This window comes from Dama dama, chromosome 30 (assembly GCF_033118175.1).
Source record: "Dama dama isolate Ldn47 chromosome 30, ASM3311817v1, whole genome shotgun sequence".
NCBI classification, from domain to species: domain Eukaryota; kingdom Metazoa; phylum Chordata; class Mammalia; order Artiodactyla; family Cervidae; genus Dama; species Dama dama.
In genome coordinates, this window is record NC_083710.1 from 33,519,814 (window position 1) to 33,589,060 (window position 69,247).

Here is a 69,247-nt window from a genome sequence, read left to right on the forward strand (position 1 = left end):
GCTTCTTTTGCTTTCTCTGACATTCCTTTCTCAGGGTTTGGAGCACCCCAGTGTTGTGGGGCTGGGTTTTACGAGAAGCAGGCAGCGTTTGGTGTGGGGGCCTCTCACGGGCTGGAACCATTTATTCTCCCGTCCAGCCTCCCTCCCTGCCAAGGAATAAGGCGAGTCCAGGGGAAATGCTTTCCGTACTGTGTTTACAAAGCACTAAATTTTCAAAGTCATTAATTCCCTTCCTAAAGAAAGAGTTTTCTACCAGTCACCAAAATAGCGGTTATAACCCTGCAAGATCAAGAGAGCCGAAGGGCCTACAGTGAAGCCGGGGGACGGAGGCAGACTTCTCCTGCTTTGAAGGGACATATTTTGCATCTCTCAGTCACTACTTCATGCACTTGTTTATTTTATACTCCAGAACATTCAGGAGTGCTGTGTAGATGCAGTCCCTTCTCCTTGCCTGTGCATTCTTTGTCCTGGGACAGAGGGCAGGGGCGGGGAGTTCTGGCTAACCTCTTCCCTCACTGAGGGGGAAGGCAAGAGGGGAGGCTCGAGGTCTTGGGCCCCCCCAGGGACAAGCACCAGAGCTGGGGTGCCAGAGTGCCAGACAGAAAGGGCCCTGTTTTCCAGGGGCTCAAATTACTCCTTGGAATCCCGGCTTCCAGGCAGACCCTTAACCCTTTCAGGGCCACCGGGCTACAGGGAGCCAGCCAGCTCTGAGCTCTTGTCTGTCCATCTCTGGGTGAGCCCAGGCCACCCACTCCAGGGGAACACTCTTCTGGGGTGGGGGGATTACTTGAGCAGAGTCACAGGGACAACCCTCCCCCTGAGCCTTGACGGGCCCCCACAGCTCAACCATGAGCCCAGGGAAGACTCCTCTTGACTTCAGCGTGGACGCCTTTTCTGGAGAATGCCTTGAGACTCCAGGCAGTCAGAGGGCCTGCAGTGGAAGCTGTGTTGGCAGGAAAAGCAGTAGTTTTCAAAATCCGGCCCCAGACCTCCCACGTCCAACCACCAGGAGAAATGCAGACGCTGTCCCACCACTGCCACCAGCCCCCTCATCATCCACCCCCCCCACCACCATCCCACATCCCCACCAGCCCCCACCACCAGCCCGCCCACAACCAGCCCCCCCACCAGCCCCCCCACCAGCAGTCCCTCCGCCACCACCAGCACCCCCACCATCCTTCTCACCACCAGCCCCACCATCACTAGCCCCCACCCCCCACCAGCCCCCAACTCCCACCACCAGCCCCTTCCCCACCACCACTAGCCCCCCTACCTACAAAATCAGATTCTCCCCAGGACTGGGGAGCCCCAGGTCTGTGATACAGGGAAGAGACCTAAAGGGTTTCTGCATCAGCCTCCAGGCCCCTGAAACAGGTGGCCTTCCTGGATTCCCATGAGAGTCTGAGCAGACTTTCCTTCCAGGTGCAGAAATACGGGCTCCCTGGGCTGCGGGGACCCCGGAGACATGCCCTCTAGATGCAGCAGTCAGCAGGTGGTGCCTACCTCCCCTCCCAACTCTGAAATCTCCTTGTGTGTTGTTTTCACTCGATGTCCCTGGATAGGATCCAAGAGAGAATCGAATCTTTCCAGAAATCCCTCGATAGCGTGGATTTCGGTTACCCTGGCAATGGCCATGGTCCCCCGGCTGCCTGTTTGGCATTGGCTCTGGCCCTATCTTGTCCACCTCCCTGAACACACTGCTGTGATCATCTCTGAAGGAAACTGACAGAGAGGCCTAAGGATCAGGGATGCTTTTAATGGATGGAATTTCCTTCCTCTGACTGTCAAATAAAGCCAGGGCCTCTTGGCAGCTCTTGAGGCCTGTGTTCTCAAGGAGACTTTTGAAAGGATGTTGGAACACTCTTCTTGTATGAGTCTTTCCTCTGTGCCATGCTTGTAAAGGCCAGGAGCCAAGAGCCAAACCCTGGCCCTGCCTCTCATTCTGTGTGGCCTTGGGTACATTACTCACCTTCTCTGAGCCAGAGACTTTCTTCTCTGTAAAACAGAAATAAGAGGGCTTCTCTGGTGGCTCAGAGCTAAAGAATCCGCCGCCATTGCAGGAGACACAGGTTTGATCCTTGATCCAGGATGATCCCACATGCCGTGGAACTACTAAGCCGATGTGCCAGCAGAGAGTAGCTAGAGAGTCGCCCCTACACCAGTGAAGACCCAGCACAGCCCCAAATAAAATAAATACATTGTTTTAAAAAGAGAAATAATAGTGATTACAAGAATGTTCCTGCAGCATTGAGATGGTGCTGAATCATGTGTGTTCCTCCCCCTCCTCGCCTGTAGCATTCTCACCAGGCATCCACGCCAGGAACTTACGTTCTGGAATACTCAGTGAAATGGTACCAGGGAGCCATTCTAATTGCCTACGTTTGACATCCGATCTGTCACGCCTGATATTTATTCCTGAGTTTGAGGGGCGATAATTGTTGTTAGTTTTTTAAAGCAACAGTTGCCCCGTCTGTTGACAATGCCTCCCGTCAAGGCATCTGCTCCACCAGGCGAGGAGTGGTTGATGCCAAAGCTGTCTTGCTTCTTGGACTTTCTCCTGAGCCCCGCCGTGCTGGGGGGACTGGGTGCATAGTAAATATTTAAGCACATGTCTTGTGTAACGGTCACCAATCTGCATGCACGTGGGGCCGTGGAGCCACACGCCGGCACCTGCCTGAGTGTCCCCACTTCAACAGACCCTTCCAGAAGTCTGTTGACGATCAGCAGTGGTTGAGAGGTGGCAGAATTCTGTGGCCTGTTAATTGTCTTGGAAGCAAATCCTTGAGTTGGGAGAGAGAAAAAGGAACTGTAATTAAAGCTTCCCTTGGGCACAATTTTCCAATGATTGGCACATTTCCTGTGTGCCTGTTAAGCTCCAGGCACGCACTGAGCTGGGAACTTTACATACACAGATCCTCCTTTACTTGCAGTGGGGTTACGTCCAGGTAAACCCATTGTAAATTGAAAATATCTTAAGATGAAAATGCGTTTAGTACCCTAACCTCACAGTTTTAGCCCAGCCTACCTTCAACGTGCTCAGAACACTTACATCAGCCTTCAGGTGGGCAAAATCACCCAACACTAAATCTGCCTCATAACAAAGTGTTGACTATCTCATGCAATTGATCAAACATTGTACTGACAGTGAAAAGCAGAGCGACTGTCTGGGTCTGGAAAAGTTGTGAATGTGTCAGCCTGTGGATCGCATGGCTGACGGGGGGCTGTGGTCACGGCCGCTGCTCAGCATCATGAGAGAGCTAGCTCAGGAAAACATATCACTAGCTCAGGAAAAGAGCCACGCTCAAAATTTCTACTGGTTTCTACAGAATGCATCCTATTTTTGCACAATCGTAAAGACGAAAAGAGACTTGAAAGTCCCTTGGACAGCAAGGAGATCCAACCAGTCCATCCTAAGGAAATCAACCCTTAATATTCATTGGAAGGATTGATGCTGAAGCTGAAACTCTAATACTTTGGTCACCTGATGCAAAGAACTGACTCATTGGAAAAGACCCTGATGCTGGGAAAGATTGAAGGCAGGAGGAGAAGGGGACAACAGAGGATGAGATGGTTGGATGGCCTCATCGACTCAATGGACATGAGTTTGAGCAAACTCTGGGAGATAGTGAAGGACAGGGAAGCCTGGCATGCTGCCGTCCATGGGGGTCGCAGAGTCAGATGCGACTAAGCTACTGAACTGAAAGAAAAATCATTAAGTCGAAACATCGTAAGTTGGGGACCGTCTGTATTGAATCTTTTCATCCTTACAAGAGATGAGGGAACTCGTATTATTGTCACCAAGAAATGAAGGCTCAGAGAGGTTAAATGATCTGCTGAGAGAAGGGGCTTGAAGATGAGGCCAAAGTTGGGAGCTCTACTGATGGAGAGAGGGAACCAGTGCAGCCCTTTTTAACCCTGCAGCCTCATCAGTAACTTACTCTCAGAGACTTAGAGAGAAGGCTCGTGTTGGTGGGGATGCCTCCAGGTATCTCCCAGGTCAATGCTAAACCTCTGATGCCTCCTGGGTGCCACCGGGCAAACACATTGTGTCTTATCTCAACGTATGCCTTTAAGACTAAAAGGCTTGAAAGACATCAGGGACAAAAGCAAATAGGACAATGTGCAGTGTACAGAACCAAGGAAGTCAAATTGTAAGAGGTAACACCCACTTCACCCTTATCTCCCCCACATCCTGCCCCCATACCCACTCCCTCCTGGGCATCCTCCCTCTGCTCCTCACAGACCTCAGGGCTCACCAGCCACAGGAGACCCTTCCGGCCTCTGTTCCCTGCATCGCTCACAGCCACATCTACATCCACAGTTCCGTCTTACACGTCTCGGTACCTGGGCTCCCTGGACAGCCCTGGCGAGGAGTACAGCCTGCAGTGCCCTCCTGGTTTATACTCCTTTCGTGTGGCATCATAGTTGCATGTTTGTACATTTGTCCTCCTCAGTGAACGGCAAGCTCGTCAGAGGATGCAACTTCCCATGTTCATCAGTGCTCCTCGCGTGTGTCATCCAGGGCTTGGTGCATGAAAGACACCCTATAGATGGCAAACAGCAGATTAATGTGTGCAGGAAAGTGCAAACTGAGTGTTAGTCACTTAGACTCTTTGTGACCCCATGGACTGTAGCCCGCCAGCCTCCTCTGCCCATGGATCCTCTAGGCAAGAATACTGAAGTGGGTAGCCATTCCCTTCTCCAGGGGATCTTCCTGACCCAGGGATCGAACCTGGGTCTCCAGCATTGCAGGCAAATTCTTTACCATCTGAGCCACCAGGGAAGCCCAAATGTATGCATGCTGCTGCTGCTGCTAAGTCGCTTCAGTCGTGTCTGACTCTGTGCGACCCCAGAGATGGCAGCCCACCAGGCTCCCCCGTTCCTGGGATCCTCCAGGCAAGAACACTGGAATGGGTTGCCATTTCCTTCTCCAATGCATGAAAGTGAAAAGTGAAAGTGAAGCCACTCAGTCATGTCTGACTCTTAGCGACCCATGGACAGCAGCCTACCAGGCCCCTCCATCCATGGGATTTGGCCTGGAAAGAGAGACTGTGTATTTTCAATCCATCTTATGTGACAGGAAGTGTCTGGTCATTGCTTTCATTGCAATCTTAATGCGGTATCGACTCACTCAAAGATAGAATGACTTTGCTTCTTCAGATAGTAAATAAGGTTACACTGCCTCACAGAGATCGCCTAAGGAATAAGCAAGAACTAAGTGATAACCTAACGTTCACAAGATCTTAAGAAAATGAGAATAAAAAGACCCTAGAATTCTAGAATTCAAAGATCATTTTGCAAGATTGGAAAACTAAATGTTAAAATCTTCAAACAGGCTCTTTAATAGATGCTGGGACAATTCACTTCACTTTAAAGGAATCACTTCCACTTCAAAGTGTTAATTGAATATCTCCCAAGTGCTTGATGCTATGAGCAACACTATTATAATCTCCTGCTTACAAAATGCTTTACACTTAGCAATTCTTCCACAGAATTGCTTCTGTATTTCTCGGTTTCCTCATTGTGGTTGGCAGAGTAATGGCTCCCATAAGATGCCCGTTTCTTAATTCCTGGAAACGTGACTAGGTGACCTCACAGGGGAAAGGGTACTTCGCAAATATGATTGAGGATTTTGAGATGGAGATAATCCTGATTTATCCAGATGAACGCAGCATCATCACCAGGGTCCTTGTAAGAGGAAGGCTGGGGGTCCGAGTCAGTCCCAAGAGATGAGGTGAGGGAAGCCGGCAGTTGGAGTGACGTGGCCGTGAGCCGAGGAACACAGGCACCTTCTAGAAACTGAATAAAACAAGAGATGGATTCTCCTCTGCTCACTCAGGACTGCAGCCCTGCCAACACCTGGACTTCAGACTTCTGACATATAAGACCACGTGGTAGTGGATGTGTATTGTTACAAGCCACTGGGTTTGTGGTGATTTATTATGATTTAATCCATGCATATTTATGACGCAATAACAATGGTCCTTATCTCATGGACTGTGCTGTCAGATGAGTCATGTGACAAATATGAAGCCGTTTTGTTACTTGCTATTATCATAGAAGTATTATTTCATTGTTATTTATTTGGGAGATCTTATCCTGTGAGGTTGGAGAGGAAATGGCAACCCACTCCAGTATTCTTGCCTGGAGAATCCCATGGACAGAGGAGCCTGGCGGGCTACAGGGTTGCAGAGTTGGACACGACTGGGCAACTAAACCACCACCATCATCGTCCTGTAAGGTAAGCAGATTCACCTCATGTTCATGAAATGAGCTGTGCTGAGTCTTTGCCGGACACCAGGCCCTGCAGGAACACCAGGGACCCAAGAGGAATCCAGGAGCTCTTGACAGACTGGGAGGCGGACAGCATAGCAAAGACAGCAAGCACAGGTAACAAGACCAGTTAGGGGCGTGCCCAGGATGGGAGGGGACCCAGAGGAAGGAGACTGGAGCTTACTGGGAGGTCTCTCTAATGAGGTGAGTCTTGAGCTAGAAACGGCAGACAGCAGAGGCCACCAGGCAGACCAGGGGAGGGTGCAGCAGGTTGGGGAGCCGGGGACACCCCATAGAGTGGGGGATGGGCTCAAGGCCCCACAGCAGAGACTGGACCTAGGCCTTCCATCCCTTGCCCTTTCTTCTGCTTTGAGGACACTGCCCATAGGACATAGCTGCTGGTGGCCCTCAAGGAGTACAGTCTGCAAAGGGCAACCAGATACATGCACAGTCTAAACCAACCGCAGAAGTTCCTGTTTGAGAGAGTTTAAACGTAACCTGGTGGCCCAGTGGTTAAGATTCTGCACTTCCAATGCAGGGGGTGTGGGGTCAATCCCTGGTCGGGGAACTAAGATTCCCACATGCCAAGCAGTGCAGCCAAAAAAAGAAGGAAAAAGTAAATAGTGGAGAAATTCTACCATTCCATCAGGTTCATGCAAAAGAATGAATCTGGGGAAGAAGTCAAGATGGAAGGAATGTGAGCTGGCTGTTATGGGTGGATAGGATGTAGATGGCTGGGGGTGAGGGTGAAGGAAGAACCTTCTCAGCGTGGAGGCTGGTCCTCCCAGAGGCTGGCAGCTAGGGGTTTGTAGGGAGCAGCTCAGCAGAGCCCCAAAGATTTCCGGGGACAGTGGGGATGGCAGGCTGGGTACAGAGGTCTTGTAGGGCCTGAAAGCTACCTGCAACCAAGGCTTCACACTGAGGGCATTTGGGTGGCCTGCTAAAGGGTTTTTGAGTAACAGGATGAGATCAGTGTGTTATGTTAGGATCACTTATAGTTTGGACTGTAAGACAGAGACTTGCCTTAATGGTACTTGCTCCTTTGGACTGAATTAAGATTTGTAGGATGGACTTCAAGTATAAGGAAATCTGACATCTGATCTAAATCCTATGTGCTAACTCCTAGCTGGAAAAGGAAGCTCACGGTTGTCAACCTCCATATACAAACCACAAACCCTAGTATTCACAAGAGGTTATAGAGTCATCTTGGGTTTATCTTTCTTGTTGTTGCCTTTCATCTTTCCTGGTAAATACTAAATGTTTCACTAAGTGCAAATTGAAATAACACTCGTGATACTGAGCGCTGGCTATTTATAACCGAGTATAACTGAGTCTTGACCCAGTTATAAAACAGGAGCTTGAACGTGTTATTTCAATGTCGGATTCTGATGGGAAGAAGCAAGTCTTGCCTGTCTTCTGAGGCTTCGCTTGGGATGACCCCTTTCCAAGCCCACCTCACGTGTTGGGAGATGCTGAATTGAATGGGAACTCAGCTGCCAAAATATGCCCTAAATTGTGCACCAGAAATAATAGCGACAACATGATGCAGAACTAAGAAACTGTTCACAAGTATAATAGCACGAATGCGACTTGGACAGGAGGAATATTGGTTCATAGAACCAAGTGATGCAGGAGGTCCATGGGGACCAGGGGAATGGGGTTCAAATCCAGACAAACCTGCCGGCCGCTCTCGCCATGTGCCGCTATCTGCATTTTGGCTTTATTGTCGTCGAAAGGTGGTGGATGCTCTTCTCCTGCACGTGGAGGCCATGACCACCAGCAGCCCCCTGGTTCTTCTCCATCTCCCGAAAAGGAACACCTGTCCCCCACCAACTGTCGTTTCAATGCACCTCAGGGAGGGGCTGGCTCAAGCGTCCTCCCCTGCAAGGACTGTGGCCTGGGAGGCAGAGACATGAGAGGGAAGACAGCCCCATTCAGGGACCACATGGCTGGAGTCAGGGGACCAAAGGCCGTTGCATCAAAGAGGAGGAAGCAGGAAGGAGGCATTCCGATCCAGGATGCAAGCTTCAGCGTAGACCCAGCAGCCTGTGGGGGAGGAACACCTGGGAGGGGTCCGTCATCTCCTAGATGTTGCCGCCTGGGTGTCCAGGTTGTGTCCTGCTGCCCCTGGGCTCCGCAAGTGACCCCATTTACCCTTCACTTCCCTGAGCCAGTCTGCGTTCGAAACTCAGCTCCCCCATGGAGATAACAGCTGACACAGCAATGAGAAACCACAACAGAAACAAATAAAGACCTCACATTTTGGTCAAAGAATCACAGAAACCTCTAGCTGAACAACATCTCATGTGGGTGAAATCAGAGGAGGAGAGTTATCAGCGGCCCTTCCGAAGCTGACAGACACCTCCCCTAAATGACTGTGACTTCTGCACCCATGGCAAAGGGTAAGTGATGGAGTCGGTGGTCATTGTGTGGCTCAGACTTAGCCACGGGCAATCCTGCTCGTGGAGAAAAAGGCCTTGCAGGGATGGGAGTGGGAGCAGGGAGAACGTTGATTTACTTTAGGGACTGCACAATTGTACCCGTGCATTCTGCATTCCTCTGCTGTTACAGCAGAGCCCGCTCTGCTGTCTGCAGTAGTTTTAGATGCTCTGGCACTATGGATCCCTAATTGACCCCAGATTCCTGAGCGCCGGGAACGGCCCTGACTTGTGGCCGGCTAGCTGGCTGTGCATGTGTCCATCGGCTCGAAGGCTGCCCTCCGAGCGTGACTCAGCCCAGTCCTGGGCCTGCCTTCTCCCGGCCTCAGGGACCACACAACCTCCCTATAGCTCCAACACGCATTTCCTCTTTGGTGAAGCCATTTAACACGCAGGCCTTCATTTTCTGGCTCTCTGGCCAATAGGAATTCTCTCGGCGCTTCATTATGGGATAGCTGGCTGTTACCACTGGGCTGGCTGTAACCTAGCAAAGTGTTCACCGCACTCAGACAGACTCTTCCTTTCACGCCAGGGTGCACCCTGAACCTCAGCCAGCGAGCTTTCAGAGCCTCCCGTGGGTGAGTGGATGCCTGGCTGGGATCCACAGCTCATCTGCCCCCCCATCCCTGGTGACAGGTGGTCTCCCCTATGTCATCTGGTGCAGAGCAGAGCGCTTACTACAGAGAACCCACCTGGCACACGGAGAGCAGACTGGACCTGCCTCTGCTCCCTTCTGGGGCTTCAGGGAGTCGTGTCTGTGTGGACCGCAAGCAGTGATGCGGTCAGAGGCACCCTGGCAGGCTGAAGAGGGCCACATTCAAGCCCTGCCCTGAAACAGAGCCTTGAGGCCCGCGGTTTATTGGGTGTTTTCAGTAAAGACACAGAGTCCTGCGCTCCCTGGGGAATCCACGCAGTGCACATTCATCTGGCCACATCTGCACGTTTAAGATCGGAGGCAGAACCAGACTGGTGAGGCAGTGGGGGGAGATGGGGGCCCCATGCCCCTCCCAGCATCCTGCCAGCCTGTGTCTGAAATCAAAGCCGGATGGTCAGGTCTAGACCGGAGGAGGAGTGGTGCTGAGCCACAGAGAAGCATTAAACACCCAGAGGGGGACGGCTCCTCGATTGTAGACAAAAGCATGCGCTCCTCTTAAACCACAGACCTGGAATGTGCCCTCTGACAATGATTACGGGCCGACTCAGCACTCCAGCGATGGGAACCAGGCCACACTCTGCTCTTGTGTCCAGACTGCCAGGCAGCTGTGGCCTGATGAGATCCAGGAGGCCTGCCCGGATTGAGGAGGGCACTTGGGGGAGGGGGCATCCAGGCACTGTCCTGAGGGGCTCCGTGCTGGCCTGGGGGCTCAACACCCCCACTGCTCGACCCCAGGGCTCTGCCGGTGGGCACCAGAGGCAGCAGCGTCCACCCATGGACACCTGGCTCAGGGCACAGGACCAGTGTAGTACTGAGGTCGGGACTTTCCCCAGGACCACCTCCCCAGCTCGAACCATGACCCCACCATCTGAATCTCTCATCGCCATACTAACTGTGTCTGCAAGATCTGCAGGTAGAGTTTGCTTCCTGTGCACTTGGCAGAGATGATGTCTTTATTCTGTACATAATGAAGTCCCAAGATAACACACCCACCATAATGGAGGATCAGATGGCTATAGAGGGGTGATTGATTTCTTGCCCTTGGCACCAAGCGCCCCTGAGCATTCCACCTACCCCATTATAACACAAGCCCGAATTTTGTGAGACTGAGTTTGGGGGGCCCTACTTGGGAATTTACTGCATTTATTAAGAACCCAAAGTGTGCAGAGAAAAATGCAAAACACACAAATCCACCTTCAACTGCTACCTGGGACGCTCTGGTGAGATGCTACCGTCAAGGACAAAGAGCTCAAGTTTGAAATGCTTGTAGTCACTGTCCAATCAGTGGCCACTCCAGGCGGAGGCCCAGCAGGTAAAGGGGATGCAAGTGGCCCTAGGGATGACATTTAGCCATCAGGGGCACACAGGTGAGGGGTGGAAAGATGGTCCAGTGGAGAAGCCGAGCAGAACACTATTCCAGTCTCCAGAGGACAGAAGATCCAGACCTGGCCTTCGTAGTAAGCTGTCTTCTCACACAGCCTCTTTGCAACGGCTTCTCTTGTTGCAGACCACAGGCTGTAGGGCACTCGGGCTTCCCAGGGTGCTCCAGCTTCAGTAGTGGCCGCACGTGGGCTTCAGCAGTTGCGGTTCCTGGGCTCTGGAACAGAGGCTCCATAACTGTGGTACACGGGCTTAGTTGCTCCACAGCATGTGGGATCTTCCCAACCCAAGGATCGAACCTGTGTTCCCTGCATTGGCAAGCGGATTCTTTACCACTGAACTACCAGGGAAGCCCTGAAGGTGCTGTTTAGACCAAACCTTCTCCCTTCCTCCTGAAACCTATTCATCCTCTTGCCTCTCGTCTTCCAGAGTCTTCCCACCCCCTCCTTCCTGCCTGGGTCACATGGGCACTGCTCCTCTGCGTGGAGGTTTGTCCAACCCCTCCAGGCCAGGAGCCCTGCTAAGCCAGGGCCAGTGACCGTCTTCTTCTCGGTTCTGAGCTCCCACAACAGTGTCTGGTGTACAGAGGCTCAGTAAATGTTTCTTTCAATGAGATAGAAACAGAGCTATTCAGGGCCTGCTGGTAATGGAAACAGCCTGGCTTGAAAGGCGCCCTGCTCCACATTGCGGCCACAGGCGGCTCCAGGCTTACTCACTGTCAGCTTCTAGCCAGGGCCACAGTTCCTGGCTGTTGTGAAGGCCACCCCACAGTTGCCATGGGAACCAACCACTCACAAAGCTTTGGCAGTGAGGGGGGTACTCTGTACTCCACCTCCACTCCCTGCTGCTGAGCCTCCTGAGATGCTGCCATGGGAACTGCCCAGGTGCCAGGGCCTCCCTGCAGCCCACCCCTTAGGCCAGAAGATGGGGGCTGGGCTTTGGTGGGCATCTAACCACCCCACCTACAGCTGCTTCTATAGAAGAAGGCACTCAACATTCCCAAGACGCCAGCCAGTCAATGCACTGCTGGAGCATACCCTGTCAGATGAAGGGTCTTCAGTCTCGGCAGCAGGTTGAAAAGGCAGAACCAAGAAGCAGGCAGGATGGGGAAACAAACAGGACTCAGTTCTCCTTCACCCACAGAGTGGCTTTGGCAGGGTGTAAGGAGGTCTGACATCGGGGAAGGGATACCAGGAACTGTTGTCAGACCTGCCGACAGCGGGTCCCAGCAGAGATTTTACCAACCGACTTTGAGGAACATCAGTGGAGTATTTGATAGATGAGGAAGCTGAGGTTCAGAGAAGTTAACCAAATCCATGTTCTAATCATCTTCTTGGACACACACTGCCTGGCGTCCCCTGCAACTAGGCGTGGCCATGTGGCTAGTAGCTAAGGGATCTGAGTAGAAGTGATGTGAGCCTCTTCCAAAGTGGGTCTTCAAAGTCTCCCATGCATGCCACCATGCTCTCCTAGCTGGCTGAAATGATGATGACTCTGGGCAAGCTTAGAAGTGACTACTGGTAAAGAGGTAAGAACTCTGCCAAGCCAAGCCCCTGAATAACTGTGCTGAATTGGGTTTCCCACAAACCTCTGCCCCTGCCCAAGAGTATTACTTGAACAAGAAGCAAACTTCTCATGTGACTACACATGTTGAGATCTGTTTGATACAAGTAGCCTTCCCTGACTGATGTAATGGGATAGGGCGCTTTCAGGTTCTCTGTACTCCATTTCACAGGACTAGTGCCAGGGCCACTGGCCCTGAGGTAGCATCTGAGGTATGCAGACTCACTTGGAAAGGTCCAGAGATGCTGGGATCAGAGCTTTCTGTCCTTCACAACAGCTGCATCCAAGAAGTTAGCTCCAAGACAGACCATTAATTGCTCACTTAACATGTCCCCAGAGAGATTACAGCTTTGCTGCATAACGCCCAGTACTTAAAAGATGTGTAAATACTTATTGAATGGTTGGATAGATGGATGGATGGATAAATGGATGGGTGGATAGATGGATAAACAGATGAATGGATAGATAGATGGGTGGATGGATGGATGGATAATGGCTTCTACTACAGGGCAGAGAAGGGGGGAGTGCCCTAAATATAGACATGGGAGTCTGAGACATGAGAAAGATGGTAAAGAGAGAGAGTTGCTCACTCCAGTGATAACAGCCTCTTGCTGTATGTTGGCAAGACCAGCTGGGTAGGGAAGAGCAAGTGAGCAGAGATGAACAGGCTCAAGGAGGCAGCAGATGTGTGGCGTGAGTGTCTGCCACTGCTGGGAATGCTTCCCACCCAGCCCCAACCACAGCTCAAGATGCCACTTAATTAAATAAGAGCACAGACTGGGTGCCCAGTTCAATTTTAATTTCAAATAAATGACTATTATCTGCCCTTGTGATGTTGGGGACACACTTATACTAAAAGACTATTCACTTTTTAAAATCTTAAATTCAAATTGAACTTTTGTATTTGACCTGACAACCCTCATCCTGGCTGCCCAGTAAGTGATGTTATAGGGACAAATGGGGGAGACCTCTGATGTGAGCTGATCAAAGACCACTGCTTCAGAGATCAGCAGCGGTTCACTTTGTCTCAAGAGCCAGGAAGCAGACGACCTCTAGCAACTCCACTGGACCTCTTCCCTGAATTTTGGAAAGTATTCTAAGTACAGAAAATGGCTGGTCTATAAATAGTGGTGTAAATTAGAACAGAAAAAAAAAAAAAACAAAACCCTCACATGAAAGTGAAAGTCACTCAGTCATGTCTGACTCTTTGTGACCCCATGGACTGTAGCCTGCCAGGCTCCTCTGTCCATGGAATTTTCCAGGCAAGAATACTGGAGTGGGTAGCCATTCCCTTCTCCAAGGGATCTTCCCAACCCAGGGTTCAAACCCAGGTCTCCTGCATTTCAGGCGAATTCTTTACCATCTGAGCCATCAGAGAAGCCCGTATAAACCAAAACAAAACTAAAAAAACCCCTTTGGCCTTTGGTCTCCTAGAGGGAAATCCCATGGACAGAGGAGCCTGGCGAGCTACCGTCCATGGGCTCGTAAGAGTAGGACATGACTTAGCAACCAAACCACCACCAAGACTAGATCCAGAAAAGAAATCCTCCCAACCTGGTGACTGTTTATTAAATGTGAAACACACACTCTTATTCAGAATAAAATTTATAAAATGGGGGAGAACAAGCAGCCTTTTTGCTTATAACCTTTGGAAGAAGTCTCTGTGTATTTTTATCAAGATTCTTAAAACAAACATTTTCTACATGTAGTTATTGTCACTGTCAAAAACTTGCTATTTAATAAACAAATCCATTGTCAGCATAGAATTCTTGGTCAGCGATTGTAAAGACGCTTTTTTTCTCCCTGCAGATTCAACACTATTTTAGTTTATTTTCTTATTTGTCCTGGGAGCCATGGGAGAAAGCTCTAGAAGCAAAGGGAGTCTAGCTTCACTCTTTTCCACGATACTGATCACATAATTTTACATGGAAATCTTCTTAGGGGTGGGAGGTGGGAGGGAGGTTCAAGAAGGAGGGGACATATAGATACCTGTGGCTGATTCATGGCAGATGTATGGCAGAAACCAACACAATGTTGTAAAGTAATTATCCTCCAATTAAAAGGAAATGAATTTTAAAAAATCTTCTTGGGGAGGAAAAAGTCCAGAAGGGCTAAGTCCGGCTCCCTCGGGCTCAAGAGGACAAGTCAGGTACCTGGACCACAGCCTCACTGGGCACTGATGCCTCCTGTCCATTGACAGGACTGAGAGCCTCTGAGCGTCTCACAGACAGGACCTCCGCCCTCATCATGCCTACCACTCACGGTGCCCCATGGGAGCCCTGATTTTCACGTGTGCCCCTCTGCGGTCTATTCCCCACCCAGCAGCCAGAGGAGCCTTTGGAAAATGCCATCCCCCTTTAAACCTTCCAGTGAGTCCCAACCCCTTGAACAAAATAGCCAATCCCTCTACTGTGGTCTCCAGTGCCCCCCAACTCCGTCTCTCTGACCTCATTCCCTCCCAGTCTCCCCATCACCCTCACTCCACCCACCCCACTCACCCTGGCCTTCTTTCTGCTCCTCAAATACATGAAGCTCCACCCCTGCTTAGGGCTCCCCATGAGCTGGTTACTGTGCTTGGAAAATCCTGACCCCCCGGTGTTTGCCTGGCTACTACCTTGCTGTCATGCAGAAAACAGCACAAAAACTGCCTTTCGAAGTTACTTGTCCAGATCACGAAACCTAAAGGAACTCTCTCCCTTCATACCTCACCATGTTATCACCCTGTTTTTTTTCCAAACTTTAAACTTTTTACTTTGTATTGGAGTATAGGCAATTAACAATGTTGTGGTCATTTCAGGTGAGAAGAGACGGGACTCAGCCATACATATACAGGTAGCCATTCTCCCCCATCACCCTGTTTTATTTTAATCGTAGCACTTACTACCATCTGATCTTTGTTTATTTGCTTACTGGCTATATCCTTAAAACAGGATGTCCAAGAAGACAGGGACCCTGTTTGTCCTCTTTGACCCATTTCCCCAGCACCTGGAACAACGCAGCACATGGCAGGCTGTCAATACCTGTAGACTGACTGAACGAAGGTTTTGCAGAAACTTTTGGAAGCTCATCTTATTCAGTTCAGTTCAGTCTCTCAGTTGTGAGTGACTCTTTGCGACCCCATGAACCGCAGCACGACAGGCCTCCCTGTCCATCACCAACTTCCAGAGTCCACCCAAACCCTTGTCCATTAAGTCGGTGATGCCATCCAACCATCTCACCCTCTGTCATCCCCTTCTCCTCCTGCCCCCAATCCCTCCCAGCATCAGGGTCTTTTCCAATGAGTCAGCTCTTCGCATCAGTTGGCCAAAGTATTGGAGTTTCAGCTTCAACATCAGTCCCTCCAATGAACACCAAGGACCAATCTCCTTTAGGAGGGACTGGTTGGATCTCCTTGCAGTCCAAGGGACTCTCAAGAGTCTTTTTCAACACCACAGTTCAAAAGCATCAATTCTTCTATGCTCAGCTTTCTTCATAGTCCAACTCTCACATCCATACATGACCACTAGAAAAACCATAGCCTTGACTAGATGGACCTTTGTTGACAAAGTAATGTCTCTGCTTTTTAATATGCTATCTAGGTTGGTTATAACTTTCCTTCCAAGGAGTAAGTGTTTTTTAATTTCATGGCCGCAATCACCATCTGCAGTGATTTTGGAGTCCCCCAAAATAAAGCCAGCCACTGTTTCCACTCTTTCCCCATGAAATGATAGGACCGGATGCCATGATCTTTGTTTTCTGAATGTTGAGCTTTAAGCCAACTTTTTCACTCTCCTCTTTCACTTTCATCAAGAGGCTCTTTAGTTCTTCTTCACTTTCTGCCATAAAGGTGGTGTCATCTGCATATCTGAGGTTATTGATATTTCTCCTGGCAATCTTGATTCCAGCTTGTGCTTCCTCCAGCCCATCATTTCTCACGATGTACTCTGCATATAACTTAAATAAGCAGGGTGACAATATACAGCCTTGACGTACTCCTTTTCCTATTTGGAACCAGTCTGTTGTTCCATGTCCAGTTCTAACTGCTGCTTCCTGACCTGCATACAGGTTTCTCAAGAGGCAGGTTAGGTGGTCTAGTATTCCCATCTCTTTCAGAATTATTACCAGGCACCAAATCCTCATATACACAGACTCGGAACAAGTATTTATCCAGGGCTCACTACCTGGCTCGGAGAAGGCAATGGCACTGCACTCCAGTACTCTTGCCTGGAAAATCCCATGGGCAGAGGAGCCTGGTGGGCTGCAGTCCAAGGGGTCGCGAAGAGTTGGACACGACTGAGCAACTTCACTTTCACTTTTCACTTTCATGCATTGGAGAAGGAAATGGCAACCCACTCCAGTGTTCTTGCCTGGAGAATCCCAGGGACAGGGGAGCCTGGTGGGCTGCCGTCTAAGGGGTCGCACAGAGTCGGACACGACTGAAGCGACTTAGCAGCAGCAGCAGCAGCACTACCTGGCTAAGCACTTCACATGTGTGATTCAGCCCCTTAATCCTCACATCAGCCCTGGGAATTCTGCATGTCATCATCCCATGTCAGAGGTTAGGGCCTGGGGCACAGATAGAAGATATCCTTGCCCATGAGCACACACGGGGTCAGAGGATGGCTGGATGGACCCTGGCAATCCACCTCCACACTCACTAAGCTGTGCTGATGATTCCAAATAAACCCAGCGACACAAAAACTCAGGTGGCGCTGGTGGTAAAGAACCTGCCTGCCAAGGGAGGAGATATAGGAGACACAGGTTCGATCCCTGAGTTGGGAAGATCCCCTGGAGAAGGAAATGGCAAGCTGCTCCAGTATTCTTGCCTAGGGAACCCCGCAGACAGGAGCCTGGTGGGCCACAGTCCATAGGCTCACAAAGAGTCGGACATGACTGAGCATGCATGTGGTATGGGGGGACACAGGGACCAGGTTTCTGGAAGGTATTCCCCATGAGGCTTTCAGTTGTCTGTGTTCTTTCTTTTATTTCATTGGTTGAGTTCTGGTCGTATTTCAGAGTCAAGAGGAAACAGAACCAGGGAGTGACTTGGCAAGACAGGAGTGAGCCAAAGACAGAAGGTGGAGGAGGACCCGTCTCCTGTGTCCACCCACCCATCCACTGGCCATTCACCCAACACCTAACCACCTCCAGGCCCCATTCTGGGCACATCTGTCTATGAAGAGGCGGTGAGGACAGCAGAGGCACAGAGAAAGGGAGGGGTAGGAGCTGAGGATCGAACAGAAGCTCCACAGGCTCCAGAGGGAGCCCAAGAGTTCAGGCTGTGGGATGGCAGGCAGTGAGGTCTGAGGCAGGAACGTGCCTGGTGTGTCCAGAAGACCAGCAGAACTGGGTCTGAGATGGGGCAGCAGTGGGCAGGGCCTGGGTCAAGGAAGAGAGAGGACTTGCAGGTGCTGTGAGGTGCTGGGACTTCACTCTGAGTCAACAGGAAGCCATGGTTTGACTGACCGTTTTCGAGAGTCACTCTGGCTACTCAGGGACTGCAGGGGATGAGCATGCAAGGGGAAGACCAGCCAGAGTGGTGGTCTGGTTGGGGAGGAGGGGAGTGGATGACTGGCAGCTGGGTGAGGATCAGTCAGGGACCCTGCCAACCCTTTTGCACTGCACACGAAGCCCCCCAACAGAGAGTTATCCAGCTCCAAACATCAGTTGTGCCAAGGTTGAGAAATCCAGAGTTAAACGATTACTGAAAACATCCAGGGAAGAGATTTACTCATTAAATACTGACTGAGCACCTACTATGTGCCGAGCAATGTTTCAGGAACTGAAGATACACGATGAACAAAACAGACCAGGTCTGTGCCTTCAGGAGTTTACAGTGCGGTGACAGTGGGAGCTTTGATCAGAGTGGAGGTGGCAGAGGGGACAAAATGGCCAGGTTTTTATCTCTTTTGAAGGTAAAAACCAACAGGATTTTCTAAGGGTAGATGTGCAGAATGAGAGAAAGAGGAGTGGAAGGTGATCCCAAGGCTTCGTCCTGAGAAGTAAGTACTGAGTTGCCATTTACTGAGGTGAGGACCATGGGAGCGGGGTGGGGTGGAGGGTTGGGGACATCAGGAGTTTTGTTGTGAACATGTTAAGTGGAGATGGGGGAAACTGGAGATTTAAACCAGGTTTTTCTTTTTTTAAAAGAGGGGATCTTTTCTGGTAGGAATTTTTTTTTTTTAGAAATTGACCAATGTAAATACGCACACCAAGGAATCTGGTATAGATGTAAGAGTACATCCAGGAGATTCTCCCCCCAGGCTGAGCTCTCCTTCTTGAGAGTAGCTAACCTCCAACCCTGCAGAGGCTGGGAAGGGACAGGATGAAGTGAGAAGAAAGTCAAATGAAGAAAGTGTTCTGAGAGATGAGCATGATCAGACCTCGTCAGGGAAATTCTCCCACGCCAGGAAGAAAAACTAAAAACCACCCCTTCCCCATTTCCCAAAGTTAGAAATTAATCTGGTGCAATCTCCCTCAATTCGGTCCACTCGTCACTTCCTTATCTATTGCAGTCTCTCCACTTAGTCTGATAGATAATTAAATTGGATATTGCACAAGATGCAAAAATGATTCATACATACTTCCGGTCCTCATGAAGCTTTCCATCTGCTAAGGAAAATACAACATGCACAAAAGCTCCTGCCACATCAAAGGAAGGAATTAATCTATCGGTACTCAGTGGGTGTCTGCTGTATTCACAGCTTGTGGCTGAAATAACATGAGAAAGGCGAGATAAAAGCTTCTGTCTCGTGGAATTTACAGTCTAGTTGTGGAGCTTGGGTATAAACAGAAATGAAATACTTAGAGGAGAATGGGGAATGGAGATGCTCTAAGTGTTGGAAGAAGGAGGAAGCCATTCATTTTGAAAGGCCCTCTTACTGTCTTCCAGCCTGAAATGTCTCCCTTTTTGCTGGGGTTCACATATGTGTAGGGACTGAGGGTCCCAAGGAGGCTGGGGATCAAGAAAATGTTCATGAAGCAGCAACAACCATGAAAACCTCTGAGCAAGTGACCCTGACACCCACTGGCCATGGGCTGACTGTAGGAGGAGACTTTTTCCAGGAGCTTAGACTCACGACCAGCGTTCCCTAGGGCTGGTGGAGGCAGGGGAATTAGGGCCAACACGGAGCCTAGATATCTCCATGTCTCTTCCCATTCATTACTTCCCAGCTGTTATTTCCCCAGAAGTAACCAGATAAAAGCAGTTTTGCATTTGAAATGTGGAGGCTTTGGAAAAATCGATTTCCACACCAATTTCTCTCTAAGGTCTGATCTACTAACCTGAAATAGTTTTCAATTCTGCACACTCCAGCATTAGAGTAGGAAATTCATGAATTTCTGCATTAATATAACCAAATCCTCGTATTATAAGGAGCAAACCTCCAGTGTTCACAGGAATTCTTGGTATAATGGGTGGATGAGCCTGAAAGGACAGTCAGGCATTTACTTTGTTTTAGCCTCTTTTCTAGAGTATAAGCCAGGTGGTAAAGTGGTGGGTTGCTGGGCAATATGCTTCAAGTTTTCGCAAAATTTATACACCTTTTTCTATAAAAAAATCTTAGGCAATTTTTAAGATAAATGTGTGTAACTTGAGAAGGGATCAGATAAACCATATATTTTCTTTTTGTACTAATTCCTGAAATACTGTTTCAGGAAGACTCAAGAGACCTCAGAAGAAAGATAGAAGGATAAAGTGCTTTTTCAAAGTTTACTTCTTCTATTTCTACTTGTCTTCTTTTTCAAGTCAGTTTGATTTTTAGTGACAGTGCCTGCTTAGTTGCTCAGTCGTGTCTGACACTTTCTGACCCCATGGACTATAGCCTGCCAGGCTCCGCTGTTCATGGGGTTCTCCAGACAAGAATACTGGAGTGGGTTGCCATTTCCTTCTCCAGGGGATCTTCCCAACCCAGGGATTGAACCTGGGTCTCTTGCATTGCAGGTGAATTCTTTGTCATCTGAGCCACCAGGGAAGCCCTTAGTGACAGTAAGAGAGCTCAATTATCTGTTCTGTCAATACCTCACCAAAGGAAGGCAAACATGATCATTTTGCTTTGGTATAAATAAATATGGGGAATAGGTTATTTTTTCAAACAGCCAGGAACCATATAAATTTAGAAATCCCTATCAGGTCTGGAAGGATTGCAAGGTCATTATCAGGAAAATTCCTTCAAGTCCATTTTCTTAACAAACAGTAAGAAAAAGACTTGGGTTTTTATTTTTCACCTGTGAGGAGCCATCCCATTCTTTGAGTAAGGTCCTACACTGGAAAATACAAAGAATCAATTGACTTCTTATGAATATGATTTTTCTTACCTGACATATTTTCCATAAATTAGGACAACGACACTGGGTTTTTAGATTAAAAGACCCAGCTCAATATGTCTGTCTGCAGAAGAGGAAATTAAGCATCTGCTTCTAGCCTCCATTAGGATGATGACTTATAATGGACAGCTGGATCCTGGCTGAACCAATTCAGACCCCGTGGTAAAAGCCTTGGAGACCCCCTTCAACGTCACAGACCATTACCAAGCCCCTCCCAACCCCCATCAGTGTATGTGCTCAGTCATGTCCAACTCTCTTCGACCCCATGGACTGTATCCCGCCAGGCTCCTCTGTCCACAGGCTTCTCCAGGCAAGAATACTGGAGTGGGTTGCCATGCCCTTCTCCAGGGGATCTTCCTGGCCCAGGGCTCAAAGCTGTGTCTCCTGCATCTCCTGCATTGGTAGATGGATTCTTAACCCCCGAGCCACCTGGGAAGCCATACCCAGAAACAACATGAACAACACAGATGTCCACACATGCACATTTTGAGCATAATTTCAGGGTTTTCAAGCTTTCCCACCCTGGAGATCCAGACCATGAAAACACACATATCAGTTCTGGGTTCTGAGATCAGGATCACATCTCTCTAAGACTCATCTCAGTTGTAAAGTGGTGTGGGTTAATGACACGTTACTCGTCTTTTGATTTTGAAGATTAAATGAGCAGATGTATCTGACCCCTCTGGGCTTCCTCATTGGCTCAGTGGTAATGAACCCATCTGCCAATGCAGGAGACAGACGCGGGTCCAATTCCTGGGACAGGAAGATCCCCTGGAGGAGCACATGGCAACCCACTCCAGTATTCTTGTCTGGAGAAGCCCACGAACAGAGGAGCCTGGCGGGCTATAGTCCATGGGGTCACAAAAGAGTCAAACACAACTTAGCGACTAAACAACAACAATATGAAGCTCTCGGTGCAATGTCTTGCCCATAACAAAAGCCTGTCATCGTTATCTGTTAGTTTCTTGCCTGGGCCATGAGTTTAAGATTCCCTGGTCAAAAAAAAATAATAATACGGATACTTTATAGTTTATCAATTTTTAAAAATCTAAATGGCAGTTTTTACGAAGTAGCAGTTAAGAGCATGAGTTTGTTTTACAATGTCCGTAAGTTACTTGAAAAGAGCTTGACACGAGAACGGAAACATGAGTTTGAATGAGTTGAAGCCTTAACTCTCAGGGCATTAAGTTGCTCTAATAGAAAATTCAGCCTCAGGGGGTGGTCAGCTGGAAACATATCAGAAAGCTGTCGGCTCTTCACATCTCCAGCATCACCTGAGGCTTTGTGAATTAAGATAGTGAATGTCAGAAATGAGTTTTTATTGGTGAAAATGAGAGACTTGTTAGTTTACATGATGAATGTCAGAAATAGACTCGATGGCAGAATTAAAGGTATTCCAGTTTGGAAGACTGGGTAAAAACCTGTATAGGTGCTCCCAATCCATGCTGTAGTGTCTAGTACGGCCAGGGGTCATGTCCATAGGGATGGCCCTGAGGCCAAAGACGGTCCTGTGCTGTCATTGATTAAAATTACACACAACTGAAGACGCAGAGCAGGAGGAAGAAGAGGAGGAAATGGCAGCTTCTCAGGGGCTGCTGACATTCCAGAATGTGACCATAGATTTCACTCAAGAGGAGTGGGAATGCCTGGACCTCAGTCAGCGGGATTTATTCAGGGACGTGATTTAGACAACTACGGGAATCAGGCTTGCTTGGGTCTTGTGGTCTCTAAGCTGGACCTGGTCACGTTTCTGGAGCAAATGAAGGATCCCTGGGATGTAAGGAGAATGGAGACAGCCATACACCCAGGTGTGTGTCTATGGATGAAGCAGATAAGTCAGGCACTAAGCAGAGTGTTCAGAGTCCACTGGAGAGGTGGCCGAGCACGATCAGCACAGACAGGCCTGAGATGGAGCCCAGGCCCTATGAATTCCTTCTTCATTCCCCCCTCTTGATGCTCTTAACTCATATTATGAGCATCATTCATAGGGACATATTGCAGCCTGGCTCTCCAACTGCCAATTAGGGAGAATGACTTCAACCTTCATCACTAATTCACATCTTACTCAACATCAGAGAATTCATACTGGAAGAAAAACCTTATAAATGTAAGGAAAGTGGCAAAGGCTTTAATCAGAGCTCTCACCTTACTAAACATCAGAAAACACATACTGGAGAGAAACTCTAGAAATAAAATAAGTGATGGAAGAGGTTTGGACTAAACATACACTTCAGAAAATACAGGACCGTTTATTTAAGAAAGATAAGAAATGACATAAAACAATGTAGAAAAGTATTTAATGAATGTTAAATCTAAATAAATACCAGATATTGCACACTAGAAAAAGTGAAGGTTGCTCAGTTGTGTCCAACTCTGCAACCCCAGGGACTGTGTCCGTGGAATTCTCCAGGCCAGAATACTGGAGTGGGAGGTGGATTCTTTGCCAACTGAACTTTCAGGGAAGCCCGCACACTAGAAAGCATTTCATCAATCCTGTTTTTTGAAGTTCTCTTCAGGAGAAGTATTGTAGATAGTAATCCATAGTTAAAACATAGAAAATTGATATGTTAGTATGGATCAGAAGATGAAGCATTGGTATTTAGAAATGTACAATTATTAGCGATATATCTTTGCTTATATTGACACAATTTGTGATTATTTGAAAACCAAGATATGTTCTTGAACTCTCAAATTACTCCATGCTGCTATGCTTCATTTTTAGTGTGTATGCAAAGTTATGTTTTTGATGATTGCTACTCAAAGATGAGACAAGGCCTTCTATCCTAGAGAGAAATCATTTATATTTATTCTCCATTAGGAGATTAAGGACACAGTGATGTAGCATGTACACTGAACATTTAAATGGAGGTGTTAGTCATTCATGCCAAACATCCCTATAGGTCACCATGAAGTAAGTGTTCAGGGAGTAATTCCACATATTAAAGTAAGATGCACATTTTCAATAGTTATGTCACTTGCATTTTAAGGAAAATACAATGACAGTTCACTGAACTCTTGATGTATCTTTATAATATCAAGAGATGTCATGAATATTAGTTGACATGTTTCAAATAAAGATACCTCTGATACCCTAGAAATGTATGGAAACCCTTCTCAGAAAAGGCATGTAATTAGTGTACATCTTGTTTCGTTCGTAAATGATTAGCCTCCATTTTAAAACCTTAGAAATGAGTTCTGAGATCATTGTATCAGAGGAATGAATCTCGTTGCTAATGCTTGAAATCTGTATTTAATCAGTTACACAATGGATTGGAAAAGGTTTTATTCTTTCTAGGTGTGATATTACATGTTAATAAAACTGATGGTTTCTTGTGAAAAAAAAAAAATTACACACAACTGATTACACACAAATTGATTAAAATTAAAATTTCTGCTTGCCTAATGCCAACTCAATGGACAGGATCTTGAGCAAACTCCAGGAGATAGTGGAGGACAGGGAAGCACTATGCTTTCAAGTGCTTTCAAATGCTTCCAACAGAATGTTAATAAAAGTCTGTACTTATGTCCAGATTTGGCCTGATAATTGTTTTCTTAATAACATGACAATGGGGTCTGAGGATATAGCTAACTCTCACCCACCTTAAATATCTCAGTGACGTCATAAACACAAATTACTGGAGTGGTGCTCAGCCCTATTGGATAAATTCAGTTCACAATTTTTTTTTTTTGGCCCCACTGTGAGACCTGTGGGATCTTAGTTCCCCAGCAAGGTTGAACCCGGGAGCCTGGTAGTGAAAGTGCAAAGTCCTAACCACTGGACCACCAGGGAATCCCCCATAATAGCTTTAAGATAAGATAGACAAATTTGACTCCCAGATGTGCTACTTCCTAGTCATTTATCTTTGGGCAGATGTCCTCACCTGTGGGCCATTAAAGGATTAAATAAGATCAGGCCTAAAGAGCACATGCACAGTACCTGGCTCACAGTGAGAGAGTGATAAAGACGTCATCAAGGTGATGATCTGGTATTTAGGGATTCTCGTTTCTCCTTATTATAAGTGGCTTTCCAGTGTCTTTTGATGTCTCATGACAATTTTACACACAACTGTAAGTTGAAACTGCCCCCTCTTGGGTTTTTGTGACCCATTTTACTCCAGGCTTCCTTGGTGGCTCAGATGGTAAAGAATCTGCCTGCAATACGGAAGACCTGGATTTGATCCCTGGATCAGGAAGATCCCCTGGAGAAGGGAATGGCTACCCACTCCAGTGTTCTTGCCTGAAGAATCCCATGGACAGAGGAGCCTGGTGGGCTACAGTTCATAGGGTCGCAAAGAGTCAGACACGACTGAACGAGTAACACCTATACTTTGCTCTGATGCTTCTTCTACCCCTTCAAGTCTTTAAGATTCCCATTGGGATGAACATCCCTTGAGGGCATGGGTCTTGTCTCTTAGTCACTGCTGATGCCCGGCACCTAGACTCAGACCAGGAATGTGGTGGGGGAATGACAGGGACCTAATTGAACTGTGTGTCTTCTTTCATCCAAGTTCAAAACCAGGAGCTCTTTATTCTCCCTCTCCATTCCCTGCTCTCATTCCACCATCCATGGTTCCCATTTTTTATTCATGATGTTACATCTTCCAGCCCCTCAGCTACCATCTTAATCCAGGTGCCGTCTTACCTTTAGACATTGTGTGTGTGCGTGCTAAGTAGCTTCAGTCTTGTCTGACTCTGCATGACCCCATGGACTGCAGCCCACCAGGCTCCTCTGTCCATGAGATTCTCCAGGCAAGAATACTAGAGTGGGTTGCCTTGCTCTCCTCCAAGGGATCTTTCCAACCCAGGGATCGAACCTGAGTCTCTTATGTCTCCCTTTCCTGGCAGGCAGGTTCTTTTACCACTAGCACCACCTGGGAAGTCCATTGACATCCTTACCTACTGATTATTTCCAGCTTGTTTCTCCTCCCGTGTCTGGCTGGTTCTTTTTTCAAGTTGTCTTCTACAAAGCAGCCAGATTATTCTATTAAAACTCTGCACAAGACATCATTCCCTCCCTCTCTCTCTCAAAAAAGAAAAAAACCCTCCTTCAACAGCTCTCTGAGATCATCCAAATCCCACAGACTTTCTGGCAACTGAGTCTCCATGACCTAACCCATGAACCTTCCTTTCAGGAAATCTTTCTCTCTGGTCACAATGGTTTCCTCATTATCTCTGCTGATTCCCTGTGTTCACAGACCAGTGTCTCTCAAACATCTCCACTATAGACTCCTTAAACTACAGAGGAGGGTGACTCAAGTACAAAGAAGGAGATGTTGCTTTCAAATTGTGCATCTTATGCTAAGAACTCATACGAAAGTTTGCATTCCTAACACATAATATATCCATTCATGTTTGTTGTAATATATACACATCTTAGATCATAGCTACTCTGTAAAACTAGATGAGTCCAGTCTCCAGGGTCTGGTAAGACGTATCCAGGTAAGCTGATGGCTGTGGATCCTTTAGTTCACCTCAGAGCAGAGCACCATTCCCCCCAACAAACCCACAGTCAGTCCTCCTGGGCTCCCTCCTCCCTACCCTGACTATTGGGACAGCAGTCACCACCTCCTCTTTGATCCTACCCGCTATAGCTTAAACTATGGACCACCTTTTCATAAACAATTCTGTTCCCCCAAATAAAAGGTAGGCTCTTTGAGACTAAGAGTCTCTGTTACACCAGTATCTATTCCCTGGGTGTTTCATGAAGCTCTAAGCTCAAACGACTCTCAGCAACGTCTTCTGTATTCCTCAAATGCTTTAAAGTGTCTCTTAACATTTTTGTTTTATATTGATTTTTTTCTTTCTTCTCTTTCCTTTCTCTCCTGTCTTTTGATGGCATTTCTTTCCTACTTTCTCCTATTTCAGGTCTGAATGAACCAAACATTGACATCTCTCAATGGTAGGAGTTTTTCTGTGCCATGCTTTCAAATCTTCCAACTTATGTATGTATCTGTTTGTTTGTTTTTAGCATTTTATCAAAGTCAGGCCCTGTGCTCAGAGATTTATTTGACTTGTTTCATGATAACATGCCTGTTGAGAATCCCTCACTGAGGAAACGTGGAACATTCCAGAAAAGCAACTCTCAGCTTCCTGGAGACCCACTTCTTGTCTCAGTAATAGCCCCACCACATGGGAAGAATGAAGGCAGAGAACTCAGGAAAGGAAAGGCTTTGAAACAGAGGTTTAACATGAGACGAGGGTTACGCATTAACTCTGCTCTCTGAGGTCCCCATTAACCAGGTGATTGAAAGGGTGACAGAAAGGATGTGTCAGCGGAATCACAGAACGCTATTGTGGTTTTCTTCCTCTTATTGGGCACTCATGCATGCACACACACACACACACTTCCCTCCAACCCTCCCCCCAGCCCTTTTCAGAGGCTGTAAATAACAAGCATCTCCAGCCTCATGGCGTCAGTCATGCCAGCAGCACTCTTTTCACCTGTCACTGGCTGGGTGCATCAGTGAGTATATAACTGGGGTGGGGGAGGGAGGCTCTGTGCCCAGGGGGCGTGGTCTCCTGGCTCCAGGTGAGAATCGACCTTTCTAGTTGGTGCTATGGCCACATCCAGGTGGCCATAGCATTGACGATGAGAACCCGAACATATACACACAGAATCAAGTAGTCACACACCAAATCTTCATTCTTTTGCCCTCTTGTTGACTGGCTAAGCAGTTATTAGTAGGAATTCTGAGAAGGCTTGTGTTTCCTTTCATTATGTTTATGGTTTCCAATCTATTAATAGCAAGTCCATTCTTTGCAGCAAACTTCTTCAACCATTAAGGCCAATTTTCATTAAAAATTGTTTTCAAAAATTATCCAAAGGGAGACAGAGTTGTTGCTTTTCTATAGATAGAACTTTCTGATTTCTTTGAAGCCTGTGCTGACTTCTTTTAGGCAAGTGGGAATGTGCCAATTTGAGGGGCTGCAGTAAATTTTAATACATTTGCTGCATACAGTCAATCTGCACTACCTATCAGCCCAGCATTGAAACGCTTAGGCCAGGATAACAAGGAAAAAGGAGGATAAACCTCTCCTGGGACTCTGGTCTTTTGGTGTGCCAAGCCAAGTTTTTAATTTGGAGAGCAATTCTGCAGAAATGAACAGAAACTGCTATCTAAACATTTTAATAAGAATAAGCCCCCAAGCCAATATGCAATCGAGTGCACTGCTTTCTAGTAATTTCATTTATACAACAGCTCCACAAGCTGTTTTGCTCTCCATATTCAGATAACCCTTGCCTCTAGGGTGACCGGAAAAATGATATTTTAATCATGCGCCACATCTGTGATCAGAAATACTTAATGAAACACTCTGATGATCGTATAGTAACAAGCTTCAAAGAACTCTTTCCCCGATTTAGGCAGGATCCATTTGCTTCTTGTAACAATTTTAGCAGCGTGTTTTTCAGTATCCTCTGCAGGAATCATTACCCAGAGACATGTGCTTGGGGTAAGGTCCAGCAGTTTTTTCAGTTGGGGGATTTTGCTGGCACCCACAGAACCTCTGGATCAGTGCTGTCCAATAGAAATACAATGCAAGTTGCACATGTAATTAAAAATTTTCTAATCATTATATTAAGGAAATTAGAAATAAGTAGGTGAAATTAATTTTACTAATACATTTTATTTAACACAACATATCCACAATATTGGGCTTCCCAGGTGATGCAGTGGTAAAGAATCTGCCTGCCAATGCAGGAAGCATAGGAGATGAAGGTTTGATCCCTGAGCTGGGAAGAGTCCCTGGAGGATGGCATGGCAACTCACTCCAGTTTTCTTGACTGGAGAATCCCATGGACAGAGGAGCCTGGCGGGCTACAGTCCATGCGGTCACAAAGAGTAGGACATGACTGAAGCAACTTAGCGGCAGCTGCATCCACAAGATTATCGTTTTGATGTGTGAAAATGAAAGTGTTAGTTGCTCAGTCCTGTCCAACACTGAGACCCCACAGACTGTAGCCCACCAGGCTCCTTTGTCCATGGAATTCTCCAGGGAAGAATACTGGAGTGGGTTGCCATTTCCTTCTCTTTCTGACTTACTTCACTCTGTATGACAGGCTCTAGGTTCATCCATCTCACTAGAACTGACTCAGATTCGTCCCTTTTATGGCTGAGTAATATTCCATTCCAAAAAGCTTCTTGATGAAAGTGAAAGAGGAGAGTGAAAAAGTTGGCTTAAAGCTCAACATTCAGAAAACTAAGATCATGGCATCTGGTCCCACCACTTCATGGGAAATAGATGGGGAAACAGTGTCAGACTTTATTTTTTGGGGCTCCAAAATCACTGCAGATGGTGATTGCAGCCAATAAATTAAAAGACGCTTATTCCTTGAAAGGAAAATTATGACCAACCTAGATAGCATATTAAAAAGCAGAGACACTACTTTGCCAACAAAGGTCCATCTAGTCAAGGCTATGGTTTTTCCAGTGGTCATGTATAGATGTGAGAGTGGACTATGAAGAAAGCTGAGCACTGAAAAATTGATGCTTTTGAACTATGGTGTTGGAGAAGACTCTTGAGAGTCCCTTGGACTGCAAGGAGATCCAACCAGTCCATCCTAAAGGAGATCAGTCCTGGGTGTTCATTGGAAGGACTGATGTTGAAGCTGAAACTCCAATACTTTGGCCACCTCATGTGAAGAGTTGACTCATTGGAAAAGACCCTGATGCTGGGAGGGAATGGGGGCAGGAGGAGAAGGGGATGACAGAGGATGAGATGGCTGGATGGCATCACCAACTCGATGGACATGAGTTTGAGTAAACTCCGGAAATTGGTGATGGACAGGGAGGCCTGGGGTGCTGAGATTCATGGGGTTGCAAAGAGTCAGACACTACTGAGCAACTGAACTGGACTGAACTGAATATTCCATTGTACACATGTACCACATCGTCTTTAACCATTCACTGTCAATGGACATCTATGGTGTTTCCATGTCTTGGCTATTGTAAATAGTGCTGCAATGAAATGTATGTGATTTTAAGCCATAAAGTGTGTGGGATTTCATTATGCCACAACAGAAAATGAATGCAATAAGATCCCAATAATAAATATAACAATAATAGATCATAGTACTCAGCACTTACTACGTGCTAAACATAATCGATTGTTTTATCTCATTACTCCTCACAGCACCCCCTAAGTCCGGCACTGTAATTGCCCCAATTTAGCACATGCAAAAGCTGAGGCTCAGGACTGAGGATGTGGGAGCAGGGGTCCAGCCCAGGGCTGGAACTCTGAAGAGTCTGGTCACTATGCCACACTGCCTCCTATTCAGAGAGGGGCCCCTCATGGAAGGACTGATGCTGAAGCTAAAGCTGAAGCTCCACGTCTGTAGCCACCCGATGCAAAGAGCAGACTCATTGGAAAAGACCCTGATGCTGGGAAAGATTGAGGGAAGGAGGAGAAGGGGACGACAGAGGAAGAGATGGTTGGATGGTCAATGGACATGGGTTTGAGTAAACCGCAGGAGATAGTGAAGGGCAGTGAAGCCTGGTGTGCTGCAGTCCATGGGGCCACAAGTACTGAGCACAGCACGGTATTCAAGAGCTGATGATTTAGTGGGGACCAGTGGTACAGACTAAGAAACAGCTTGACATCGTGGTATAAATTTGCTGCAGTTGAGACGTGCATAGGGTGCTATGGAGGGTCGGGGGCAACATTAGACCAATCTGGAGTTAGGGAAAGCATCTTGGAAAAGGCAGTCTTCAGTTGTGTCCTGTTACTTTGTTTAGTGGTATTTATTTGCTCCTTAAAGTTCTCCAAATAATATGCAAAAATATAAATAACAGAGTAAAAAATATATCCCAAATATCTTCACCCAGAGATACTCCCAGTTGACCATTGGTGACCTTCCAGGAGTGTATGTATGTGTGTGTGTGTGTGTGCATGTGTGTGTGTGTGTGTGTGTGTGTGTGTGTGTGTGTGTGTAGATAGCATATTTTTTATTATCATCATTAAGGTTGAGGAAAACAGCCTAGTTATTCAACTGTAGCAATATACTCACCCAAAACTCAACCACCAGCCTCAAACATATGTCTGCATTTTATTTTAGGAAAACATAAACTGGGTCACAAAACTTCTCCAGAAAGCAGGATAAGTCACGAAACACACAGAAGGGATCTGCATTTGCAAATGTGGGGCCACAGCTGATGCGGGGCTGATGTGAACATTTCCTCTTCCAGGAAAAGTGAGGTTCACTCAAGCTGCAAAGCCCAGCAGGTCATTAGATTTACAGCCTCTTTTAAAGGGTTGAGTTATGATGGCTTCTAGGTATCAATTAGCTGAGCACACCCACCCGGAATTCAGCAGAGAGTCAAGGGATGAGAAGGAGAGGGGAGATGGTGGTGCTGATGGTCTTGATGTAGTTTTCAAAGTCACTTCCGAAAAGGGCGATGAGGAAATAGTTGAGTATCCCAGCGAGGGACATGACGAATAGGAACAGGATAATGCGTTTCCCAAATATGTAACCAGGCGTGCTGGAAAGGAAGCAGAGAGAAAACTGGAGAAGAGCACAAATGACACCAATTTAACAAAAAATATTATCACTTTGAAATACATGGGGTTTAAAGGATACTTCCTCTGACTCAAGAATGCTCCATTTACTTCATATGAAGGATGGATGTGTCTTAGCTAGTGTTAGTCATTGAATCTAGTTCAGAACCAAGCAAAAAAAGCCTTAAACCCATCACCATCAGGGCTCTGCTCTCTGGCTTCTCTGCACCATGGGAATGCCAGCTCCCAGATGGCATGAAAGTGGTGGCTTCCGCTGGTAGCCGGGGTTCTCACCAGAGATTAGAAACCCATGGATTCACGAAGACCCTCTCAGGAGCGCCTGTAAGAGCCATGCTGGCAGCTGTGTGTAATGCAGGATTTTCAGGGCCTCTGTGTGAGAAAGGATGGTGTACATGAACCAAGAAGCCTGGTGGATTCTAAGAGATGCTCTTGCATCCGAGGTCTCAATCTAGCCTCCTGAGGCTGGAGCTCAAGTTCCCACTAATGAGAGCTGGCCTCCAGGGCTGGAAGGCAGGCCTTTACATATGAAGCAAATCAAGGAAGGGAGACTTTTTAGTACTGGATGATTTTGTCTCCTTCTCTCACAGGCTCTAAATCCCATACTGCTTGCACAGAGCATCCACTGGGGTCAGGAGGCGTCTCTCCAGCGACACATGACCACACAGCTGTGCTTGGCAGCTGCCCTGGTTCCCCTCCTCTAGAACATCCTTCTGTGATGGCTCTGGATCGTCCATTCCTGCAGCACTGGTATGTTTTGAAAGTTCAGCCAAGTGGTCACCAAGTGAAAAGTGAAAGTGTTACTCACTCAGTCGTGTTGTACTCTTTGCAACCCGATGGACTGTAGCTCACCAGGCAAGAATACTGGAGTGGGTGCCATGCCCTCCTCCAGAGGATTCTTCCCGAACCAGGGATCGAACCTGGGTCTCCTGCATTTGCAGGCAGATTTTTTTTACTGTCTAAGCCACCAGGGAAGCCCCTTGGGTTGCCAAGGTTGTTAGTTGCTAAGGCTATTAGTAAAGACCCCAGCAAGGGGACTCCTTGGCACTCAGGAGGGCTCCCCAAGAACAGCCAACTCATCTAAACAGGTACCTTAAGGCTGCCAGGCCCTTGCTTGTTATAATCTAGAGAGTACAATGTGGTGTCCATAGGTTCAGTGTTAGAAATTTTATCTTATTGAAAGGGACCCCAAAGGTTCATGATGCAACTCCTAGTTTTCCAGTGTCAAGAGTTTGAAAATAGTTTCGCAGCTGAGTATCAACCTCCTCACTCCTCACAGTGATCCACGGACCAACAGCACAGGAGCTTGTTGGAAATGCAGACACCCAGGTCCACTGGATCAGAACCCACACAGTGGACAAGCTCCCCATGGGACTCGCAGGCACAGCAGGATCTGAGAGGCATCCCCCAATTGACAGCTCCCTGCTCCTTGGCCAGTGTGATCCTCTCTCCTTAGTTTCCTGCTCACAGTCCTGCTCACGAAGTGACCTATTCTAGCTCTTTGTTAGGAAAAAAAAGTATGGTCCCCGAAGAGAGCGTTCTGAGCTGAACTGCGCATGCGCCCCGCCCCCACATTCATATGGTGTAGTCCTAAACCCCGGTACCTTAAAATGACTGCATTTAGAAAGAGGGTCTTTAAAGAGGTGATAATGGTAAAATCAGAACACCAGGTAGACCCTAACTCACTATAACCGGAGTCCTTATAAAAAGAGAAGGTCAGGGACTCCCTGGTGGTCTAGTGGTTAAGACTTCGTGCTTTCCAGTGAAGAAAACTATAAGCAAGGTGAAAAGACAGCCTTCAGAATGGGAGAAAATAATAGCAAATGAAGCAACTGACAAAGAATTAATCTCAAAAATATACAAGCAAATCCTGCAGCTCAATACCAGAAAAATAAGTGACCCAATCAAAAAATGGGCCAAAGAACTAAACAGACATTTCTCCAAAAAAGACATACAGATGGTTAGCAAACACGTGAAAAGATGCTCAACATCACTGATTATCAGAGAAAAGCAAGTCAAAACCACAATGAGGTACCATCTGATGCCGATCATAATGGCTGCTATCAAAAAGTCTACAAACAATAAATGCTGGAGAGGGTGTGGAGAAAAGGGAACCCTCTTACACTGTTGGTGGGAATGCAAACTAGTACAGCCACTATGGAGAACAGTGTGGAGATTCCTTAAAAAACTGGAAATAGAACTGCCATATGACCCAGCAATCCCACTGCTGGGCATATACACTGAGGAAACCAGAATTGAAAGAGACATATGTACCCCAAAGTTCATCACAGCACTGTTTACAATAGCCAGGACATGGAAGCAACCTAGATGCCCATCAGCAGACAAATGGATAAGAAAGCTGTGGTACATATACACAATGGAATATTATTCAGCTATTAAAAAGAATGCATTTGAATCGGTTCTAATGAGGTGGATGAAACTGGGGCCCATTATACAGAGTGAAGTAAGTCAGAAAGAGAAACACCAATACAGTATATTAGCGCATATATATGGAATTTAGAAAGATGGTAACGATGACCCTATATGTGAGACAGCAAAAGAGACACAGATGTAAAGAACAGACTTTTAGACTCTGTGGGAGAAGGCGAGGGTGGGATGATTTGAGAGAATAGCATTGAAACATGTATATTATCAAGTGTGAAACAGATCGCCAGTCCAGGTTCGATGCATGAGACAGGGTGCTCAGGGCTGGTGCACTGGGAAGACCCTGAGGGATGGGATGGGGAGAAAGGTGGGAGGGAGGGCCAGGATGGGGAACACATGTATACCCATGGCTGATTCATGTCAATGTATAGCAAAAACCACCACAATATTGTAAAGTAATTCGCCTACAATTAAAATAAATTAAAAAAAAAAAAAAGACTTTGTGCTTTCAATGCAGGGGATGCAGGTTTGATCCCTGGTCAGGCGAGCTGGGATCTCACGCAGCCAAAAAAAGTTTTTTAAAATTTTTTTAAAGAGAAAGTTAGCGGGGTTTCCCTGGTAGCTCAGTGGTAAAGAATCCATCTGCCAGTGCAGGGGACATAGGTTCGATCCCTGATCTGGGAAGATGCCACACGTTGTGGCATAATTAACCCCATGTGTCACAACTATTGAAACCTGTGCTCTAGAGCCCAGGAGCCACAAGAACTGAGCCCAAGCACTGTACCTACTGAAGCCCACGCACCCCGGAGCTGAACTGAGCTCCACAATAAGAGAAGGCATTGCAATGAGAAGCCCACGCACCACAGCTAGAGAGCAACCCCTGCTCCCTACAACTAGAGAAAAACCTGTGAAACAACAAAGACTCAGCACAGCCAAAAATAAATAATGCATTTTAAAAAACATTTTACAGAGAAGGTTACGACATAGACACACACAGTGGGAAGACCCTTGAGGACACAGGGAGAAGACGGCCAAGTACAAGCCAAGAAGAGAGGCCTCAGGAAAGAACAACCCTGCCATTGTCTTGATTTTGGACTGCCAGTCTCCAGAACGATAAGAAAATACATTCCTGTTATTTAAACCCCCTGGTCTGCATGGAGCACTTTGTTCCGGCAGCCTCAAAGACAAATACAGAGAATTACCTGCTAGTGTTGGTAAAGAAGTGGAAAGAAAGTAAAGGAGTCTATTTTTTTTCAGCCAGAGAATAGAGGCTTCAAAGAAATTAAATTGTTAAAAGTCAAATATTGTAGTGAGTCAGATTTATCACATGAATGAGGCCACCATATGCTCATTACAGAAAGGAGGGAAAGTGATTTGTGGAGCTATTTCAGAACCTGTTCAAGATAAATCTGTGGTGAAGGATGAAAGGAGTGCCTCCCAATGAAATAGTGGTGTTCTTGGTCTGGGCAGGATGTTTCTAAGGACTGGAGGTGTAGCGCCCCTCAAGGAGGTGGTTCTCTGGGGCTTTAATGCTTCCCAGACAACTTCTCCAGGGAAGTCACTGCCTTTGTCGCCACTGAAGAGGGTTCTCTGATCACTTCTCAGCTTTCTGGCTAAGATCACGTGAAGGAGGAGCCTCTCTGAACTGGGCGGCCTTATCTACCAGAAAGTGAAAGTGTCCGACTCTTCTCAACCCTTTGGAATGTAGCCCACACGGCTCCTCTGTCCGTGGGATTTTCTAGGCAAGAATACTGGAGTGGGTAGCCTTTCCCTTCTCCAGGGGATCTTCCCAACCCAGGGATCAAACCCAGGTCTCCCACATTGCAGGCAGATTCTTTACCAGCTGAGCCACAAGGGAAGCCCAAGAATCCGGGAGTGGGTAGCCTATCCCTTCTCCAGCAGATCTTTCCAATCCAGAATCAAACGGGGGGTAACGGGCGCTATTGTGAGACATGGAGAGGAACAAGAAGCAGAATGGGGGGGTGAGCGCGGGGGCAGCACGTGGGCAGCAGCCCCCACAGCATCTTCCCCACCCTTGGAACCCATCGGCGACTCTGATCGCTCCATAACTGGCGGCAAACTGTAACTTGAACCTTTCTTCTCTAAGTATCATCATTTACTTTACTAAAACCCGGCTTTCCCAACCCAGGTCTAAGGAAAGGACACTTGTTGCCTACACTGTCTCTGACTGCCACCGGTGATTGTGTTTGACTTTCTCAACATTCCTTCCGCGGGTCCCCGATGTCTGTTACTCAAGAGAACTTATCACAAGGCGCATGCTATAGTTCTCCTTCCCCCAGGTAGACAACGGCATGCTTCACTCCCGGCAGGCTTTGGGAAGCCAGAGAGGGGGACGTAATTCGAGGCCCAGATGCGGCAGGGTGGGAGTAGAGGCTGTGATTTTGCAAGGCATGCTTTTAAACATCCTTTTGGGAGCCCAGCACCACTTGGAGGAATGTTTTGTTTTGTTTTTTTTAATGGGAAAACTAGTCAAGGGCCCTGGCTGTATTTCCAGAACCAGCAAAGTTCAAGGAGGAAAAAGGATGAGGGATTGAGTCGCCCTCCCCCATCCGACACCTCGTGGTCTTGCCTGGTTCGGTGGAATATTGTTGAATGACCGACCACTCTTCCTGCTGGAAAAGTGCCACTCCGTCCATGGTTCTTACACCGTCCCAGCGGCCTACCTCTGAGTTCTCTCCCCCAGGTAGCCAACGAAGTACTTCTGCCTCACGAACAGGTACATCAGTCCAGCAAAGGCAGCAGGAACTGAGAGGAGAAAGGACAATGCCCGTGTTAGTGTCCTAGACGCCAAAACTAAGTACTAAGTGAACCCAGTACTAACACAGCCATTAGGTAATCCGTGTTGGTCGCAAGATCAAGCAGAGGCCTCAGCTTCTGCCAGTCGGGGCTGACGTGAGTTCAGCAAAGAGCCGGGGACAGGAAGCCTCCTGAGCTCCTTAAGAATGGTCATGCTACCTTGCATTGGCATCACAGTGTTGTTTCATACAAAGTCTTTTCATACCCATTATCTTTTCACATGACTGGTACCATCTTTTTCTGTTTTATGTATTTATTGTATTTTTGGCTCTGCTATGTCTTCCTTGCTGTACCTGGACTTCCTCTCGTTGTGGCAAGTGGGAGCTACTCTCTGGTTGCAGTGAGTGGGCTTCTCATTGTGGTGACTTCTCATGTTTCAAGAGCACGGGTTCAGTAATTGAGGCACACAGTCTTACTTGTCCTGCAGCGTGCTGGATCTTCCTGGAACAGGGATCAAACCTGTGCCCCCTGCACTGACAGGCGGATCCTTAGCCACTGAACCACCAGGGAAGTCTTGGTATGGTCTTTTCTATTTCCAGATGTGGAAACATGGATTCCAGCAGTCACGGGACTTGTGTAAGATTGTCAGCTGGTAGGTGCACATACATGTGTCTGTTTGAGTGTGTGTGTATCTAGGAGGAAAGCTAGACTTGCTCCCGGAGCCCTACTCTGAAACTGGTCCTTACAAAGTACACCCTTCACCTGTGGATCTCCAGGAATCATGATGCTCAACCTTTTCTGAACAATTGCTATGGTTTAGGAAAGATCTCCAGGGAAAGAAATGCCCTTTGCATTCCAACCCTGTGAGGAAAACACACAAAAAAAAACAACCCCATGGAGTCCTGAATGCTTGGAGCCAAGAGTTAGAAACCCAGCCCCATCAGGACTGTTATGATCAGGAGCTAATGCTTAACTCATTCTATTAATACATTTGACAAAGGGCTGATTACACTTTTTCTACCTATCAGGAATTACTATGAGGGTGAGACAGAAATATGGGTATAAAAATTCTTCGAAACCCGCCCCCCCCCCCCCACCCCCCGCCCCAGCGTTATTCAAATACCAAATAAAGTGCATTAACAGGGCACTTGTTATGTGTCAGGTAGTGCTCCAGGCCCTCTGGGTACTCGGGTCTCCAATCCTCTCTTCTCTGATGGTTTCAAAGTTGTAACAATTCACAGCTGTCTTGGACAAGGTTTTTCCTGGTTGGTCCCTTTCAGATGGCTTTGAACTAACTTACTGACCCACCTTTCTGTTACCGGGAACTGAACTGAACATGAGCTGATAGAAATCAGGGGGCACAGTGACTGAACTCACTGTCCGTATTTGGGGATCGGTGCCTGCCTCCAGTGTGGACCTGAGCTGTTTGGAACACCAGGAGAGATGTCGTGTGTTCAAAACCAGGCTCTAAAATTCTCGGGTTTGAGCAGGTTCCCCTGAGGTTTGGGCTCCTGCTCTGTAATATGATGGGTTTAGGCTGGTGTTCCTTTCACCTGAAAAATTACCCAGTCTACCATATTTACAGGAAATGACTATTACACCGAGCAGGAGTGACTGACAGTTTTGGCAGAAAATGCTTACTTCCAGGCCCTGAAACCCTTTTCAACTCCCTTCATCCAACCAGAATAACTCCAGATTCATCTCTATCAAGTATCATCTAAGAAGACATAAAAGGAATCATAACTCCTACTCTAAGTGTAGTTTGACTTCATTTTTCAGGTGATGCCAGACATGTTTCTTATTTAACTGAGGATAGAAAGTGGGAGATTAGGACATGTTTCCTGACAGCCTTATGGATCACCTCGTGCTCCTGAAGTGGTTTCTGCTCCCAGCCTTCACCTCTCTCCTCTCTCATTGCAGCTGATTCTCTTCCTTCATGGTGTGTCTCAGTCTTGGCAATGAATTAATCCATTCATTTATTTTCTGTGGTCCATCTTGCCAACTGCTGTGTGCTTCACCACCATCTCTGTCTTATTTACTGCTGTGTATTCAGGGAACAGGGCTTGGCACATAGTGGGTGTTCAGTGTATATTTTTATGGAAATGAATAAAGTAAGAGGACACATGTGAAAAACCCAGGATTTATCCTGAAACCCCTGGGAGTCCGTTCTGGCTCCGTGACCCACCAGCTGAGCAACCTTGAATAAGTTACTTATCTCCCTGAATCAAAAGATCCTCAAAAGTAACAACAGGGGGCAACAATGTCCACTTTACCTACTTTATTGCGTGAGTGACCACAATAAGGATGAAATCATCTATCACAGGACACTAGCAGCCTTTTCTCTCGCATGGCTGGGCCACAGCGTGGAAGCTGACCAGGTCATACCAAACCTTCACAGACACAAGGCCAGTCTCCAAAGTTGGCCAAAAAATACCACTCGGTTTCCTTTTAATTTTAAATCAGTTTTGGGAATCTAACTTGCTGAAGTCAAGACTGTGGGCTGCTGAGGACCAGGGAGGCTGGAGACCTCGACCCGTGCCGGAAGGAGGAGCACCATGCGGAAGGCAATGAGCAAGCAGTCAGCCAGGTGACGGTCACCCAGAACAGACACCTCACGCTCTCATTCAGAATGCCCTTGTGTCTGAGCTCATGCTGCTTAAGGCTTCTGAGTCACATTTAGCCTGAAACCACCCTTGTCAGCGCAGCCGCTCTCAACCAGCCACCAGGGAGCCAGCATTAGCGATGCATTACCGCCGGGCCCACACTGGCACCCCGCCTGCTGGCAAACGACCTCTGGAGGGTCTCACCTCTCTGCGGCTTTGTGAATTGGAGCTGGAGAGCAGACAAAGTCTTTTCAACAAAAAAGCCTACACTCACACCTGCTGGTAACACGCGTTTTAGAGAGAGAACACACAAGGAGAAAAGCCCGGGTTACCTTGGCTGCAGAGAAGCCCGGCGCTCCAGAGCATGACAAGGAAGGTGGGGTAGGCATCCACACAGTTCTGGCTGCAGAATAAATAAACAAGGGGAAAAAAATTAGAGGCCGCAGTTTAGTCTGAAAATTACCTGAAACCCTAAATAATAATCCCTGTCTTGCAAGGCGGGCTTCCCAGGTGGCCCTAGTAGTAAAGAACCCGCCTACCAATGCGAGAGACATAAGAGATGTGGGTTCGATCTCTGGGTCAGAAAGATCCCCTGGAGGAGGGCATGGCAACCCACTCTGATATTCTTGCCTGGAGCCTGGTGGACATGGACAGAGGTGCCTGGCGGGCTGTAATCCATAGGGTTACATAGAGTTGGACACGACTGAGGCGACTTAACACACACGCACGCACATCTCACAAGGCATGGACTCCATTCATAATTCCTCTGACCTCCAGAAACAGACAGCAGGGTAAAGCAGATACAAGCTTGGAATCCATCTACTGCCTTCCCCGGTGAAGCCATTTCTTGATGGATTCTCCTTGGCAGGGGTCCTGCTCCTGGTTATGCCAAAGCACTTCTTAGAATTGAAAAGTGAGTAACGCAGACAAGGAGGGCTGGGTGGCAGTCAGGGTGGGGTCAAGAGAGGGACCTAAGTAGACCTTCAGGTCAGACATACAAGTCAGCTCAGACACGTGGGCCAAGCTGAGGAAGGACAGGCGAGCCCCCACGTTACAGGAGCCAGGGTGGCCCAGGCAAAGGCGGCACTTGGGGAGTTATCCTGCTGATGGCTTTGTCAGGACGCAGTCCTGGCCCCCGTGCTGGGGTCTGACACCCTTGGTCTCCTTTAAGCTCATGGCAATCCTGCCAATACATGTGGTGACTGCACGAGTTTCCTGTGGCTTCTGGGACAAGTAGCCACAAACTCAGAGGGTTAGGACAAATGTATTATATGCAGGTCAGAAGCCTGAAGTCAGTCTCAATGGACCAAAATGAAGATGTCAGCATTGCTACATCCCTTCTGGAGATGCACAGCTTCTGTCTCTTTGCCTTTCCCAGCTTCTAGAGGCCACCTGTGTTCCTTAGCTCGAAGCCCCATCCAACCTGAAAGCCAGCCATGGCTGATGACGTCTTTGCAACCCCAACTCTTCTGCCTTCTTCTCGCACATCTGATGGACCTTTGCAATGACATTGGGTCCCATCAGATAATCCCAAATAGTCTCTTAATTTAAACTCAACTGCTTAGCAACCTTAATTGCCCCTTGCCATGTAACATAACCTATTTACGTATTCCTGGGATCAGGATGTGAACATCTTTGGGGGTCATTCTTCTGCCTACCACAATTTTCTCATGTTTCAGATGAGAAACTGAATCAAGGAGAAGCTAAAGATAACTTACCCAGGGTCACCCAGATATAGAGTAGCAAAGCCAGAACTTAATACAACTCTAAAACCAGGACTATTACCTCTTCAACTCTACAGGCACACCTTGGAGATAGCGTGGGTTGAGCTCCAGACCACCACAATGAAGCAAACACCACAATAACACAACTCACAAGAATGTTCTGGTTTCCCAGTGCACATAAAAGCTATGTTTATGCTACACTGCAGCCCAATAAGTGTGCCATAGCATGATGTCTAAAACACAAGGTACATTCCCTAATGAAAAATATTTTATTGCTAAAAAATGCTATCCATCATCTGATGATGCGGGGTCGCCACAAATTTTCAGCTGGTGAAAAACACAGTATCTGTGAAGTGTTATAAAACGAAGTCTGCCTGCACTCAATTAAATAGTGAGTGTCCTCTTGAAAAGCTTCAGTTGAGATCAGGACAATCTATCCAGACATCCATGGAAACACAATATAACAAGACACAGAAGGATGAACTGGGAAAGGTGATACAACACAGCGGGAGGGACACATGATGAGGATTGGTCCCCAACCTGACATTAACCAGCTGTTTGTCATTGGCAAAGCAATTTCTCTGGACTTGGTTTCCTTACTGGTAAAACCAAGAGACGAATAATGAATAACTCGGAGATCCACTTAAGCTCTAAGAGTCGATGGTCTAATGTACCAGTTCTCAAGGTATGGTCTCTGGATCAGCTGTATCAGAATCACCAGGGACCTTCTTAAAAATGTAAATGTTAATGTCTTCCTTGGACCTACAGAATTAAAAATTCTGGGGGCTGCCCAGTTAAGATTTTAAAGAGCCCTCCAGGTGATTCTGGTGCATGCTCAAGTTTGAGAACCACTGGTCTAAGGGAATTCAAACTACAGAGGTAAACTCAAAATGCAATTTTCTTCAGACTTCCCTGGCAGTTCAGTGGTTAAAACTCTACGCTTCCAATACAAAGGTTGCAGATTCAAACCCTGGTCAGTCAACTAAGATCCCACATGCTGCGCAATGTAGCCAAAAAGGTATTAAAAAAAAATGCAATCTTCAAAATACATTTGGCCTTTTATCCAAATTCCTTTCTTAGAGTCTTCCTCTGGCAGCTTCTTGATGTGCTTCTCATGATTTTTCTCCTAAATATCAACCTTCAAATTGATAGGGTGTCATGATTCAGTTGGTACCACGGAGAGCCCTGGAATAACCAGCCTTCGGTCTGTACCTTATAGAGCCCCCAGGGAGGCTGGGCTGTGTCCCTGGCCACAGGGGCCGTCATGTCTTTCTGATGGTCAGAAATCCTTTACTGGAGAAGTTGACAAGTGGAAAAGATAAGAAACCAATGTATCCTGTCCTGGGATATGGGTATGGGGGAACCAACAAAGCCTGCTGACTCACTTGGTGTTCTGGACACCCAGAACTTCCACTGACCTATGGACACAGTAATAATTCCAAAGGACAGGAGCCCCTTAAAGATCTACCATTTGGGGTGAAGCACTTACTGAATAAGAGCCTCTTGATTAGTGTGAAAGAAGAGAGTGAAAGAGTTGGCTTAAAGTTCAACATTCAAAAAACAAAAATCATGGCATCTGGTTGCATCACTTCATGGCAAGTAGATGGGGAAAAAGTGGAAATAGTGGCAGATTGTATTTTCTTGGGCACAAAAATCACTGTGGGTGGTGACTGCAGCTGTGAAATTAAAAGACTTGCTCCTTGGAAGAAAAGCTATGACAAACCTAGACAGTGTATTAAAAAGCAGAGACATCACTTTGCCAACAAAGGTCTGTCTAGTCAAACCTATGGCTTTTCCAGTAGTCATGTGAGTTGGATGTGAGTTGGACCATAAAGAAGGCTGAGCACTGAAGAATTGATGTTTATGAATTGCAGTGCTAGAGAAAACGCTTGAAAGTCCCTTGGACAGCAAGGAAATCAAACCAGTCAATTCTAAAGGAAATCAACACTGAATATTCATTGGAAGGACTGATGTTGAAGCTGAAGCTCCAATACTTTGGCCACGTGATGCAAAGAGCCAATTCACTGGAAAAGACCCCGAGGCTGGGAAAGAGTGAGGGCAAGAGGAGAAACGGGCAACAGAGGATGAAATGGCTGGATGGCATCGCAGACTTAATGGACATGAGTTTGAACAAACTCCAGGAGGTAGTGAAAGAAAAGTCTGATATGCTGCAGTCTACAGGGTCACAAAGAATTGGACACAACTTACAACTTAGAATGCATGCATGTAACTGAATCACTTTGCTGTATGCTTGAAACTAACACAACATTGTAAATCAACTCTGTTTCAATAAGACTTTAAATTAATTAATTAATGAAGCAAATATCATTAATAACAGTAATAGGATCAATACCAATCAATAGAACCAATGTAGATGGATCACGTTCAAATCATTGGACAAGTCCATGCCACTTAGAAGTGAGCCTAGGATGAGAGGTGCAGGGGAGGAGAAACCTCAGGGTGTCATTTACCAAAATGCATTTTTGTGAGACACCAAACCTTTGATATGCTTTTTTTTTTTTAAGGAGGGTTTTCTGTAGTTCAATAAGACCTCCCCTTCTTGGAGAACCAAGCATCATAGTGTCTCTTAGCACTTTAAAGGGTCTCAAAAATCTTGCTGTGGGGAATCTGTTTCCCTGTCACACCTGTTAGTAGCCCACAAACTTGTAACCTAGGGGACCCATTTTGGAAAATTACACACCTCCAGAGACCCATCTTCTCTCCATAGTCTGTGCTCACCTGCACCCTTGGGGAAGAACCTTAGGTCCCTTAACTGAGACTTTTCTCCAAAAATCAAACTTTGACTGCTCTGCCTGCACTCATCAGCTGGGAACGGAGCTTCAACCTATGTGTGTTCAACACAAGATAAGACAGTCAAGGTCCTTTTCTCTCTCAAAATCAGACTCAGCTCTGCCCTCAAAGGAGATAGGAGGTAGAGCAGCTGATTAACTGAAGTCCAGTCTGAACTAATGGCATAACCTGGCTGGGATGTCTTGTTTATTGACAGCCCCCAAATCTTGAATGGTCTGTATCAGTCCACAGCCATCAGTCCACCAGCATCATTTATTCTTTATGCTATCTTCCCTTTCTATGGTCTCTAAACATTTACGATCCCACACTCCATCAACCAAGACTTTTGATGGTATAAGCTTATGACAGGTACATTTATGTACAAATTATATACACATACTCTTCTCAATATGTATATTAAAACTGAGTGAAGCTTCATTTCCTATAGATAGCAACAGTAAATATATGTTCTCTTCTTCTTGCATCCCCATGGCTCATTTCACACCCCTCGAGTGCTTTTGGAGGCCCCCGGGGAAGTTCTCACTGGGGATGACTTTCTTCCCGGTGGTTTCCTGGCCGAGGCGCTCAGATTGGAGGCCCTGGGCATGGCCAGTGGACAGTAACAACCACTGCGTTATCTGCAGAGCCTTCCACAACCCACCTCAGGCACACACAAGGTGCTGCAATCTGGCCAGGGAGGAAGTGGTTTTTGTAACAGAACCACGACAGTGACTGGATGACCTTTAATCTTACAGAAAATTCTCCTCTACCCCCACCATAGATCCGACCTCTCCACAACTCACTGTCCTCCCCTCAGTCTCCTCCCCCCTCTCTTGAAGGGTAAGTAGGAAAGTCAAGACCCCCAGGCAGCACTGATCACCCACCACTCTCCTCTAGCATCTTCTGACCTCAGGGACCGCATGCCATTGCAGAACTTCCAAACTGTCTTTCAAACGACAGCACAGCCAGCCGCATAAGGGCACTTCCACAATCCGGAGGCTGGCTGTGGGGACCAGGTCAGTGCGGTGGCTTCGCCATCTTCTTCTTTTTTTTAATTTCATTTTTATTTATTTGGTTGCTCCAGATCTTAGTTGCAGCATGTGGAATCTAGCTCCCTGACCAGGGACTGGATCCGGGCATTGAGAGTGCCGAGTCTTAACCACCAGGGCAGTCCCATGGCAGCTTCTGAGAAGGAGAGCTGGTTCTCTCCTGGAAGAAAACGCAGAAACCAGGCAGCCTGGCCTGCTGTGGCCCTTCCTCATTGCTGGCAAGATGGAAGCTTAGCTTCCCACTGGGTACAGAGAAATTCCCCTGCCCCCACTTCTCCAATACTGACCAGCTGTGTTCATGAGAGCACAGTGCTGCTGGTGAGAATGCAGTGATCTGGGTGGGAAGAAGCTTCCCATTCCAGTGGGTCTGCAGAACAGGATTCCTGGTTTTTGGATTCCATTTTCAGGGAGGTTCTGGCATCATCCCAGATGGAGCACCCCGTCTTTGCTCCTCTCCATCGCCCCCTGCACACAGCACAGAAGGGCTGGGGGTGCCCCACACACAGTTCCCCCCTCCTATAAGTGTGAACATCTTACATGGCTTAAAACTACGTCTTTCGACTTCTCCCTACCCTTCTAGAACTTTCCTTGTGTGGCCCTAAGCCCCATTTTAGAAGGCTCTCTGGGGAACATCAAAGTCACCTCCAAGCCGAGACTGAAGGCCAGCTCCCTGGCAGCTTGGGGCTACAGCCGCCCTTCCTAACAAGCCTCCAGTCACAGGCATGGAGAAGCAGGCCACAGACTAATAGCTGAACCCTTTGTCTAAATGCATTTGGCAGAGAGGAAAATGAGTGTTTGGATAACACCGTTCAGATTTGCATCCCAAATAGCATCCCTCCTCCTTCCCTGAGTTGTTCAGGTGTTTTCTAGCAAGCTTTCCCTGCTAAAAGAAGTAAAGAAGGAGAGATAGAAAAGCAAGTGCATAGTACCCTCAATCTCTCTATCCTGGTCGCTCCAGGAGACCAGGCTTAGGTGCCCGCGGGGCAGCAGGCAGCCGCCTGCCAGTCCTGCTGGTTGCTTCTGATGCCAGCCGGTGAGTAATGGCTGGTTTGCATGGCGGCACCTGGGACTAACCCCCAGGAAATTGGTCAACTCCATGACCGAATGACTGGCTGAGAGCTTTCCTGACCGAGCAGGAGCTGTGAGGTCTACTCCCACACCCCCAACACCTTTGCTTCCTCTCTTCAAACACCAGCACCTTGCTAAGATGATGAAAAGTGTCCCCAAAGTCTCCCGGGTCAAGTTCAAGCTTCTCTGGAACCCACCCATCCCCCCGCCACACCCCAGCCTCCAGAAGGTTGTCCCAGGCCCACTCTGGGTCAAGGAGCAGTGTCGGAGTTTGGACTCACTTGGCAGTGTAGACCCGCTCGAAGGCCAGCGTCCCAGTCCTCTGGAAGCTCCGCCCGTTGTGGGTCTTGCTTTCGTGCTCCACCTTGTGGGCAAAGAACCCTGCCAGAAGGAAAGGTTTGGATTTATAATGAGCACGTATCCCAAGCCTGGCATCTTAATATTTTTCCTGGAATGTTAAATGTTTCCTTCTCTCGACCTCTAAACAGCCCTAACTGTCCTCCATCAAATGTCACTGAGCACAAAGGTATTCAGCAGCTACTCTCGACTAATTGCTACATTTGGTGTTGGTGAGGCAGTAGTGAGCAAGACACACCCCCACTTTCAAGGATGCCACCACCAGAAGCAATAGACACTCGAGTAAAGAAAGACTCATGCTGAGACTGAGTGGGAACATGGAGCCATCGAGGGTCAAAGAGGGGCAACAATTCAGTGTTTGGGTCACAGAAGGATTCCTAGAGGGAGTGACGAGTATGATAAAACCTGAAGAACAAGCAGATGGAGGGGGCCGGGGACAGCTGAGGAGACCACTTCACTCTATCAGAATGAAATATGCAGAGGTCCAGCAGCAAGACCCTCTGGGGTTAGCACATCCAGTTTACTGGGAGATGGGAGGTGGGGGGAGCAGTAATGGGGAGGATTAACCTGGCAGAATTACAAATGAGGCTGAAGAGAGGCAGGCGGTGAATCGCTCTCTCAATGCCATTTCTCTGTTATTACTCGCCACGTTCCAGACACTCAGCTTGTATCAGAGAACAACACACATACACACAGCCTTGGCCTCAGGAGCTTATGTTCCAGCGAGGATACGAGGAGAGGAGACAGACCACACACAGCAAACAATATGTAAGAATTAAAATCACACGGTGTGCTGAGCTGGGGACAAACGCGAAGGCAGAGCAGGGCAGGGGCCTCCAGGGGTGCTGGTCAGCGTGGCCAGAGGGAGCCTCAAGGAAAAGTGGTGAGTGAGCCAAGGCCGAGCAGATGGTGGCAGGGACGTAGCTCTCAAACCAGCAGCATGACCATGACCTTGAGGAGAGCCACGTTAAGAACTTCTGCATTTATTGCCATCTTGAGGAAATGTGGAGAGACTGACAGGTGCAAGCTGATGAATGGCATCGCCAGAAAGCCACTCTGTCTTAGCGTGGTGAGGGCTTAGAGGGGTGAGACCCAGGACAGGGGGAAAGACAGCAGGGAGCTGGTTAGGGTGATGGCTGTGGGATGAAGAGATGCTGGGGAGACAGAGTCTGTCTTGTCTACAGGCTGGATGGTGGGGAGGGGGGAACACGGTCTCTCCTTCCCTCTCTCTCTTTCCTCCTTTCTCTTTCTCACTCTCCCACCCCTCCTATTTTATTCCTTTCCTCCTATTTCAAGAGTGAAAAAAGAAAAGAAGGGTGACAGTCAGGGATCCCACTCACAGGATTTCTTTTTATCAACTTCACATTAGCCTCCTCGAAAAGAGCTGAAAAGGATGCCTGCCTCATCCATTGTGTCCATGGATAAAAGCCTTTATGATTTGCTTTTTGGTGAAAGCACATTCTTCCCCTAGGACTGTGCCCACACCGGGCAGAGCCTCAGGGCTGGCTTCATGATGGCACTCTGGTGGACGCTGGACACGTGCTCTACGAAGCGGGCGGTACATCTCCATGCTGTCGACAAGGGCACTGTGGCTCAGAGAGGTTGAATAACCTTCTCAGTCCCTCCACTGGGGAGCAGGGAGGGGTGATGGGATTTGAGTCCAGCTGGGCATGCAAGAGTATGTTCATCCTCTTATTATCACATAGAAGCTCACTGCAGGGACTCCATCAGCAATTTGAGGTCTTACTCAGACCCCAACTGTCTGCTCTGGACGTCTCTTCTCCCCACAGAACACAGTGGAAATTCTGATCACTGTCTTTCCAGAACCCAAGGTGATGCCCGTGCCTCTGAACACATAAGGAGGGACAGTATTAAGAAAGTCCGAGGTTACTTCTGCAACCAGCTGCATGGTGAGGCCCTTCTTCTCTCAGCCTGCCTCTCTTCTTCCTCTCCTTGCCCAAGAACAGCGCCTTCCTCTTTTTTAAATCTTAGCCCTCTACCTGCGACCTTGACCCTGCTTTGGCCAGCCTCTTTGGGTTTTTGTTCATTGATGTTTGCCCTACTTTGTAAATCTTCGGTCTCTGTTTTTATCCTAATCTTTACCCTTGAAACATGCTCAAATCTCTCCTAACCTCAAAACAGAACAAAAACAAGCCTGCCTCTGTCCTGAACCCCCACTAGGGTCTACCTCTCTTTCCTTCCAAGCTAAACTTGAAAGAGTTGGGCCACGTTTGTCCACTCCTCCAAACACTGACACTCCATACTCCATATCCTTGACCATGTTACAGAAACTGTGCATGCAGAGAGCATTCACACACTGCTCTTGGCTGGCTGCTAACATCAGGCCAAACCAGAGGGACAGAGAGAGACCAGAGGAGAAGGCTGCAAACGGTCACCAAGAACCTACCACATGCTGGCCTCTGCCAGCGACTTGGGTATTATCTCAGGCAACACCTTCAGCCACCACACGTGGAAGGTTATTAGTAACTCCACCTCTCTCTTGAGGAAACTGTGGGTCAGAGAAGGTGAATAACTTTCTCAGGATCACATAAAAAGATTCTGAGATTTTCTTTTAGTATGAGTCAGCCCTGTGATACACAAGAATAGCTCACACCTCCATCATTTTAACAGAACTGGTGTCTGGATTTCGGGAACAGATTTCTTGCATGAAAAACACCCACCTGCATCTTAGAAAGAAGATGGCAAGTTGGTGGTGGGTGGGGTGGGAAGGAGTAATCCGAAGACCAGGGACTCGAAACGAAGTCGGCTGAGAAATGATATGCTGAACCAGGGATGTTTCAGGTGACTTTGGAAACACAGATGCTGCAGGCACAGTCTAAGCTTTTCCAAAGAACAGACACACCAGTGGATAGAAATTAGAGGGCAGCAGTTTCAGTTCAATGTAACAGAGAACTTCCCTAGCTGTGAGTGTTTGAATGAATGAATCCAAGACAACACACGTCATGTAAACTTCCACGTTTTGAAGTAGCTTTGAATCCCAGTTTCACCACTACTGACTCTGGAATCTCCAACTAACTCTCTAAGCTCTCTAAGCTCCACTTAGTTATTCTGTGAAATAAGAGTAATAATGGTAGAATATTTCATAGGGGGCAAGGATTAAATGAGATCATGTTATGACCAGCGCAAAGCACCATACAAGACACAAAGCAAATTCTCAGTACACTTGACAATGGGAAGAGTGAGCCCAGTGCGTTGTGAGCGCTCCGTCCTGGGAGTGTTCGGTAGGGGCTGTTGAGGATGCGGTCTAGACTTCTGCTGTCGCCATTCACAAGGTCTCCATGCACAAGGACCTGGGTCCCTCCCCTCAGCTCACTCTCCCCGCCTCCAACCTAATTAGTTTGGCTTCCCGTGGGAATCATTTTCTCCAAAGCCACGTTTCCCAGGTTTGCTCCATGTCAAAGCTGCTGGCACCTGGCCGAGAAGTGGGAGGCCCTCTGGATGCTACACAGAGGAAGTGCATCCGTCTACACGACCTGGGAAACCAGGCTTTGGCAGTTCTGGTCCAGGTCACTCAAACTTTAAATGTGGTCTGTGTTCCCAAACATGCATTATGCTGGATCAAGCTGGGAGGGGGCCTCAGGTTCAATGATCTTGATGACTCCAGAGCGTTTGGGAGGCAGGGGAGGAAATTCACTGGGCCGGTGGGCTCTGCCTCTCCTCTGGGGAATTGGGAGCCAGAGCGTGCCCCCCTCACCCCCAAACTGCCACAGACACAGGGCCCGAAACTCCTTGTCTTGGGACAAACACGAAGTACACAGTGCCTGGCAACAGCATGTAAATCATTCCTAAAGCTAACAGGAAGGGTTTCGAATGTAACTGGGGTGGGGGCAGAGTTTTTGCGTATTTTCTGCATTCAGTACGGTAGGTAGACCTTTGGCTGCAACCCCAAGATTAATTAGAATTGCAAAGGGAGGTTCTGGACCTCAGTTGGACCTTTTGTTTGCCTAAAAGCTCAAGGTTAAAACAGGTAGAGGTGTTATCTCCCGAGTCACTTGAATTTCTCTCATTCCCCTGCACCAGCACATTGAACAGAGTTAAAAGGTGGTCTCAGCATGACCAGCAAGCCTTGCTCTGTGCCTCAGAGACGAGCAGGGCTGATCCTAAGCCTTTGAAGGGAGCCAAGGACTCCTTCTGTGGCTTCAAAACTGCCCCAACCATTGCAAAATCACTCTGTCCACACGGTGCCCTTGCTGCTCACAGGGCCGGGGAAGGGGAGGAACAGAGGCCGTGACGTGGGTGCCGTGCTGTCCACACCGCCACAAATACAGCCCAATCGACAATGTGTCCAGGATGAAAAGTCTCCAGCCCAAAGCAGGAGCTGGTCCACTCCCGTCTCCCTCCTCCCCAGGAAGTATCATCAGCTCATGGGACTGTATCAGCAAGGCCACTGCGTCCCATTGTCACCTATCCAAGATGGCTGGCTGAAAGATTGCGGTTAGAGCTCAGACATGTGGCCATCGATCCTCTCTCCTCCCCACGACCTAATCTCATCTGCCAAAAATGATTAGAAATCTCATCGTCCGCCTCAAGTCTGCTCAGGGTTCCCTGTGCTTCTACAGAAAAGCCCAGGACTCACCGGACACTCCAGGGCCAGGTCCCGGGGCATCTCGGGGGAGGGGAAGAGACTCTGTTCTCACGGGGGGTGGGGGGAACCACACAGCATCCCCCCACTCAGCTCTGGACCCGGGGCCAGCAGCTCAGGGTGGACGCGAACCTCTGCATGGGCAGCTGAGGGGACCCCGGCTCCTGTCCCCTGTCACCAATCTTGACAGGTGTCAGGGAGGGCCAGAGGGGGCACCCGAACAACCAGCACCCATGCAATTGCCTCCACGGGGACTCAAGGCTTCACAGCAGGCTTCCTGCTTCCTGCCCGCCCATCATCTCCTGCTACCCTCCCATTTCCTGGGGGCAGAAACCTGGTTTCCCTGTTTGCTACTACATCCCCATGGATGCAGGACCCTTCCTGGACCAGGCAGAGTCCCTGTGGGAGTATGCAGGTTGAATGAATGGTCCTTTGGAGATTCACAGAGGCTGAGAGAGCCCCAGCATGGCACCTGCATGAAACAGCAGTGGCCTGGGGCCACGGCAGCCTCACCCGGAGCCATTTGTCCCCTCTCAGAGCTGCGGCCCTGTTGTGTGACACTTAACTATGAAAATGTTCGGGTCAGAAAGCTGCCAAGTGTTGTTCCACGGAGGAACCAGACGTGGAGTATGCAAAGTTGGTCTCTCTGGTGCCGGGAGGCCATGGGGAGCCTTACTCTGTGCCCAGAAGGCTCATCACCAACCTAAGGCCACACTCAAGTTGGGGGAAAATATCGGGATATCTCAAATTGAGTGAATACCCACATTTCCAAAGTGTAACAGTATTTGAACATTCAGAAATTACCGTTAAGTTACAGAGTAAGTCTTCCCCTTTTTCTCTCTGTCTTCATAAACTGCAAAGCCCAAAGACACTGGCCATGCTGATAAAAAGAGTCTGAGACAGTCCTGACTTAGGAATTTAAAGAGAAATTCACCCTGTCCTGCCTTTCTCAGCTCTAGGTCTTTTGCCTGGGTTAAGTGACAGCAGAGTTAATGGAAATCCCCTGGAAAAAGGATAGGCTACCCACTCCAGTATTCTTAGGCTTCGCTGGTGGCTCAGATGGTAAAGAATCCGCCTGTAATGCAGGAGAACTGGGTTTGATCCCTGGGTCAGGAAGACCCCCTGGAGGAGGACATGGCAACCCACTCCAGTGTTCTTGCCTGGAGAATCCCCATGGACAGAGCAGCCTGGTGGGCTACAGTCCATGGGGTCGCAAAGAGTCAGACACGACTGAGCGACTAAGCACAGCACAGGGTTAATGGAAATGCAACCCGCAAACAAGGAAATCCTTCTGACCCTCTCTCCCTTTATGTAAGTACATGATGTCTACCAAAGAATGCTTCAAAAATTACACATTGCTAGAGAAAAAGGAAGTATTGCAAAGAACATATTTCATCAAAAGAAATAAAAAAGCAATACAGAGGTAAAATAATGAAAAAGTCCCCCCTCACACTGGCCAAATTTATTTATTTTTTTAGCCTACAGGTAATAGGTAACTCCTACTGCACTGAAGTCAGCCTGCTGCACTGGGTATAACCCAGTGTCTGGGTGAACATATATCTGATTGTCACTTTCAGGCTTCCTGCCCTCCAACTGGCCACAGTAATTAATAGTTAAAGTGCTGATTGCAACACTTCAGTGATGGTTTCTATACAACCAACTTGCTGCTCCAGCTCTACAGACATGATTAATCATCCCCATTAAAGCCAAAGAAAGACGGGGAGAAGGAAAACTCCCAATCCACACAGAAATGTATGCATCCCTATACAGTCAAATAAAGACAGAAATACAGATAAGAAAAGAGTGTACACAGATATACACACACAAACACACAAGTGTGTAAGCCTGACTCTCAAACACCGAGACATCAAGCCGACCCCGAGGGAGGGGCTTCCCTTACCATTTTGGACCACGCTGATGAGGGTGACAATGGCCAGCAGGACGATATTGCCCACGGCTTCTTGGTCCATGGCTGTTTCGGGTTCCTAGCAGGACCGCTCAGCTCCCTGGCACCCCACACCCGCACTGTACAGGAAGGGGAAGTGGGAGCTGGACTCTGCCTTTCATCATTAGCATTTCCGAAGGTCCCAGCACAATTACAGGCCTTCTTCTTCCTTTTTTTTTTTTTTTTTAAACTAGCCACCAAAGAGCCCTGGGCTCAGCCTCTCCTGCCAGAAGAAGCAGGGCTCAGGAGTAGAGAAGGAAGGGAATAAAAAATGAAACTTGTTTTTTATTCACGGAGCACCTAAAAGGTCTGTGTCCAGGAGTACCGTGTTTCTTTCTTTCTTTGAATTCCTAGGAAAATAAATAAATACTTGACACATGGCAGGGTTCAGAGTAGCAGCCGCATAAGCCCTGGATGAATGAATGAACGAGTGAAGGAATGATGATGTTTCTACAGGAAACAGGCAACAAGAGAATGAAAACTAAACCAAGGGGACCTCCCTGGTGGCTCAGTGATAAAAAGTCTGCCTGCCAATACAGGAGACATGGGTTCGATCCCTGGTCTGGGAAGATCCCACATGCCACGGAGCAACAGAGCCCGTGCACCACAGCTACTGAGCTTGTGGTCTAGGGACCACTAGCCACAACTACTGAGCCCACACTCCCTAGATCTGTGTTCCACAAGAGAATCCACGGCAATGAGATGTCTGCACACCACAACTAGAGAGTAGCCCCTGCTCGCTGCAACTAGAGAAAAGCCCGAGCAGCAATGAAGACCCAGCACAGCTAAAAATAAAATAAGTAAACAAATAAAATTATTTTTAAAAAAATAAAAATAAGGAGCAGAAAGAGGGTCACAGGTGACTCCCAAGGAAAACCTCCACACAGGAAGGATTGCTCAACACCTCAGCTGGCTTCTCTGAGGTCATTACTGAGATGCTTTCCTGGAATCTTCCTCACATAATGATGAGTAGAGAAAAGGCAAAAGAGGGAACCTGCTGAGTGAAGTAGGCAGTGCCTGGTATTTTACAGGAGGTTTCTCCCTGTAAACAGCAACCACTCAGAAGTGATACAGAACATGTAAGATTCTGTGATCTTCATCCCAGATTCAACATCTATTTGGCAGCACTGAAGAGAAGTGTTTATCAAAACCTCACTTTGACAGAGAATGCTAACCACTCTACTTGGTGGTGGTAGGGTTTTCATCCTGGTGAGGGAGAGGCCAGTGCAGGGAACAGATCACACAGGCCTTGTATTTGAGTGGCTGCAGCTGGCTGGAGGAAAGATGTCCTTGGAGGTGGTGTCTGGAGCTTGGATGCACAGAGGCCAATAACAAGGGCAGCCCTGAGCCAGTTTACAATGCTCCGAAGAACCAAGCGCCTGGAACACTTTGCACCATGTGGAGTCACTACATGATTGTCTAGGGGCTCAGCACTAGCAAGAAGCGTGTGTTCACCTCAATGGGATCTGACATGTAAATTTCAGGGAACACGTGGGTCCCAGCCAACCAGGGGTCTGGCCCCCATAAAGTTGGCCCTTCTAAGACTCCTCCTATTTTAGTAACAGTGCATCAGAAGTGAAGGTCAGAGCCTTGAAAACTTCTCTAGTTGCAAACAATAGAAACGCAGCTTTGGCTAGCTTGAGCCAAAAGGGAAGTCTTTATTGACTTCAAAGACCCCACGGAACTGAACAGCCCAACATTGAAATGAGCAGAGATGAGATTGGGCCTCCCAGATGAAGTTTCCTGTCTCAGTTCTCTCTCTCTCTCTCTCTCCACTTTCTTATACCTTACCAGCCTTCTTCGCTCTGCAAGACCAGTTTTCTCCACACAGCGGAAAATATCTCCACCTCCACCTCTGGAGTTTTATATCTTACAGCTCTGTCATCCGTAAAGGACTGACTTTTCTCAGTGAATCCACTCCAGTATTCTTGCTTGGAAAATCCCATGGACAGAGGAGCTTGGAAGGCTACAGTCCATGGGGTTGCTGGGACAACCAGCTGGCAGATAAATGAGAGAACCTGGGGGTTCCCACAGTCTCCTGTGGTTGAGGGAAACTGTTCCCTAAAGACAGACAGGCGTCGGTGAGGGGTGAGGAGTGCTGGGTATGTCTACTGTCCTGTTGAAACTGTTCAGGACTCATAATCCCACATTAAAATGGTCAGCTTTAAAGAAGTTTCTGTATCCTATAGTCTCCTGTATTTAAGACTTATTCTAATCTCCTTCCTGTTTGTGGTGGGTAAGTTTACGCCAAGACCTGCAGGCACACAGACACGCTATCAACATAGTCCTACATGGTCTGCCCCGGGCGCTTGTGCAAACCTCATCAGACCCCAGGAATGCAGGAAGGAGCTGCCTCTGCCTCTGGTTTCCCAAGCCTCAGGAGCCCCACAAACAAGGTCAGGGCGGGAGATGCCCAGCCAGCCCCACTTTGGAAAGCTGAGAAGGCACCAGTAAGGAGGTTCCCTTGATGGGATCCCCCCCACCCCACATCTGAGCTCCTGGAGTTACCCTGCCTGGATGGGGCACACACGTCCCTGGGGTGAGTCCACTTCACCCGGGAAGAGAGCGTTTGAACAGTCAGCCGAGATGGCCATTAAATTACAGCTGCACATTAGGATTCTGGCTGCAGCTGCAGAGGACCACTTACTTATCAGAGGTGAAGCCTCTGGAAATGCCATTCATCTCAATAGAGAGCTGCTGAGACAGAACAAAAAGGGAGGGGTGCCAGGGGCATGGGGTGGGGAGGGGGCACGAGCCGGATTCTGGATTCCTAACAGGACAGTCTCCAGGCCTCCAGGGTGGGACACAACCCACCCTGGCCCAGCCAAAACCAGACCAGACCCAGTCCAGGACCCAAGGCACCGTGTAGCCATGTCCTGGGGACCTAGCTTGTGCATTTTCTCCTCAAAACACCCCTCTGGGGACAAACTATCCCTCCCATTGCCCAAAAGACGAGACAGAGGTGCAGGGGGGTTAAACCACAGGAAGTAAGGGACAGACCTGGAATTCAAATCCAGGCCTGTCTAGCTCCAACATCTGAGGTTCTAACCACCCTGAAATGCTGCTTCTGGAATAGTCTTCAAAGCTCAGGGCTCCTGGCCTTTCTGCATCCCTCTTTGGCAACCCCTTCAGGGGTTAGTAAAGTGACCAACAGCTGCTCAATCCCTAAAGAGACGGTGTTTTTAAAGAAAAGAAAGGAAATCGTATACATTTTGCAGGAAATAGTGTATTCCTTGGACACCTGACCGTTCAGTAAAGGTAATTTAACAGGAAACAGCCCTCCACTCCCCAGCTGTAAGCCCACCCCCTCTGCTCCCTGGACCCCTGTTCCCAGTGCCCTCAGCGCTCATGCAGACGCTGCACTTATCCTCGTGTGACAAGTTAGTTAGACAAATGTGCTGGGAGTAGGGAAGAATAATTAGCACGTTCATTAATTAGAGCACTGTTAGTAGTTTGACTGTGAAGGACAACCATTTGTCAACAGAGATCAGGACAGCCAGGGCCAAGCAGTGACTCAGGGGGGCAGCAATTCAGCGAAGGTGCTGGCACTGACCAGCTGCTATTAAAATCCACGGGAGCTGCTGCTCATCCACTTAGCGTCAGCGCCTCCGTCACCATGGCAACACGGGTCCACTACAGGCAAGAGCACTGTCGCATCCTTCATCTCACCTTGAGCGGCCTGTTGCCGGTTCATGACGTCGCTTCCTTTTGCTCTCCGGCCAAGGTTGCCCTCAGCGTCCCTTAGGAGGAGGATTTCCCTGCATATAGATGTTGGGTGTGAGGGAGAGAATGAGGAACGCTCCCGGGGTACGGGTCACCTCTAGACCAGCATTGAGATATAGCTCAGGTCTGTCTGTAGGCACACACTAGAAGTGGTTACAGAGCGCTTCTTAAAAAAAAAGAAAGAAAGAAAGAAAGAAAACACTTTTGTATTGGGTTGATTACAAAACAAGTGATAGTTTCAGATGAACATCAAAGGGACTCAGCCCTCTGTATACATGTACCCAACCCCCCACCCAGGCTGCCACATAACATTGAGCAGAGTTCCCAGTGCTCAACAGTAGGTCCTTCTTGGTCATCTATTTAAAATATAGCAATGTGTTCATGTTCATCCCAAATGCCCCAGCTACCTCTTTGTCCCATCCTTCCCCCAAGCAACCATAAGCCTATTCTCTAAGTCAAGCACCTTCTTTTAATTTCAGTTAATCTAAAGGATATCCAGACCAATACTGATCTGAACAATAAGTGATAGGAGCAAAGACCAGACCACAGCCTGTTACAGATGTCATATGGCGATAGTTGCCAAGAGAACCAGCCAGCCTGGTCGAAGTGTCATGTCTTCTTCCCCGGCCACAACCTGACGGCCTTTCTTTACACGAACAGCCTGTGGTTCCACACTGAACTGAGATGGGTGGAGATGAACCCTCATGCCACTGAAAGGTGAGGAAACTGAGGGATGGTGTGTATGCTGCAATCCCAGTGCTCCTGATGAAAGTCCACACGTTCTCAGGGCAACTGGGCGACATGGCTCACAAATCTAAATCACATGGACAGATATGATCTCAGTTCTCTAGAAGCTCAAGGTACAGGATGATAATATCAGTGCAAAGAAACAAGTAGAAGCAGAAGCTAAAAGTTAAAATTAAGCAAGTAACTCATAACTGCAGCCATGAAATTAAAGACCCTTGCTCCTTGGAAGAAAAGCTATGACAAACCTAGACAGCATATTAAAAAGCAGAGATATCACTTTTCCAACAAAGGTCTGTATAGTCAAAGCTATGGTTTTCCCAGTAGTCACGTACAGATGTGAAAATTGAACCATAAAGAAGGCTGAGCACCAAATAATTGATGCCTTCAAGCTGTGGTGCTGGAGAAGACTCTTGACAGTCCCTTGGGCAGCAAGGAGATCAAACCAGTCAATCCTAAAGGAAATCAACCCTGAATATTCATTGGAAGGACTGATACTGAAGCTGAGGCTCTGATACTTCAGCCACCTAATGCAAAAAGGTGACTCATTGAAAAAGACCCTAATGCTGGGAAAGATTGAAGGCAGGAGGAGAAGGGTCAATAGAGGCTGAGATGGATGGATGGCATCACTGACTCAGTGGACATGAGTTTGAGCAAGTTCCAGGAGATGGTGAAGGACAGGGAAGCCTGGCGTGCTGCAGTCCATGGGGTCGCAAAGAGTCAGACACGACTGAGCGACTGAACAACAACCACCCATGAGAGCAGAAGATATGCTGTGTTCTGTGCACAAAAACAGATGTTAGACATAGGTTCTGCCACCCAAGCATCAGCTTAATCTGCCTTATAAACTCTCCAGGGAAAGGAGATCAAAAACAGTATGATCCAACTTGGAAATATTCAGTTCTAACTGCACTGAAAATTGTGATGCTCACATATGCTCAGCTGATTTTTGACAAAGTAATTCAATGAGGAAAGAAAAGTCTTTTCAACAAAGGGTACTAGAACAACTGGATATTCATATGTGGGGAAAAATGAACCCTGACCCCATCCCCAAATCACACAAAATATAACTAGAAATGAGTCTTTAACCTAAACGTAAAAACTAAAATTATAAAACTTCTAAAAGAAAACATAGGAGAAAGTCTTTGTGACTGAGGAAGGCAAAGAATTTTTAGATAAAACAGAAAAATGGTGAACTAGATAAGGGGGGAAATAATCAGTAAATTAGATGTCATCAAGATTGAAAACTTCAGCACTTTAAAAGACCATTGAAGAAAATAAAAAGGCAAGCCACACAGAGACAGGGAGAAAATGTGTGTAATATATAAATCTGATGAAGGATCAGAATATATATTCAGAGTATTCAGAATATATAAGGAACTTATTTCAGTCAGTGATAAGAATATAAACAACTCATTTTTAAAAAGAGGAAATGACTTGAACAGATATACCACAGAGGAAGACAGACAAATAGTAAGTGCACGAAGAGGTGCTCAACACCATAGCCAGCAGGAGAGGTGGTGTGGAAGGTGCCTGGGGGACCACAAGGAAAAGGACCATGTCGGTGCCCTCAACAAGGTTTGAAATTATCCTGGAGGCAAAGAGAAGCCACTGGGAGATGTTAAAAAGACTGTCTCATGGCTGGATTTGCAGTTCGAATGATCACACTGGCCACAATGTAGAGAACAAGTTGGAGGAGCCAGCATTGACACGGGAAAGCAGCTGGGGTCCATTCCAGACATCTATGGAGAAGAGATGACGACCAGACTCCTGTGGTGGCAATGGAATCGGACATAAGTTGCTGGATTTGAGGGCTCATTATCAGATGGTAAAGGATTTGCCCGCATTGCAGGAGGCCTGGGTTCAATCCCTGGGTCAGGAAGATCCTCTGGAGAAAGGAATGACAATCCACTCCAGTATTCTTGCCTGGAGAATCCCATGGATAGAGGAGTCTGATGGGCTATAGTTCATGGGGTCGCAAAGAGTCAGACATGACTGAGTGACTCACACTGCTACTGCTATTAAACAGTATCTATAAGGTTTAGTGAGGGATGTGGGGGAGGGAAGAGAGGACAAGTGTGATTCTCAGATTTCTGACAACACTCTGGATCTGGACGAGTGGTTGGCTCGACTCCTTGAGAAGTTCCTCTAGAGACCATTTCACTATCATCATTCTTACGGTACCTCGTCAGGGGTCATTTGGGTGCATAGCTGAAGGCCCCAGTGCTTGGCTGACTTTGGCTATTTTTGAGTGAATTTTGATAAGCATCACAGCTCCCAAATGATCCACCTGACAGTATTATTGAGATGTAGCAAAAATTAGACTTGATGCAGATGTACATGTACTAAAAATGGATGCTCATCTCCTATGGTGTCCTGATAAAAGGAGGAGTGGGGGGAGCTGTGCCCAGCTAGCAGAAGGAAGGCGTATGGAGTAGACTCAACAGAGTCCAAGAGCCTAGTGTGATGGCTGGAGAACTGAATTACAAGCTTCATTTCCCCCCAGATACACAGCCACAGAGCATTCCTAGTTCTAGATTAGAGGTACAGCATCCACACCAAAATACACCCCCCATAACCAAACAGCGTCCGTGCCAGCAGAGAAGTGGGGAGAGAAATCAGAAGATGTTTCTGCTCCCCGGAGGGGGCCCTCAGGATGCAGACACCCCCTTCTATTAGGGAGCAGCAGACAGAAGAGAGAAAACCTCCTTTGTTTGTCGTTCTCTCGTTATTGACAGAATTATGCAACACACAAGTATATAGAACTCAAAATAAATGACTGGGTATTCAAAGATTCAAAAGTTAAGATTCTTCTTCTGGCAAAATTAGCCTGACCACATTAACAGAGTAGATATAGCATTAAAGTGTTTTTGTTCCTGTTTTTCTTTCGCATAAACTAGCTGAAAACATTACTGTTTGTGGTGTTAAATGGATTTCATAACTAATACAGGATGTGGCTAAATTCATATTACTGTGATCATTTTAATTGAATTTCCTGACTCCTACATGTTTAATTGTCAACTTTTAACACTGCATTAAACATAAGGTTCCAACATTATTGATAGAAAATGTTCACATTCCCCTAAGACTGTGATTATATTTTGCTTATCATTCCTGAATGTTGCATTAAGTCTATTTAAAAGATATCCCAAGGGACCCTTATATGTTTACTGCATTAGAAGAAAAACAGATGTTCTCACATATCCTGAGAGATATTACAATTTACATTGTAGATGAGGGGTAGATTGAGAACCACTTAGAAATCTTCTTAGGTGGCCAAGGCTTCAATAATCCTTAGCATCTGATTTTCTGTTGTATTATAAAGTTAGAAAAAAAATCTGTAATATAAAGTTAGAAAAAAATGCCAATCACATTTTGCAAGTGCAAGCACAAATTTTAAAAAGCATCCTTGAGAAAAATCAAAGCATCTGAACCACAGCGCTATTGTTCTCTGACTGTGCTTGAATCACATTCTCAAGTTAGAACTGACAGGTGTTCATAAACAAAACATGCCAGTCACTCCTCACTAGCCTGGAACTTGCCCTTTAACCCCACAATGAACAACCCTGAGCCATTTGAGCAGGTTTAACAGAGAATACTCACTAAATGCCATTTGACTCTTTGAAATGCCCCTAAAGAGCCTGGTAATTGTAATGCAGGATGGTAACACACTTCTTTCTCTCAAATCCACACCTACAGGGAGTGAACAGCCAGGAAGGAGTGTGAGGCTTTGGGAAGAAAAGCGGCTAAGTGAAGCGATGGCAGCACATTGTCTAATCTTGACAAGAACCCTGTGAAGAGGCATTATTGTCCCATTTTAGAGCTGAGAACACTAAGGTTGAGAGAGGTCACACAAGCACATACTAAAGCTGAAATCCTAGCCTTAGGTTTCCTGGAGCCTAGAGAATCATGACAGTAATAACTGTCATTGCTAACATTTATTGGCTGTTTTCTGTGGGTGCCAGATACAGTCCCATGCACTTTATATCCATTATAACCCTTAATTCTTACAAGAGAACTTTAAGGGACCCTTCTTTATTGTAACCGTGTCACAGAGGAGGGAACGGAGGCTTGCAAAATTTCAATCACTTTCCTACCATCACGCAAATAGTCAAGAGCAGAGATGGGCCTCAGATCCAGGACAACGTGACTCCAAGCCCATTGGGTTCCTGCACTGACCAGGAGGAGGGACAGCTGGAAGCGGTTACCATGGCAACAGTAAGGAGGGGCAACCTGATGGCAAGGGAGAATAAAGGAAAAAAAAAATCAAGAAGCAACCAGAACACAGAAATAAAGCTGCCCAGGCTGAGGGCTTCCAAAAAATGCTGCTGTCACTCAGGAAGAGGGCAGGAGCTTGGGGGAAGACAAGGCTGTGAAGCCCGTGGCCGCATGAGCAGTGAACTTGGGGGAGGAAGAGTTGGGAGGTCAGGGGCAGCCAGGAACATCGGAGGAGGGGACTGTCATGACCTCAAAACCCAGGGATTTCACAGGAGGTCTGGAAGTTGCACTGGGAGGCCAGGGCCACCCTGACTCCCCCACCTCCTGGTATGACCTCCAGCCCCCACTGTAGCCCCACAGGTCTACATATGGTTGGGAAACGTGAAAATGAGGCCAGGTCTTGTGAAACTGACCAAGGAGTGTGTCTCCATCTGGGGCTCCCCTGACCCCTGCCAATTGCTTGCCCCAGGCTGGTAGCTCCCATCACCCCAATGCCACACACCCAGTGACTCTGACCCCTGGAAGCATCTCGGCTCTGATGGGGCGGGGGGTTTGCGGGGAGAGGGCTCGATGTCATGAGTTGGTAGAAGTTGCTCCCAACTCAGCCTCACAGTGATGCTCAGGCCCTTCGATGCAGACATTCCTGTTTGACTGTGACCAAAGTTGTTCTTTTTTTTTTTTCTTATCACTGGATAAGAACGCTGGATTTGATGGTCAGGAGGGGATCACCCTAGAAATCAAAGGGCCACTTGCCTGAGCCCTAGTTCCTGAAAAGAAGCCCAAGAGCAGAAAGGAATGCTAACGTCTGACAGAAGGAAGCTTGATGGGGAGGTTTTCAAATGTTCTGGGCTCTAAACACATCCTGATGGATGGGCCCTTCCCATTGTCAGGTGAGTGTATGCTCCTTGGTTTCTGTCTCGTCACAACAAAGATTTGGAGTGATGGACATTAAAGCTCCCTTGGCGGGTCACAGCTCTTGGGCCTTGGACAGACCGTGTTATTGCTCTCAGGTCTCGAACGGACCATGTTATAGCTCTTAGACAAATCAGTGTTACAGCTCCGTGTTACAGCTCTATTTTATTTAGATAATAACAAGTAAATCCATCCTTGAGGCGTGAGGGTATGTCGACCCAAAGATGTGAAGAGAAGAGCGCCCCAGCGCACTGGAGAGAGAGAGAGTATGCTTTGGCTCCTCTTTTTATATGTTTCTCCCCACCCCCACCCCGGGCCTGCCCTATGCAAATTGGCCCAGCCTGGAGAGCTGTTTGTTTTACCTGAGGTCCTCATTCTGGCCCTCAGACCTTCCTTTGTTCTATTTTCTCTTCCTTATCTTTTAGCCACCACCATTCTGGACTCCTTTTCCCTATTCTAACTACCTAACATTCCCCCTCAAGAGATGGGAGGCCCAATTCTTTGGGAATAGGGGCGTCGAGGTCTTTCTGGCTACTTTCTGCTGAGCTGGGATGGTGAGGGGCATTGGGCCTCCCCCTCTTGCTAATCTCAAACCTCAGAGTCCTTATAGCGGTGTCCATCTAAGGATGAGTGATATTTTTTGTGGTCGGCTGTAGTTTTATATCTTTGTTGAACTGGCACTGCATGTTGTAGCTTGTTGACCTGGGCAGAGACAAAACAGGTTAGACAATGACAGTACATGGAACAATCATAAGCAGCATCAATATGGCATAACAAAGACTAGTAGGGGCATTAGTCAATTTCAAATTTACATCGCCAGGATGGCTCAAGTCCCTCCTTGTTTAGGGATCAGAAGATCTATCTCCTGTCTGTTTTGGAGTACTATCCCTGCCAAGCTGTGTTGGCTGTTTAGAGCTATCCTGAGAAAACATATCCCCAGAAACCAGATTTTGGGCTTGTTCATTAGAATGGCACTCATTTGTAGTTCTGAATAGGTATCTGAGGTCTCCCAGGGGCTCACAGGTGTATTGAGTGTGAGTCCTCTTTTGTTTTCTTCCATGGCTTGACTCGTGAGTAGTGAATTCAGGAGTCATGTCCTGGTACCTTGACTGTTGTGGGGGTAGAAAGTATTACAGGGTAGGGGTCCTTTCATGTGGGCTGGAATTGAGTCTTTGTGGATCCATCTTTCCAGACTTTAATTAGGACTTGAGTCCCTGGAGCATATAGTGGTGACTCCTTAGAATCTTTTGGGTCCTGGTTCATATCCCACAAGCGTATATCCTGTTGAAATTGCCCAATGGCCATGGTATAAGACTGGAGGGTCTGAACCTCTGGATCTAGGAAGACGTCATTGACATAAACAAAAGGTCTCCCATATAGCATCTCATAAGGACTAAGACCAGCTTGTTCCTTAGGGGCAATACGGGTGTGGAGGAGAGCTATTGGTAAAGCCTCCTTCCATCCCAGGGAGGTCTCCTGGGTTATCTTTTTTAACAGTGATTTTAAGAATTGGTTGGCTCTTTCTACTTCTCCTGAAGACTGAGGCCTCCAGGCACAATGGAGATAATAAGTCATGCCCAATGCTTTAGAGACCCTTTGGGTGACCTTAGAAGTAAATGATGTCCCATTGTCACTTTGTAATGACCTGGACAGGTCAAATCTTGGAATGATTTCATGGAGCAGGTTTTTTTTTACCACCTCCTCAGCCTTCTCAGTCTGGGTGGGAAAGCCTTCAGTCCATCCTGTGAATGTATCTATCATGACTAATAGGTATTTATACCCTTGAGAAATTGGCATCTGGGTGAAGTCCATCTGCCAGTCCTCTCCTGGATAGGCACCACGTCTTTGGAGGCTGGGTCAGCTGGGGTCTTCGAGCTCCTTGGGGGTTGTTTAATTGGCAAGTGGGACAAGAGGAGACCACTTGTCATATAGTTGTTTGGAAGCCTGTTTCTCTGAAGGACTTTTCTAGTAATCTTTGGAGGGCCTTTTCCCCTAAATGAGTGGTGGCATGTCAGGAGTTAGCCAACTTCCATTGGAGGTTCCCAGGCAGAAAAAAGGGTCCCTCCTTTTCGAACCACCCCATATGATCTTCTTGAAAGCCCTCACTCTAGCTTTAAGAGTCTCACCTTCAGTATATGAAGGTGTTTCTGGCAAATTAGTCTGTGGAACTAGGGTGGCAACCCCTATTAGGTCATTGTTCTGTAATGCTGCTCTCTTAGCTGCCTGGTCAGCTGCTTGGTTCCCTCGTGCCACTTCAGTTCTCCCTTTTTGGTGTCCTTTACAGTGGGAGACTGAAACCTCAGTGGGCAGATGGACTGCCTCCAAGAGTCTAAGGATTTGATCACCATATTTGATTGGGGACCCTCGGGTGGTCAAGTGGCCCCTTTCTTTCCAAATAGCAGCATGTGCATGTAACACCAGAAAGGCATACTTGGAGTCAGCGTAAATGGCTATTCTTTTTCCCTTTTCCAGCTCTAAAGCTCGAGTCAGGACTATGAGCTCAGCTAATTGGGCTGAAGTACCTGGTGGCAGAGGTTTAGCCTCTATGATCTCAAAATTGGAGACTACTGCATATCCGGCTCTTCTTTTTCCATCCAAGACAAAGCTGCTTCCATCAGTGTACCAGATTTCCTCAGGATTTGTCAGAGAATCTTCTGACAATCCCGCTCGGGTTTTTGTCCAGTGGTCCAAAGTTTCTAGACAAGATTGAAAGGGGAGAGAGCCCTTGGGGGTAGGCAGGAGGGTGGCTGGGTTAAGAACCTCACAAGGGGATATAGTGAGGCCTGGATTTTCCATCAGCATTACTTGATATCTGAGGATTCTTTGATCAGACATCCATAAATGGCCTCTCCCATTTAGGAGTTGTTTTACTTGGTGGCTGGTAAAAATAGTTAGTTTGCCCCCAAAGGAGAGTTTTAAAGCATCTTCTATCATGATTGCAATAGCTACAAGATTTCGAAGACAGTGGGGCCAGCCTTGGGCGGTTGGATCGAGCCTCTTAGATAAGTAAGCTACAGGCTGGGGCACAGATCCCAACCTTTGAATTAATACTCCCAAGGCTATTCCCTCTCTTTCATGGACGTAAAGTTGGAATGCTTTTTCTGGGTCTGGCAACCTCAAGGCAGGTGCCTGAGTTAAGGCCTGTTTTAGTATAGCCTCTGTCTTCTTTTGAGGAGTTCCCCACATCAGTGGGATTGAATCAAGGAAGCTCGATGGGGAGCTTTTCAAATGTTCTGGGCTCTAAACACATCCTGATGGATGGGCCCTTCCCCTCATGAGGGCAGCTTCCACGGGGGCTCACACCAGGAGGGGACCCCAGGGCGGGGCGCCTGGACCACTTCTCACCCCATCAGCGTGATCCTGTCTCCCCGTTCTGCCAACAGGCCCTGGGGGTTCTGCTGCCTTTTCCTCTGTGTGTGCTGATAGGGAGGCCTTAGGCTCAGGAGATGTTCCCTGCCCCTAGTGCACGAGGGGGTCTTTACCACCTTCACTCTGGCCAGTGCCACGTGGGCAGCTATGTGGTCATAGAACATTCCTCATAATAACAGCTAACATACGCAAATGCACCAGATGCCTCACCAAGTGCTTTGCATCCAATGCCTCATTTAACACGGACAAAACCCTATTGTTATCGCCCTTTTTACAGAGGAGGAAATTAAGCTCAGAGAACCCGGTCACTTGGCTAGAGTGTGTTACTCGCTCAGTCATGTCCAACTCTTCTGTCATCGCACTGCCTGTAGCTCCCCAGGCTCCTCTGTCCACGGGATTCTCCAGGCAAGAATGTAGGAGAGGGTAGCCTGTCCCTTCTCCAGGGGATCTTCCAGTATGGGACGTGGCAACATCTTCTATGACCTACCTAGTGCGAAAGGCCACGTACTATCGCTTCTGCTATATTTAACTGGTCACACAGACCAACCTTCACACAGTGTTGGGGGGACTATTTAAGAGCAGAATGACTGTAAGCGAGGATCACTGGGAACCACCTTGGAGGCCGACTACCATGATCTCCCATCTTGACCCTCAGCCTCCGTGCTATGCACCCTGCATGGTAGCCACTCCAAATGACCCTCCTCCACTCCTGGCCGCCAAAATCATTCCGGTCCTGCCAGAACTCACTGTTCCATAAAGGCACCCAGAGCTCACCAGCTTTGATAAACTCCTGGTTCACGTGGCACTGTTCCTTCTGCTACAGGGCTTATCATGCTCTGCCTTGTATTACATGTGCTTGGATGTTCAGTTGCTCAGTCGTGTCCAACTCTTTGCGATCCCATGGACTGTAGCCCTCCAGGCTCCTCTGTCCATGGGATTCTCCAGGCAAGAACACTGGAGTGGGTTGCCATGCCCTCCTTCAGAGGATCTCCCCAACCCGGGGATCAAACCCACATCTCTTACAACTCCTGCATCGGCAGGCAGATTTTCTTTACCACTAGTGCTGCCCGGGAAGCTTCACCTTGTATTATAGTTGGGTACAAGTGTATCTACTGCCAAAAGATTGAAAACTCCTACAGAGAGAATCCATGACATTCACATTTTCACCTATCCTTGGCAAAACATCTGAAGAAGATGCTCCATACAAAACTGCGTGGCATTGAACTGAATGTGTCTTTCTTCCAGCAGGAAGAGACTATTTCATTTGACTTCATACTATGTGCCTACGAGGTACCAGCTCTTGGGGACAGACATGGTTCTTGTTTCCTCGGAGTTTCCAGTCGAGTGGAATATTGATAAATTCTCACAGATGACCAGACAGGTGGCCCCACATTGGAAAATCTCTATTCTGTCCATTCAGTGCCTTAGAATATCACTGAAAGTATTTTAGAATAAGATTTTATAAAGATTTTATGCCCCAGTCCTTCCACTTTATTCTCAGGCTTTTTCTTTTTTTGGGGTGATGCTTCCTATTTGTTCATTCACTCATCTCTTCACCTACTCACCCATTTATGCACTCAAAAAGCGCTGAGAAAGTCACTGTGGGGATTCAAAGATAAACAAGGGAGTTTCTCCTGTTAGGACCGTTGTAATCCAGCGGAGGAGACAAGAGTGTGCAGAGATGACCATGACACAGCCAGGAGCACCACAACAGCAAATTTCAGCAATGAGTCAAGAGATGGTCTCCTGCCAGCGTGCGCAAGGCAGGGCTCTGGCTTCGGCTATAGGAGCTGCTGAGAGCACAGTAACCTCCACAAACCCCATCAGAGAGAAAGGCTGTGTCTTTCTCATCCAGCAAGATCTGGATCATTCCCTGATCCGCAGAACTAAATATCCGTGCCAATCTCTGCCTCTTTCTATGCAGGGAATTGAGAGCCAAGAAAGGAAATAGGATCAAAGATGCACTGAAGCTCTCTGGGTAAAAGTCAATCAGTGTGCTCTCTCTGGGAAAGCAAGCAGGCCAGTCCTCCCCTTGGACGGCCCACGGCTGGCTGTCCCCGCTCTGGACCATGCTGGCTGGCCTGGAGAGGACGGGCACACCAGTGATTCAATGCTAGGGGCTCCAAGGAATCTAGAACCTACCGATCTTCTAAGCAAAAAAAAAAAAAAAAAAAGGAAAAAACAAAAACATGCTCAAATTTATTCCCAGGGAATCAGGACTAATCTTATTGTTACCATATTTCTTTTGATCCCTGAATAAGAACACCTGGGCAGTCCTGCTGTTTGGCACATGGGTTAGTAATCAGGTGGAATATTTTCCTTCATAGCTGCCCTGGAACCCTGGGACGCATGATTGCTAAAGCAAACCTCATAAATGCTCATTTATTTTTAATGCGTGTGTTTTAATGTATGCAAAATATATGATACACATAAAAAGGATTCGTAAGATATATGCACAGTTTGAAGCTTAATAAAATGAACACCATGGACCCACTACCCTGCTGAAGAAATATATGTCAGATTATTAGTAATAAGAAGAGTTAATATTTCTGAGCCCTTATCATGTGCCAGGCGCTGCTCTAAGCACTTTACATATATTATCAGATGGGTCCTGACAATGGCCTCATCAGTCAGGTGGAGAGAGCAGTGTGGAGGAGGGGCAGGAGGAAATCCTCATTTCAGGCTCTGCAGCCGACAGAGAGAGGGATCTGGAGACGCATGGACACACCAGTGGTTAAACACAGGCTGAATCTCTTTCTCCCTTTCTTTTCATGGTCCCATCATAGATGCCAGAATTGTTTAGACTATGTCCTAATTCCCATGAAAAGGTAAGATCAGTATCTACTAGCTTGAAAAACCATCAAAATCATCCCCAGACCTTTCTGACTTCTGCCCCAAGAAATGCCCCCAACACCCTCCTCTTTGCATAGACGAGAGCATCACGCTGTCCTTTCCCAAGACATGTGAACAAGGGGCTTTCCAAGAGTCATAGGGTGAGTTGAAAGGAAATGAATTTTTGGCAACGTGGCCCATTCACCTCTGTATATTGGCGCCAACATACAATAGTTCAGTAAAACATCTATGCCAACATCTTTTCTTTAACACATTCCCTTCCAGTAATTGGGTGGCATCCTGTGGGGGTAGTGGTAAAGAACCTGCCTGCCAGTGCAGGAGACCTAAGAGATGCAGGTCCGACCCCTGCATTGAGAAGATCCCCTGGAGAAGGAAATGGCAAAACACTCCAGTATTCCTGCCTGGAAAATCCCATGGACAAAGGAGCCTGGAGGACTATGGGTCCATAGGGTTACCAAGAGTCATGACTGAAGTGACGCAGGATGGATGGATTTCCAATAATTGAGCATAAAGATTAATTTTGGGGAACTTGGTCCTCTCTGTTCCCCCTTGCAGAAATCATCTTCACGGAAAAAGTCAAGTTCGAGTCCCTGGAATAGTTAACAGCATCCTTGGAATTAACGTCCACCCACTCTACGGCGTGGTGATGGGTTGTGAGAGCAAAGATTCATGACTTGGGTCTCATACGCCACCAGGGTCACTGGGGCAGCCTGAGGCAGGGAACTGGGAAGGGATCTCATCATTGAGCCCTGTTCAGTCTTCACGACAAGGATTTGGAGGGAAAGGTGCAATGTCTTGAGAACCCAGGGCCCAGCGGGAAGCCTTGTACAGGAAAGTGATGCCTTCCCTGTCACCGGGAGGTGGGACCCTCCCTGTCACCAGGAGGTGGGACCAGACTGAGTGTCAGTGGAGCTGCATTCTTCTGTGACAGGACTCTCTGGATACGCAGAAGCCGCTGTCTGTCTGCAGGGATGATGAGCCCAGCACAAGAGGGAAGCTCTCCTCTGCAGCAGGGCACTGGA

At 47.5% G+C, this 69,247-nt stretch overlaps 1 protein-coding gene across 1 annotated transcript; it reads right to left on the reverse strand.

Annotated features, from left to right (window-relative positions):
- Nucleotides 1-30,633: 30,633 nt before the first annotated feature.
- Nucleotides 30,634-52,516, reverse strand: ALOX5AP (arachidonate 5-lipoxygenase activating protein). Its single transcript, XM_061133273.1, has 5 exons — nt 52,362-52,516; nt 45,783-45,882; nt 39,203-39,273; nt 36,195-36,276; nt 30,634-31,091 (listed from the first exon to the last, which is right to left on the reverse strand). Exons 1-5 carry the CDS (start codon nt 52,429-52,431, stop codon nt 30,929-30,931), a joined length of 486 nt encoding a protein of 161 aa, XP_060989256.1. The 5' UTR covers nt 52,432-52,516; the 3' UTR covers nt 30,634-30,928.
- Between the last annotated feature and the right edge of the window lie 16,731 nt (nt 52,517-69,247).

Excerpts from the sequence above, each read along its gene's own strand:
- ALOX5AP (XM_061133273.1), bottom strand. The coding sequence starts at position 52,431 with ATGGACCAAGAAGCCGTGGGCAATATCGTCCTGCTGGCCATTGTCACC. Across the intron at positions 45,883-52,361 it reads CATCAGCGTGGTCCAAAATG|GGTTCTTTGCCCACAAGGTG; the intron begins GTAAGGGAAGCC and ends TCCTTCTGGCAG. Across the intron at positions 36,277-39,202 it reads CGGGCTTCTCTGCAGCCAAG|TTCCTGCTGCCTTTGCTGGA; the intron begins GTAACCCGGGCT and ends TTCTCCTCTCAG.